We start from the raw sequence: 72,089 nt of genomic DNA, 5'->3' as shown, positions 1-72,089 counted from the left end.
ATGATGACGTCATAATGTATTTAGGGAAATATTGATACTTGAAACGTTATTTTCAATTCATATGCTTTTGTAATATGCAATAAAAACATAGGGTCACCTGACGTTTTAAAGAGCTATGGCGAAATAAACAAAGACATGTTTTTCGCTATATTTCCACATAGACGAGAACACGAAATTTCAACTTTGACGCCAGCGCATTCCTTTGTTATAGGTCGAAATTGATCGGAAATCAATGGATATTGTTACTTAATGTATCAGGAATCCAAATCTGTCAAAAAATGTGCATTTTCAGTTTGCTTACGCGCACTACGCGCGAAAATGTGCGGACGGACGCGAACGCGCGAAACGCTTAAAATTGTCTGAAACTTCGAGATTTCCTATTGGTAAGTTGTTTTGAGCCTTTTAAAAGTTTGACGCGCGCGTACGCGCGCGTAATAATGTCTTAGGTAATTAGCATTAAAATGTATGATAGAGCGTGACCTGAACTTAATGTCCGCCGAAAATGATACAGACATGACCTTTAGATATGAAGTTATGATCGATCATGTAACATGGTCCGAAAATCACAAAATGGCGCCTAGATGACGTCATAGATATGTTACTGTCATGAAAACCTTATTGTGGCTAGATTTTGTCATGAGACATGTTCCCTGAAAATGTCATGTTATTCCGTAATGTCATTCTTGAGATATTGATGACACAAAATTGTCCAGAAAGAAAGAAGAATAAAAAGAAATAAAGAGAGATTTTGACAATCACAATAGGTGATACGCTGATAGCGTATCACCTAAAAATGTAATCACGAATAGGACTCCTTTGGAAGGAGGAATATAGGAGAGAAGACAAAATGATGTAGTCCTGAAGTGGGGAAGGAAGAAGTGAGAGAGGGGAGGAGGGGGGGGGGAAGGGGGAGGGTAGATGAGAGAGAGAGAGAGAGAAGTATTGAAGATGGATGATGGATGGAAGATTTCAAATGAGGTAAGGGCATAGACCTGGCTTTGCAAATCAACTGGTCCCCCATGTTGGCACAATTTGATCATCAAGCATTTGATCAGGTTTGTCTGGCATTATTTCGCACTGCATGCTTCACCCCTTGTACGCGTCGTCGTGGAAACCGCCAGACTACGTCTCGCTGCAGTTTCCGAGAACAAGTGGGCAGGATGCAATCCCACATGATTTGGAATATCAGACATGGGAAGTCGGCTTTATGTCGTTACTGAATACAGCTAACTCTCAGTGAGCTGTGAACCCATTCTCTTTCTCTTCAGTGGTGGAAGTGATGTTTGCTTGCATTCAATATTGTAGGAATATGTTGCCTGTTGACAAAATGTATGCATCATGAAAATAAAAACCCTTATTTGAAATAAAAATCATTGCCAGACTCTTTGTGTTGATGGATGATCCCTGTAGTACATCAGTGTAAAACTACCTCTCCAGCAGGTGAATTGTTAAATACATTGTTCAATTGTCATGTAATTTCTTTCTTTGAATGAAATGTATAAATGGATAAAACTAGATATTCTGAAATGTTATCTGGTATATGCAAAACACATTTGGTAACATCGGAAAGCATGCGTGGGTACCATAATGTGTATTTGAGTAACTTCCAGGAATGAGTGAGTCTTGAAGCAGAACGTACAATTTTCTAAGAGAATGTCTGTTTTTAGTCACATTCTATAAGATGCCCGAGAGTTTTGTTTGTTTGTTTGTTTGTTTGTTTGTTTGTGTGTGTGTGTGTGTGTGTGTGTGTGTGTGTGTGTGCGTTGGTGCTTGTGATTTTCCTCTTGTTCTGAAGATGTCTTCCAAAAAGACAAAAACCTCCAGATAAATTCTACAATTGTTTGTTTATTTGTTTATTTTCCATTTCACATTAGAAAAATACACAGAAAACTTAAATCATACAAGAATAATCAGAGATTACAAAAATGGATAGATTGCCCATTTCAGATTCATTATTAGAATGAGTCTGTTCTTCCATAGGGTCCAATAAAGAAGCAATGAAGGAGAATGGGTTTGCTACATCTTCAAGCATACTACATCAGCCTCATTTATAAATACAACACACAGGTCACATGATCTCTATCTGTCCTTTCTCTGCAGAGAAACAAATCCATTCTCGCATGAACTTGCCCTCTCCTTCATCTCTTCATACCACTAGACCGTATGACCATATGAGCCTAGCTTTAAAGGTATCATTTACCATCGGGAGCAGTGATTATGAAAATGTTTGGAGTTATCACATTGATACATAATATATGTGTTGGTCATTGTATCACAAAACATCCTACCATGTTAACAATTTTGCAGTAAAGCCTGAAATATAAGGAGATCACTATTTTTCTCCATAAACCATAACTGTAGACAGTGTACACTAGAGACAGTCCATATTTTGTATATTCAATAATATTCAACATTGATTAAACTGATTAATGTTTTTACATTAGCTGTTTCTATCCCTAACTCACATTTTAGAACTATTTTGAAGTACTAAAGCTGTAGTTTTATTTCATCTGCAAATGGTAGATAATGCCTTTAAAGGTCCTGTTTACCTTTGGGAGCAGTGATTTAAAAAAAAATGTTCAAGATATCACTTTTAATGCATATGTGTAGGTCAGTTGTATCACAAAACATCCTACCATATAAAATTTTTGCAATACAGCCTAAGATAAAAGGAGATATCACTATTTTCTCATTAAGCCGTAACTGTAGATAGTTTAGTCTGGAAACATTTTTATTATAACTTGTGTTTACATTTTGTATGTTTAACAATACTTAACATTGATTATACTTGTTCAAATTTTTACATTGGTTGTTTCTGTCCCAAACTCACATTTTAAAATTATTTTGAAACACTAATGCTGGGTTTGTATTTCATCTGCAAATGGTAGATAATGCCTTTAAACCAGCCTGTTGTCCTCTGATGGGGCAATTTGCTAATGGGGGAGCCAAGCTGTGGATTAAGCTAATGGCGCGGATGAGAAGTAATATGAACAAAGGGAACGTGGGTGGAGGTCTCTACACAGTGTACGCTTCAATGGGCTTTTCCTTTACGCATCTTATAGCTTGTTTCATTGTCATCAATATTCCAGATATCCCATGGTCATTGGAACAAATAAGCAAAAATTGTGCACAGGCACTAATTGTGAGAATTTTCCACACAAATAACAATACAAAAGGGGAGAAATGAGAATGCTGATAATGAGTAGACATCATCAGAAATACAAATTTCAAATTATGTGGGTAATGTTTTCGTGAAACTGCAAACATTGGCAGTCATGGCGCATTTTATTTGGGATCATATGACATAACTTAGATTGAGATTACTGCTTCAGATGCAAAGGTGTTGAATTCATCAGTGTTACGAAATTGCCCACAGCATGATGCAGCATTCAGACCATCTACCGTAAAACAAGGAATGTTCGTATGCATTGTAATTTCGCGAGCGCCACGATTCGCGAAATTAAAATGCACTTGAAAGTTCTTGTCTGCACTATACGCAGTGAATGTTAGAGGCAATTCGTGAAAATTTCATGCTGCGAAAAAGGCCGTCGGCTCCAATTTGCGAAAATTTCATGCCACAAAAATATTTTGTTTTACAGTATTGTACTTGACTGCACATTCTTTTCAAGACTATTCCAATGATACTCAAGTGTTCCTGAATATAGATAATAACTAGAAAAGCACTCTGAGAGCGCAGACCTCCCCCAAGTAGGTAATTTCCACCCATACGTACATGCTGAAAATTGCCCAGTTTTCCCATATTATAGAAACCTTTTGTTTATGTCATCAGCTTCCAGCTACACGGCGCCTTGCCTGAGCAGAGCACATGCTTTAGTGTGTGTATGCAAACCTTAAATACACTCACCCTTTTCTAAAGATCTCGCCTACCTTCTCCATGTGAGAAGGTAACTGTAAAAACAGAAATTTTTGTGTGCATTTTAATTTTTCAAATTTCACAAGAGCTTAAAATGCATGCGCAAGTTGTTGTCAACACTATAAAGCATTAGATGCCAATGGCAATTCCTGAAAAATATTTTATGCCGCGAAAAAGGCTGTCAACTCCAATTCGCAAAAATATTTCTTGCTTTGCAGTATTTGAAATACACTTTTTAATGGTGTAAGCTGCCCTGTGATCAAAGCCACTCTGATCTTCATTGGAATGAAGACAAGTCATTTTGTGGGTACTGACTTAATCAAATCGTAGTTGATGATGGGAGCCATATGTATTTATGTTTGCAACACATGTTGTCAGTTTGCTCTGGCCGCGGAAATGTCATGTACTCTTAACTCCGGAACATGAAGTAATTGGATAGGAGAGATATAACATTTGGAAGTTTTGATTGCCGATCCTTCATGCCGGGAGGCAGAATTACAATTATGACTTTGTCTCATCATTGCCCATGTCCTCCTCTCTCCCTTTTATTCTCATCTTTTTGCTTTGCTTTCACAAATTTAACCCACTGAAATGTCATGCTTGGTGTACAAACAAAGAGATTGCGAAGTGAATCTAGTATCAGTACAGCCCCGGTAGGAACGGCGGATGACTTTCCGATCACTCCACCGGCATTTTGTCATCCAGATAACGGTCGAGTAAAGATTTCGTTCAGGCGCAACAAATTCTGTTCAATTGGGCTTGACTTTATACCCCTCCATCTTTTCACAGAAATGTCATCTGCGATGGTTCGAGTGTTTTGGTAGCCCATTTTTGACCCCCGGGGCAGAGGGTGAAGTGAAAGGGAGGCGGTAGTTGAGAAGAGGAGAGAGGGAGAGAAGGGACAGTCATGTAGAAAGCTTTTGTGGACGTGTGAGTAGAGCAAGGATGAAAGCATTGATTTAAGGAACATCAGTGGATGCCTTGAATTGGACGATACCTTCCCTGGAATGTGGGATGTGGAGAAGTTATGGACCAGGGAGCATATTAGGACATGATGTCGGCAACCTGTACATCATCGTGTGATGGATGGAGACTCTGAAGCCTTTCTTGCTCTGTGGAACATGCTTTAAAGGGACATTCTGAGCAGTTAATATTGTTATAAAGTCGCTGACTGTCATATCAGGTAGTTCATGACTCAATAGTTCCATGTGCAGATTTGTGGAATTCGGTGATCCGAGTATCCTCTCGGATCATCTTCTGTATCTGTACTGAATCTTTATTTTTTCTTTATTTCTCGTCAAAACTTGTGTAGGGGTTAACTCAAAAAGTCCTTCGACTATCAATTTCAAACTTACACCATATATGTATCACGTCCTAAGGACGACAGATCTAGTTTATTGTGGTTCTTGAGCGGATAAACTAATACTCTGAAAACCTGAAACGTAATACACTGAATAAGGTTAATAACACACAATGAGGGCCGGAGACTCACACATTCCAGTAATATAGCAAAATAATTCAATTTCAATACCAGTTTGCATAATGGAAACCAAATCCAAATTTACGTATAGATTGAGTGAAAGCAGCTATATTGATAGAACACATTGGTGAAAGTTTGAGGAAAATTGGACAATCCATTCAAAAGTTGTGAATGTTTAAGTTTCTGTGCTGTTATCACTTGATAAGGAGACTACTACACTTCATGAAATGCCATTTCAGACAAAACTTTAAAGAAAATATCCACAAAATAGAAATTGTGCATCATACTTTCAGTGTAGTTTAAAAAAAATCACAATTTTACAAATGTCTGTTTCAGCAAATGAATATGGGTATAAGAATTTGTGAGTGTGTCAATAAGATGTCACCTAGAGTATCAGGAGTCCATAGTAACTGGGTTGCAAAAGTCCACTATGTTTCTTTGCTTTTTAAATAATTGTTTACCTCCTTTTCATTTTAGTGTAATTGGCAGGATTTTTTAGCTTTTCTACCACACATGTGTGTTGTCATCAAATCAAATTAGTTCATGCAAGAAGTGTAAATTGTTTAAGAAATGTACATTTCTGTAGGCATGAATAATAAGGGGGCTTGCTTAATCAAATTTCCATTGGGAGGCAGAATACTTGCTTTGTCTTTTCAATGCCAGAAACTTTTTTGTTGTTGCTATTTTAGAGTCATATAAAACAGTAGTTTTTCATGAATCAAGATCAGACTAATCAACAGGGTATTACTTTGATGTACACTAACATGAGGGTGCAGTCAATAGACTAATCAGCTACTTGTCTGTCTGTGTCTGTGTGTTTGTCTATTTTCCAAGGCATGTGCCATTCAACCATAAAAAACCACAACAATTGTATAGAGACCAAATAAATTGACAGTAATGTTAGCCATATCATTCTTTATTGCAATGTGTACATATCTTATTATGTGCCCATGCATTCATATCAATCATGTTTGTCACTCATGGTCCATGACCTTTTTTCAAGGACTATCATGCCATGTTAGCCTTCAGAACCTCATGATCTCCAACGTATAGGAATTTGGATAATGTGTTTGTTGGCTGGAAAATTTTGCAAATATCAGTTTGCACTATCATGTGCCAAAACTGTAACCTTGAATATTTGTTGTTGTTGTTATATCATATTTACATAATGCTGTATCTTACTTCAATTTTTTTTTTCCCGGATTAATGCGCTTAGAAACATCGGTATTAAGTGCTATATAAGTGTTATTCATTACCATTATCATTATCATTGTTTAAACAAGCTTATGATGCATTTATTGTACTGGGAAACACTATATCATTTCCTGTTGTGGATATTTGATTACTTCATGGAATGCCACTGGTTGGATTTCATCATTATTCCCATCATGTTGCCCTGTTGTGTTCAAATTGGCAACATTTATTTCACCGAGTGATATATTGCTTGTCTACTTAATGCAGCGCAGTGCATGGATGCTAAACAGACCACACACAGTGCACCAGGAATTTCAGTTGCTTTGCTTAATACACGTACATTTACCTTCATCTCTAATACCAAAGTAGGAAGTAGCAAATAAAGGCATATAAGCCAGTTTGGAGTTAAAAGTAGCTCAGATGCACATAGGTACAAATGACCTTGCTTTTTTCAGTTGGTTAATAGGCACTTCACCCATATTCAAAGCAACAAAATGCATGAGTTTGCCTGATGTAACAATTTCTGGAAGTCATCAGGCATGTTCAAACAAAGGATGAAACTTGCGGAGACCAGGTGACCAGAATGGTCCATCAATATTAACACTTTTGTAAAGCATCCATTTCATTATTTTGCATTGAATGCATTAACAATCGTTTTTCTGTTGATATTGCCAAATACCACTTTTGCTGTCAGATGGATATGCTCGCAAGCACTATTTATGAGGTTTACTTGAACAATCATTACATCACAGATGCTTATCTCAATAAATAAAAAAACAACAACACATGCCTTCTTGGTACAAATTACCTTTTTCTGCTCATGCTCAAAGTGGAACCCTGAGCTGGCTTATAGGATTGACTCCCCTTTCTATTTTCCCCAGAAATGTTTATGCTTTGTGTGCGGATTCTGCAGAACATGGTACCCAGTAGCATGGATGCATAATTTATGTCTCCTCGGATGATATGAAAAATTCAGCAGTTAAAGTTTTAAAGGTTTAGATTCAAAGATGAAGCTAAGATCTTCAAGTAACAGCCAAAGGCTCCCATTTTATGTGCATGTTGAGGAGAATTTCTTTTTCTTTAAGGAATAAAGTGCATAAAAAAGTTCCTGTTTTACATCAAGTTAAATGAGTGATATCTCTAAAAGTTCATTTAAAAAATGACCATATTTGTCTCAGGACTGCTTGGCATCCTTATGTAGCAATAGAATTGGGATACGTATAATGCTTCTTGGTTTTTTCCCGATCAAATTTAGCTACGCTGTAATTCAAATTGCTTTCTCGCCGTAATTCAAAGCGCTGTCATTCAGGCTATCTTTCATTCTTTGCCAAATTGCGAGAGATCGCTGCAGACAGCTCAGAGGCATCCTTCCATCAAATGGTGCTGGTACAGAAGTGTGCGCTTTAAATATGCCTTCCCTGATCCTAGCTCATTTGTCATACAGGTCATGTGACGTGGGCGAGATATGCCAGAAACAGGTGGTTTGCGGAGTCTGAATTCAATTCTTTCCCATGAAAATGACTTAAGGAAAGGCTTTGGTGTCAGGCTGTCCTTATAATTTTCTTGGATGCCTGAACCTCGCCGAGTCAAATCACCCAGGGTGCTTCACGAAATCATATCAAGATGTGAAACTGATGCTGTTTCTTTTCATAATTGGGGACTGCATAATTTCTGGGTTTCAGTCACTGCAAAAGTTCTTAACTTGGTTCATATCTGAAATTTTCCATGTCCAATTGCTCAGGGTGATAACCACAAACCTACTTTTCTTGTTGGCTTTTTCAGGATATATTCACAGCCTAAGTGTTGCAAATTTCTGTCAAATATTGGCCTTCAATATAATTGTTTTCCAATTACCTGGGTTGCTGTACAGATTGATAGCCAATTAGTTTCTCACAGTGATGTTGATAGAAATTCATGATAACATTCTATACTGAAACATCTGCATCAAACGAAAGTTCGAACTCCATGTAGATACAAATGTAAAAAAAAAAGATCCAAAAAGTAGAAATACCAAAATTAGCCAAAAATGTAACTGTTTCTCAGTACAAGGGAGTCCTGTGTAAGATGAGGTTTTTATCATGGGTATTGTTTTGAAGATAAATGTGATAAGATAAATGCATTATTTATACCTGTCAAAACAATGAAATGCATATGTCACTACAGCACATTCACCTTCGTGATTTAAAAAAAGTCAAATAACAAAAATATATTCATGTACCGATGTAGTTATGCAGTGTAAAATATTCATGCACATGTTGCGGTTTATTCATGCAATGCCAAGATTTGATGCCTTTCAAGGAATGAAAATCAGTGGGAACTACAGCCAGTGGAATTGGTTGGGGTGGGGTATGGGGGTCGTGTCCATTTGATGAACCTCACTTTTATGAGTCAGCATTCAAACAGCTGTTTGATCAGTGGCTAGAACTGGCTGGAGTTGCATCGGCACAAACCGCGTTGGATTGATCCCCACGGGAAATCTACCGGGCAAACTAATGCATGTTAGGAAGTCCAAATCCCCCTTTGCATTGATTGCTTTCTCCAGCCAGCTCTATCTGCGCCCCAACCCTCCGACCAGCCTCTCCCCGTCCATCACCACCGTGTAATCGCATTCCTAGCACTAGGATTTGCATGCAATCCAATTGCTGCAGAGATCTGTATCCGACCAGCATTGCCGTATTGTCACTTTGAAACAAACAAACAAGAAGGCCTCTTTTTCTTTCTTTCTTTCTTAGCTCAGCACGATGGATTCTCAGTTACAGCCCTCCTCATTAACTGTGAACTACTCCCACTTGCTCCTTATGTCATTGAACAGCACGACATGTTTACATCATTTATCCCAAGCCCATATCAATGAGGCAACATACAAATTAGTCAGTGATAAACAAGGAACACCTAGTTGTGAAAACGATATATTTGGCATCCAGATGATTTCTTTTTGAACGTTTGCGCACACGTGTAGAGAGTAGTGTTGGTCATTTCTTTTGAAGTCTGTAGTATCATGTATTAGGATGCAAGTGATAAGGTAGATCAGCGTGACAGCTTGAAGCGATTTTTTTTTTTATTGGCTATCTAGTTAATTGTCGATGAGGATTTATTATTTGTTGGTAACCTTTTCATAAATGTATTTTCTACTTCATTTCAATTCCATCACAGTTCGTTGCTGAATTTCATTTGCAGTGACATTTTCAGGATGACACTGTGAGTAATCTTTTTTTTTTTTTTGAATGCTGCAACGTTGTGTATGCGTACTTCATAAGCAGTCTCAGCATTATTTGCAAGTGTACAGTGTATTACGCCTCCGCCTCGAAGGGTGCCAGAGGCATTCTGATTTTGGGATTTCAGTCCATCTGATGGTCAGACCACCCCCATATTTCCTTTTTGTAATTTTAGGCAACCGCACAATGGATTATCTTGGTACGTGGTCTATATTACAATTGTATATGCAACATCAGGAGTAAATGGGCTGGTTAGATCTAGGGTAAATCCCTGGAGGTCAAAGATGTAATAATTGTCATATCTCAAAAACAAATCTGTGCAGTGAAAAAGAAAGATTGTTTCCTGTTTATCAATGTAAGGGAACAATTTGGTTTAGAATAAAGAAAAAAGGGAACCCATTTTGTGATATGTAGTAACTTCAGCAGAAGGATCAGTCTAAGCAATTAGTATGTAAACAGACAGGGTTCAACACGGAGTGTTTGACATCTACACACACAAAAAGCATTCCGTAATTGGATACTGACGAGAAAGCTGCAGCATAAGGCAAGTGGCCACAATATAGGCCTACAGTTTGACCTTTAACCCATTGAGGACGAGTCCCGCGTATACTCGTGCAGGTGTTTATGGGAAATGCATGTTGTAGCAAAATCAGCCCGTCCTCAACGAGGTGATACATAATTCTTCTCAATTTAACAGTTTGTAGTGACTGCTGGAATCTGATGACTGCTAACCAGTTTGTCAGCATATTAGACGATTTTGGGCTGCCAAATTTCCAAAAGGCTATATTTCTAGTGGCCCAATTGTACACTTCAGATTCCAAATGGCTTGTTATATTTCATTTTATTTTAGGAACCTGCATTTCTTTTTTGAGCCACCAAAATTTCAGATTTGAAGATTTTAGTGGCCTGAACAGGCCACCAGACAAAAAATTAGTGTCAAGCCCTGCTATATGTACTGAAAATATTAAAGCTTAATGTTTGATTGCACAAGTAATAGAGAAGAAATTGAAAATAACTTTCAAAGTTGACATAGAAAGAGGGGAAATATGATATTTATAGAAGGGAAAGGAGAAAAGAAGTGGAATGAAAACAGCAGAAACATGAAGAAATGAAAGACAAGATAGAGACAGAAACTGAAATACACATTGTCTCATCCCATTTTGAATTGGAGGGGCTGATTCTGCTGCATTACGCATCTCCCACAGACACCTGCCCGAGTATACTTGGGACTAGTAATAACAGGTTGAGGACTTATGATAGATGTCTATTATATCCAATAGGTTAACATCAGGGGTAGATTTCGTGTTTGGTTTTTTTTCACCATGCACTTTATCATTAACTCTTAATGTGCCAGACCCAAAACCCCTAACGTGCCAGACGTTTTTACCCAACGCCAGAAAGTTTGCGAACTGGAGTGACAATGTAATTTAAAACTGCCATATCTTTGAAACTACTGACTGTTTTGAATTGAGGTCTGCACAACATATATCAAGAAATAATTGGTCTTTCGTGCCATGCAGTCAGTTTGCTGTAATATCTATCTCAACCTGAAATATTGCAGAAATAATTGATATCATGAAAAAATTGTTAGAAATTTTTGTGTAGTATGGAAAGAAAGAGTCATTCGTGGTTTTTCTTCAATAGAACGCTCCCTTGACTCTGTGAGAAAGTTTTAGAGCTACATCTCCTCTTTCGAATGATAACAAAATTGTCTTCTAGAGTTGTATAATTACAAAGATATTGGCAGTTCAACTTCCCTTTTCAATTTCATTTTTTGCCTCGGTAATTCATTCCCCAATCTGAGTCCTTTAGTCCCAGATCTTGTATTTGAAACTAAAGTAAATCCCGGGTCCTGGAATAGTGTCTTTTGTCCACTTGAGAAGGAAGCACTGACTAATCCTTCTTTTGTCTATGCGAACTGCGGGCGGGTGCACTCTATTGAAATCGGCAGGCCTTTGTTTACAGGTCTACTTTCCGTCCACTATATATGTGGATAGACAAGAACAAAAGCGTGTTCTTCCTTCGTATATGCTAGCATGGGGACGATTAGTGAAGTTCACCAAGACAAAAGGATGAAAAACTTGACCGACTAACAAAAGCTTGACCCACTTTGAGGGACAAAATGAAAGCCGCTCCCGCAGGAGACCACCCAAGCAGAACAATGCGAGTGGAAATGCATGTACAACACACGCAGATTAAGTAGCATACACACGCGTGGTTTATCAATGAGAATTTAGATCTATACACAGCTCGCAGAGGGTACGCTCACTGCGGATTTTCCCGACACAAAATACTACATCTAGCTGAAAAAAACACGTATTTATTCAAAATTTTCTTATGTAAGTATACTCATATTTTTAGCGGCAACAATGGCTATGCTAATCAGCTACCAGTACACATCAGTGGCAGTTTCTTGGTGTAACAAATTATGGTACCACAAAAACTTAAATGACCAATGTTTTTCGCGCTCTTCTTAGTCGCCGATCGGCGACCATGGCACGTCAGGACTAAGGTCGCCGTTCGGCGACCATGGCACGTTAAGAGTTAACTGAAATGGTGATTATGACAAAGCATGCAGTTTTTAAATTGAATTAAAAAAAAGAATCAAGAAACAAGTCTTCTTTTTGAGTGTGGATGAATACTCAAGACAAGACATGTTCAACATTTAGTCAAATGACATTCATTTTCCCCAATAGATAATAGGATTAAAGGAGAGAGAAAGAAATAAAGAGACAGAAAGGGAAGGAGAGACAGAAAGACAGACCGACAGACACTAATTGAACATGTCGAGTACGCCCTCAGGCTTGCTGATGTCTTTATTGATTAGCAACAAACCATGGATTTTGAGCAAAGAAGATGAGTCAAAGCAAACACTATTCTCCGGAGGAAAAAAAAAATTGTATCTTACCTGGCAACATTCAAGAGATAATGCCCCAGCAATATTGAGAACAGAGCTACTGTATGGGAATACAGTCACAGGCTTATTGGAGCTGCTGAAAGCAGATCCTAAGAGTTCAAGCATGATTAAAAATGGTTACTAACAAGAATCAGCTCACTCTTGTGAGTGAGTGTTTATTTCTGATTGTTCAATTCCATGCATTGAAGAAAATGAGAATATATAAAACTAGAAAAGCACTCTGAGCGCGCAGACCTCCGCCAAGCAGCTATACTTTCCACCGATGATCTTGCTCTTCCCGAAGAGATTTGTTCCTCTCCACCACTGGGGTAAAGCTCTTTGGGCTTTTCCATAGAGATCAGTGAGTTCCACTCATACATGCTGAAAAATCGGCCGATTTCCCAATATAGAAGCCTTTGATACATCATAAACCCTCAGCTGCGCAGCGCGCCTTGCTCTAGCAGAAACAAGAGCATGCACTTTAGCGCACATTTGAAAACCTCAAAAATGCACAGCTTGAACTCCTAAGTTCATTGACCCTACGTGTCAAAATATCAAAAATCCTTCATGAATTCCCAAAAAATTCTCGGATCACAACCAAAATTTAATCATTTGTTACTTGTGTCATTCTCAACCTTTCCTGTAAGTCTCATCTAAATCTGTTCACTACTTTTTGAGTTATTTTGCACACGGACAAACAAACAAACCAACAAACCAATGGTAACAAAAACATAACCTTCCCCTTGGCGGAGGTAAATGTTTCTTGATGTAGAAGGTATATATGTATACTTGAAACAGAGAAAGGCAAGCCTGACATCACAATAGTATTTATATGTTCATCTCTCTCACACGCTTCAACACACGTGAATGTTCGTATATATGTGTATGTGTGTGTTTGCGTGTGTACAGAACCAAACAATACACATAATATACAAGTACACAGTACTGTATGTTGTAGGATATAATGCTGAGTTGTTTGGCCTGGAATCTTTTGACTCCATGAAAGCTTTTATTGTATCATCATCTGGCTTTACTCTCCAGATGCCCATTGCACATCTCAAGGGATATGGAGACCGGGCATTTTCTTCTTTTGTTCCTTGCTTATGGAACTCTTTGTAAAATTGACAAAATAGAGCACTTAAAAGCTTCACTTAAGACTCACATTTTTCACCAGACATTCAATTACTAACATTCTTGGGGGAGTCTGTATCTTTGAAGTTTTTTTTTTCTTAACATTCATGGTGCCGTACAAATGCCGTGAATCATCGTCAGCTATTCTTCCTCACTATAAAAGCTATGTGACCACAAGATTGACCAATGCCATGGCCATACAACTTGTTTTGTGTTGAAGTCTTTGATGGAAGTTGTTTAAGGAGAATATCCTGAGTGACTGGAAAATTTTGTTTGCCATTTCAATTTCTTGCTCTTGTGTCTGTAGCCAACAGTGGTAAAAACAGGATTTTTTTAAATTTGTTTGTTTATTGTAGCTAAACGTGAGTGTTGGTTTATTGTAGCTAAACTTGAGTTTTGGTTTATTGGGTTTTTCATTACATCTATTCTCTTGATCTAGTCACAAATTGATTCCTTATGCTTCATCTTTGAAGAGTCAAGGTCAGTTTCACTGTCCGGTTTGCCCCATCTCTGAGCACTGTCCATTCTTACTACTATTACCTACGGTATTCAAGAGGATGGTCACTTCTGGGTGTCCCAAATGCATCCAGCTTATACCCTTATGTGATTAAACCCGCCAAGATAACATTGTATTCACATTTGTAGCCATGTTCATTATGTTAACACTACTCTAATGCTACTGTCAACAATAGCAACAGTGTTATGCAATATACGTGAGCTGCACAGAGATCCAATTTGAATGATGGATTTTCTTCCTCTGTTTTTGTCTTCCATAGATATTAACAGAATCTCTGAACATAGAAGCCTGCACAGAACGCTTGGTATAAAGACACATCAACACAATAACCTACAGGAAAGTTTGTGGAAGAGTTAACAGTAACTGCATCTGAGTGACTGCAAGGAGTTATCCCCCGTCGAAGACCGCCTTCTTGAAGAGCGATCCACCTATGGTACCCAGGATGGCTGGTGAGATGAACCTGACAGCGAGGGCGCTGTACTGCCTTGTGGCATCCTGTGGGATTCTTGCACTCCTTGGCCTGAGCATTCCGGGGGTTGGAGCAGCCACTGCAAGTAGGTTTGAAATTCTACAACTTCTGCAGCTAAATTCATTTTAAGTCTTCAACCCCAAATAAATTATTGTCTGGTGTATCTGTAGATTTAGCAAGAGCATCAAGTTGTTGATATGTAACACAAAAGAATGATGACTTTTGAAAAGGTCATCCAGCAGAGCCAGATCTGTGTTGATTAAAGTTGTGCTCTGTACTGTGTCAGGTAAAGGGGAGGTTTTTTGGGGGTGGGGATGGGATGAGTATGGTGGCTGGGGATAGTTCATTGAGATGGGGAGAGGGAGGGAGTATAGAGAAACATAATAAGTGGGGATCTTTTTTTTTTCTTCTCTTCACTCCTTTTTGCATTGTGCCATTGCATATGATTTAAAAAAACATGATTATTTGTAATCCTACCACATTCTCTGTGTAAGTATAATGAAATACAGAGCATGGTTTCATTATGACAGTAGTTTGTAGTTCCTCTTTGACAGTAAAGTTATAACGAACAAAATACTTTAAGACACATACCACAGAGATGATGATTTTGTTGACAAGATTCTGTCACCAAATCTGCCGTGTACCCTACATATTTATTTCATGATTGTGGATTACAGTTATGAACTCAGAAATGTATGTGTGCATGTCGCATTCTTGTGGAGATCAGGGTTGATGATTTTGCATGCTGTTAAATTTGTGAATAGCACGTGAGTCATTAAGTTTTGCGAAAATGAGAACCTCACAAAATATATGGCATATACAGTATTTATACTACCACAATTTCTACCCTCCACCACCCTCTCCCTAAAAAAGGATAAATTTATAAGAGATTTGCCCCCCCCCCAAAAAAAACACAACAACACACAATAACAATTACAAACAAAAGAGGATGGTTTCAATGTTTACCAACTAGTAGTTAATAGGGAAACGGGAAGAATGTTTATAAGAAAATTATAATGCTGTAAGTGTAGAGAGTCGTGGGAAGTATGATAAAGATGTCACCTTCGGTGAGGAACATCAGCAGGGGGAGTGAGGGGGGACAGTTTGGAAGTGATGGCACGCATCTGGGATGAGGAAATGGGGGTTCACAAGTACGGTCGAGGCCGTAAGGAAACCACGTCATAGTCATTATGCTGCGACAGGTAATGGCGGGGTTAGTCCCGTCGCGAGCCCAGCTGAGTGCCTGACTGGAGGGCGAAATTATGTGGGGCAAGCTCAATTTCTCCCTCTCTCTCTCTCCGGGGTTCTCTGATAGAATTGACCGATTGGTGGAAAAACACCCAACGGCTCAATTCCGCGCTAATGGACGCTGGTAACTGGATGAGAAATTCATTTTGCCTGTCTCCGCTGTGCTGTAGGATTAGAAGATATTAGTGTATTCAACAGGCTAAGTGCGCACACGCACACACACACACATTGGGTTTATAACTTCTGCTGTTATTACATGTAGGAAGAGAATCGGCATTTCATTGATCACATTCCAGCACAGCTTTTAGTATGCAAAAATGTACTCATTCTCCGCTTGGCATATTTGCACACTTTATTTATTTTTGTTTTCAACAAAGCTGGCTGCAAAGTGTGATTTCCCCAGTTTTTTCTGTATTTCAAGCTCATTGTCAAACAGAATTGAAAATTAACCAATTCTTGCAAGCTGACATCACCAGCAGTACAACACAACACAGCCACTGTGACTTACGTACACACCTAAACTAGTTTTACTGTGAGCTGTTTCCTGAAATTGTATTTCCACAATTTTTTTATTTCATTCATTGTGCAGAATACACAAATCTGTTTTTCCAGTCGACCTGAAATATCCTTGTTCTATTTTGTAATATAATATGCCGTCTATTACACAATCTTTTCAAACTATAAAAAAAAAGAAATATTTACCCATGCCTTCATTTCCTCACCCCCATTCATCATCTTCCATTCTAGATACCTCCTTAGTTCAATCTTTCCTTTTTGCAGAGCCTTTATGGTAAATCTTCATTTTTTCTTAGGTTTTTTTTTTTTGTGACCTATCATTAGTATCAATTTCTTTTCTTTTTAAACATAAATTATGTCAAATCAGTGTCTGATTAGGCAATATGCCATGTTGAAAGGTGCTAAGTGTGAAGAAAACAATGCTTTTTTGCTTTCACTAGAGACTTACTCTCTTCTGGATTTTGCAGATCTCAGAAAAAATCTCGAACAAGGTGCTGGTATTTACTGTTGTTGAGGAGTCTATAAATTCGTTTGGAAACTGAAATGAGAATTATTGAAATGGCTGTATTTGGAGAATACTGCTTCTAAACTGGACTCTGGTTAATCTGTGGATTTCCCATTTTCCTAACACTGTAAAGGGATCGTATAGTTTTGGCTGAGACCTAATTAGTTGCAGGTTTCTAACATTTTTTGGTGAGATAATGAGAAACCTCGTATGAAATATGAAACAGCATGTAATTCCACGAGGAATTAAACATTTATTTGATGAAAATTGGTTTTGAAATGGCGGAGATATCCAAAACAAAGCGATTCTGATAAAGTGTGGGACCCACCTTTAATTTACGATCGCTTTGTTTTACTTTGTTTTTGGATGTTTCATTCATTCCAAACCCGATTTACATCAAATAAACTTTTAATTCCTCTTAGAATGGTATGCTCTGTACTATTTCATAAGTGTTTTCTTGGTATCTCGCAAAAAGTTAAAAGCCTAATTCTCATCTCCACCAATACTGTATTATCCTTTTAATTTTTACCTCTGCCAGAGAGGTTATGTCTTTGTCAGTGTTGGTTTGTTTGTCGGTTTGTCTGTTTGCATAATAACTCAAAAAGTTGTGAACGAATTTGGCTGAACTGCGAGTAGAAAGTAAAGTGTTTAAAGCTGTATGAGCTGATGATGGCTGTGGTGTCCTTATTTGGCTCTTTAAGGTTTATAGGGAATACAAACTTATGCAAATGATAGAAAAGATATGGTCCCCATGGGAGCCCTATAGAAAGTAGGGCTACCAAGAGTCAAATCACTGTAAATCATTTAGCATCCTCTGCTTTCAGTATCACAGATAAATTATACATACATATTTTTCTCACTTCCACAAGAAAACAAGCTTTTCAAGCAGTTGTTTTTGAATTTGAGAACGGCAATCTTGATTATGTATTCATGTCATGTTCTTTGTAATGACCATAGTTCCATAGTTCTGATGACAGTCCATTATTTGGTTAGATTTGTGTGTTTAATTTGCTGTAGAGGAAGTTAATATCTCTCTAGGGAATGCTGTATTGAGCTGGTTATGTGAGTGTAGGCATTTTCAGATTGCCTGATTACATGAGCAGAGTGCCTGAATCATTTATGTATTTTTTTTTTCTGTGGAGCCGCAAGAACAGAAAATGCAGCCCACATATTACCCTAGAGAGTCGTAAATCTTATTATACAGATGGATTACCATCTTCTTTGAAATTATGTTTTTTTTTTCCTTAACTTATTGGGACCTATGTAACGTTGAGCTGCAGTTGTAGGAATCGCCCACACACAACAGACACATTCGCTCATACACATTGTTAGTTTTTTAATCACTCACGATATTGGTCAATTTACTGGAACCCGGGATGATATGATGCCCAGGGCTCTGTTTCAGTTAAAGCTTTTCATAAAGTTATGCTTGACTTTATAAATGACTGGAATATGAAATGCCAATATGTGTGCCCATTTTTTCCTTATGTTTAAACAAAGCATGACTGTATGTCAATGTTTCATCAACATTGGGGCAAAAATACACTTTCAACTAAAAACGTGTTAACATGTAAAGAATACTCATTATCATCTGCAAATTTTAACTTTAGCTAGAATCTAGACTATTGAATTTAACAATGATTAGGAAACTCACTTGGCTTGCCATATTCAAGCTGTTCGTAAAGTCATGAGTAACTTTACGAGCAACCTTATGAAACAGGGCCCAGATCTCTTTCAAAGCTAATTGTGTAGGAGCTCATCTCCAATTTGAATGCTGCTTAATCTGCACAATTGAGAAGTCTGTGTTAGAAAATTCTAAATCACATGACCAAGAAATGATAGTTTGCATGACTTAGAGGACAGTCACATTAATTCATACACTGACATTCAAATTATTTTTACCATTGTTAGCAAAAAACAGTCCATATGTAAGTCTTAATACATTTTATAAGGTATCTACACGTTTGAATGAAAATAGATAAATACAGCCAAATGCTGCTTAGGACAAACATGTACTACATTACAGTTTAAAAAAGTAAGTTTTCAAAGCCCTCTTAAATTTTCTGTGGTCATAATTATTTGGAAGTGGTTGCTCCGAACCTAGGTGATAAACAGCTACACTGGATGATGTTACAGCTTTCTTGGAAACATGTCAGTTTCCAGAGTAAAATGAATTATTTCTTTCATGCAAGGAAAGCATGATAAAATGCTGAGAACATTTTTAGTAATCTCCCCTGCTAAAAGTATGGAAATAAGAGGACACATGCTTTTCCATCTTAACTTCTCTCTTAACATGCACTTTCGGTCCTGTGGGGAGGATGAGGTATGTTGGGCTGAAGAGGCTTGAGCCTTAAAATGAGGTCCTCAACTTTTTTTACTGAAAACACTAGGAGTCTCGTGCACCTGTCTTGTGAATTGAGCAATTAAGACGTGACATTCATGCAACTTGCATCGTGTCTTTACCGGATCGTATACACGGCGATGATGGCAGTACTTTGCTCCCATCATCTGTCAGTGAGCTATGACTCTTTGATGGATGGGCCATCAAATATGTATGACGGGCAATTATCACTGCACACTACATGGCCCCGGGCTACGTCAGCGAGCTAACTTTTCGGAGAGAGAGAGCTGCGTGGTGGTATGTGGTATCTATGCTGTGAGGGAAGTAGCGATGGTGGGAGATGGTAGAGAGGTAGATAAGGGCAGACAAAGGTGTGGGAAGAAATAGATAAGGAGACAAGGAAAGACATGTAAGATAAAGTCAAAGTAAGAATGATTTTGATTTGTAAAACATAGAGATGGATATGGAGAGGTAGATGGTAAAAGAGAGCGCAAGATGGAGAAAGTGATTAAAGGGGAATGAAACTCAAATATTCATGTGGGCTGAGTGAATATAGCGATATCAGTAGAACACATCGGTGAAAGTTGGAGGAAAATCGGACAATCTATTCAAAAGCGATGAATTTTTAAAGTTTTGATGCAGCCATTTCGGGGTTAGAAGACTACTTCAATTTGTGATGTCACATATAAAGAGAATAGAAAGAATCGGCAAAATTTCACTTTTATGAACAGTACACATCCCCTTGACTTGTTACTGACATATCTTAAGTGTAATATTACTCTCCTCTCCTGCTTTCTGAAAGAGGTAAGTCATCATAGCAGAAAAATTAATCTTCATATCATTCTTTGACATCACAACCTGTAGTTAGTCTTCTCATCCAGCAGTGGCAACACTGAAACTTTAAAAATTTATAACTTTTGAATGGATTGTCCATTTTCCTCAGACTTTTACTGATACATGTATGTTCTATATTATTTGCTGCATTAATTCAATCCTGATGTAAGTGTATTTGGTTTTTATTCACCTTTAAAATACAGCAGGAAATACAGAAAATATTAGATACATCAGAATGGAGGAAGAATTGAATAGCAATACAGGTGGATAGAGAGCTTGATGAATATACAGATAGATAGAATGAAAATGGGTAGATAAAGGCCTGGTCCCACTGCACTTACGGATGCAAAGAGGATGTAAAACGTAAAAAAGATCTTGCCATCTGTTAGAAAACGCTACGCATCCGCTGTGTACTCATCGCATACTTGTTTCATATGCTCTATCCACCGAGCATCCGTCCATGGTGATTTCATCCGCGCAAACAGTTTTAAGCTGCTTAAAACTTTTAGAACGGATGAACTTTCCGCCGTGTACGATGTGAATCCGCGATATATACAAGCAACAAACGTTGTATGTCCGTTATCATCCTTTAAACGTCCACTGTATCCTCTCTGCATCCTCTGGGCATCCTCGCAACTCACAACTGCTGCAGCTGAAAACGGAAAAAGGGAGGAAAGATAAGGTATATGGAATGTCTGTACATCGTTAGTAGCACGGAAATAGAAAGGATGTAAGCGTATGCATCTCGTACATAAAGTATTTTAAACGGACAAAGCGTTTGTTTCCGTTACGCGTACGTGATGCATCTGCTTCATCCGCTCTGCATCCGCTTCGCAATTATCCCCGGTAACCCCTTCGGAGCTGTCATCCACTTCCATCCGCTTTTATCCGCTAGGCTTCCGATGAACATCCGTTTAACATCCCCGCTACATACTACCCACGTCTGTTCTTTTTCGTTCTGTTTTCGCAAATTTTCGCCAATTTCTGAAGCGGATGAAAGCGGATGGAGCCACCCCCGAAATTTTGCTCGTCCACTGTGTCCTTTCTGCATACGTTTTGTGTCCATCGGCCACTGGGACCAGGCCTTAAGATAGATGCAAGAATATATAGATGTATAGATAGATGTATGTATCTATAGATGAATAGATAGATATATAGATAGATGAATAGACAGATAGATAGATAGATAGATAGATAGATAGATAGATAAAACTGAAGAAGATAATAAGAAAGGGAAAAAGAGTCAGCAAAGCAGAAGAAAGGTTTTATCTATTAAGCATACCTCATATGCATAACTTGATAGTCTGAAGTGTACTAAACGGAATGACATACAATTTCTACATTGCCAGAAGCAAATGAAATATAAATTTCAATTAACCCTGTCAAGTACATTAACTGTACACACTCCTGAAATTCTGCACAATACATCTTCCTTTATACACCCCACATATATTTATCTTTATTCATCCTTTTTATCATCTTCTTCACATTTTCAAGTATATACACTTTATCAGCATTATAAATGTACTTTATACTATCTGTAGATTATATATACAGGGTCCATGTTTGATGAAATTCATTATTCTATAGGACTTGTATAGGGTCATTATGTGATGAACATTGTTTCCATATTCTGCAGTTACCAGAATGTCATGCCATAAGGTATATTGTCCAGCAGCTTTCACTCAGCTACAGAGTTATTTATATGTGAATGGGGCTCAGCAGACGAGAGTATGTTCTTTGCGGATGGTACATGTGGTCTACAAAGTAGCTGTTCTTTGCATATATGAGCTGTGTAAAGAGCACCAACATGTATACTCAACGGTGTACGCTTCTCCCGGATCCCGGCAGGCTTTTAGTTGGGCATTTCGAGCCGGCCGTTCTTCTCTGCGCGAGACACTCAAGACCCTTTACGGGGTAAAGTGGTTATACAGCACTCGACTCAGAAAGCCGCTAGCCTCATTTCAGGACAGTGTACCAACAGTCTTGACTATAATTATGCCTTGTATGTTATATCTGTGAGAGAGATAGAAGAGAATGCAGGCTTAGAAGTCACAAGTGGCAGCTACTCACCGAGTCCAAATTACATGCATACGTTTCCCGTCTGGCGTAAATGGAGCTTGCAAGGATCTTCTAAGGGTAGCACCATTTGCTCGAGGTGTAATTTCAGCAGGGTTAATGAAATAATGAGTGGTGTGAAAACAACCTGAAAGGATCAATAAATTACTGTTAGCCCAGATAGTTTTAAAGACTGCGAGGGAGTGATGCTGTGGTTATCCTGATTAATCAAGTATTAATGGATAAAATGATTAATGATGGACACACTAAGTTCATCATATCCACTCTATGTGGTACTCTTGCTTGGCTACTTGCTGTATTTCTTAGAAGTTTGCTAATTGACCTGTGTTCATGAAATTGAACAACATGCCAAAATATAGTTTCTCACAACACAAGTGCAATGCATCAACTCCCAAGTCTGTGAGTCTATACATATGTATTAACAAAATCTTATATACTCACAGCTGATACTGAAGATTTGTTGAAGGATATGCACAATGCAGATAAAAGAAGAAAACAACAACCAAACTTCATGTTTCTTCCTTAAAAATAAGAGCTTTACTATCTCGATAAGATGTGAAATATCCGTGTTCTGTTCTTTCTGCCCATCTCTTCTTGGACTGCTATGCAAAGTTGACCCCACTGGACTGTTTCTTCAAGAGTAAACCACAAACTGGGCCATGGTCTGTCTACAGGTACCAAGCACATTGTATAAAATTTCATGGGGTAGCAAATGGCGGTCGACTGGCAAGTAAACCTGAGCGTTTGTGACAAACTTCACACACAGGGAAGATTGTGAGTGATTGGTCTTCAAGGGTGGGATTGATTTGATATCATACAAGCTGGCAAGCGGCACGATGAAGCACTATCCGTCAAGTGCTCCTCGCCCCCTTCGTGATCGTTCACTTGGCTTGTGGCAAAGTTTAAACCATGATTTGTCTACGGCAAATCTCACTTCTGTATTTTCCCGTGGTATGCACTGTATGTGTTCACTGTGACTGTTACTCTTTATCTTAAAGTAACATCACTAAAATTGTTAAAACCATAGTTTTGGGGAAACCACATGGTAACATAGTTTTGTGTCCCTACATATTCCTCTGGAAAAAAACAATTGCTACATAACTCTCCCTGACAGATCAGGTTGCAATATGGAAATTGTTTAAACCAAAATTTCATTATTTTTCTTGTGTGTGTGTGTGTGTGTGTGTCTGTGTGTGTGTGTGTGTGTGTGTGTGTGTGTGTGTGTGATATCTTGGGTTTTTGTTTTGTTTTGTTTCATGGGAAAAGTAACTGCTTTGTCCCCATGTTATCAACTTATCTTTTGTGAGGTTAGGATGTTGGGATGTTTTTGGCAAGGTTACAGCATTTGCTTTTATTCTGCCTGGTAAGATTGATTTGCTTTTATTCTGCCTGGTAAGATTGACTGATGATATAAGAAGAATTCACAATGCATTGTTCAGCCAAATCTTGCCAGTTCTCCAATTTTCCTTGAAGTGTTCTTGTGTTTCTTTTCCTTTTTTGCCAAAATTGTATCGAGGGTTTTTAGAATATTGCTCAAAGGTGGCACAGTTCTTTTTGGGGGAGGCACAAATTCTGTGAAGTGACATATCTCCCAGTTTTTAGGTCATGGAAAATGAATTCATCCTTTGAGTGTAGCTGGATTGTGCCCTCCTCACAAGGAGAAGAAAGAAGCAACAAACCAGAGGGACATGTTTACAGCACGTTGTTACAAAAGAATTGACTGGCATTGAATCAGCCAATCTCGCAAAGAGGAGAAATGATTCCATGATTTGCGTAGACTTGGTAGGAGACTGCAGATAAAATGTGCACTGCAGCTGAAAGTGATCCATCTGTTTCCATTAAGGGATGTTGGGATAAATATACCGGCATGCTCAATGGAAGACGAATGTTGATGTGGAAGGGCAGAAAGGTAATGAGGGAGATGGATAGAAGTAGAGAGTGATGGAGAAAACTGGGCGAGGAGGTTTTGAGGGAGAGGGAGGGGACCATGTTGGCAGAGGGAGATGGAGGGAGGGAAAAGTCAAAGATATTATGAAAGGATGAGAATGGAAGAGTCTGAGAGGGATGCAGGGTTGGCAAGGAGAGATCAACAGGACTAGTTAGACGGGAGGTGGATGAAGGAGTATCTTAAGAAGAGACAAAGAGGAGTAGGAGAGAGAGATTGGTAGGAGACCAGCAAACCATGTAGGCTGAGGGAGATGGAGGGAGGGAGACGTCAAAGGTACTATTCAAGGATGAGAATGGAAGACCAATGTTGATGCGGGGAAGGAAAGGTAATGAGAGAGACGGATAGAAGTAGAGAGTGATGGAGAAAACTGGGCAAGGAGGTTTTGAGGGAGAGGGAGGGGGCGGGGGAGTGAGAGGTGGAGATGACAAGAGGCAGAAGAAGGAAGGAGTCAAAGATGAGGCAGCTGTTAAGGAAGGGAAGGAAAAGTTGGAGAAGAATACAAAGTTTGCAAGGAGAAATTAGCAGGACTGGTTCAACAGGAGGTGAATGAAGGAGTTTGAGAAGATGAAACAGAGAAGGAGATTGGAGAGAGAGATTGGTAGGAGACCAGTAAAGCATATAGGCTGAGGGAGATGGAGGGAGGGAGTAGTCAAAGATACTATTAAAGGATGAGAACGGAAGATCCGGAGAATGATACAAAGTTGGCAAGGAGAGATCAACTGGATTGGTTGGACAGGAGACAAGTACTAAAAGATGTGACAGAGAAGGAGTAGGAGAGAGAGAGAGAAAGATGGGAGACCCCGCAAACCATGAAGGCTGAGGGAAATGCAACTTTAAAGGATGAGAACTGAAGAGTCAGAGGAGGATACAGAGTTGGCAAGGAGAGATCAACAGGACTGGCTCATCTGGAGTCAAATGGAGGAATATTAGAAGATGATGCAAAGAGGGAGTAGGAGAGAGATGGAGATGGGGAGGAGAGACCAGTAAACCATGTAGGCTGAGGGGGATGGAGGGAGGGAGAAGTCAAAGATACTATTAGAGGATGAGAATGGAAGAGTCTGAGAGAAAGTTGGCAAGGAGAAGGAGAGATCAACAGGCCTGGGTCATCTGGAGGCAAATGGAGGAATATTTAGAAGATGATGCAAAGAGGGAGTAGAAGAGAGAGAGATGGAGATGGGGAGGAGACCAGTAAACCATGTAGGCTGCAGGACTCGTAGGGAGGGAGAAGTCAAAGATGATGCAGCTATTTATGGAAGGGAAGGGTGCATTGCAGATGGATGAAGAGTTGGCAAGGAGAGATGGACAGGATATGAACGAAGGAGTATTAAATGGTGAGGCAGAAAAGGAGTGGGAGAAAGAACTGGAGGAGGAGATCAGCGAACTGTGCAGACAGAGGGAGGTGGAGGAAAGGAGAAGTTACAGACAAGACAACTTTAGAGGATGAGAATGGAAGAGTCAGGGAAAGACACAGAATCAGCAAGGGCAGATTGATAGGATTGGTTGGACAGGAGGTGGAGGAGTATCTTAGAAAGAGACAAAGAGAAGTGGGAGAGAGAGATGAGGAGAGACCAGCAAACCATGTAGACTGAGGGAGATAGAGGGAGGGAATAGTCAAAGATACTATTTAAGGATGAGAACAGAAGAGTTGGAGAAGGATGTAGAGTTGGCAAGGAGAAATCAACAGGAGTGGCTCAACAGGAGACAAATGAAGGAGTATTAAAAGATGAGACCAGAAAAGGAGTGGTAGAAAGAGATGGGGAGGAGTTTAGCAAACCGTGTAGACAGGAGGAAGAACAGATGAGAAAAGGAAGATGGGACAACAAGAAGGAGGAGAGAAGAGGACAGGAAAAGAGATTAAAAGGCAGGAATATTAGATGAAAAAGATGGCGACAAAAGGAGGGCAGAACAGAATTGCAAATTAGATAGTGATGTACACTCTGAGATTCTTGGAAGAGAGTTGCCCGGGGTTTGTTATGAAAAGAGTAAAAAAAACTGAAAACTCGTCGGACAGCTGCGAAATCCTTCAGACACAACGCCTCGCATTTCCTGATGTCACACCCACACATGGAGCTCCTGGCTAGTACTCCCGTATCCATAATATGGATTACAGGAAATATCTTTTGTATAATATCTTTCTCTCATATATAATGCTGCCGACATGGGATAAGTTTATACAGTGTAGATTACTGGAGCAAGGAGTGAGATTTATTAAAAAATAACAACCTACTATATCTTTTGGCTTTAAGACTCTACAAATTAAGTTTGCTGTAATACTGGAGCCTACACGTCTCACTAGTCACATGGAGATGGATAGAATACCAGACTTCAATTCCAGATACAGCTTATGTCCTGTCTTTGGGGAGAGATGGGTGTTAAAGTGGCTTTAATAGTTACAACCTATCTGACCAGTAGTTTCTTATACTAGTAACCTGTGTGTGTTTGTTTTCATAAGTTATTTTGCAACAATTTATAGACTTAAATATGAAAATGGATACAATTGAATGATGACAGTGTGATGCCAAGTTCAGGCCAAGGGTATCTTTTAAGTGTTGCTGGATCTCATGCCCTTTCCCATCTTTTTGCTCTTTTCTTCACTGTCCATGTGTCCCTATGTGTTTTTCCATCTGCATTTATGCTTTTCATTACTTAACCCGTTGAGGACGAGTCCCGAGTATACTCAGGCAGGTGTCTGTGGGAAATGCTTGTTGTAGCAAAATCAGTCCATCCTCATGATCACGTCTTTTTCTAACCATTCTATTCATTTAGTGCAAACAAAGGGACAGAAAAAAAAATGAGTGAAGAAAATGGGATTATGACATTTAGTCCGGATGTCCCTTTTTTTCTTGTGATCAGTCTGTATATCTCCAGTATAGCACCGTAGGGTTTACTTTGTCTTGCCCACATTGTTTTTGTCAGTGCTTTTTTACTTTTTTTTCCAGTTGTACTCTCTTATTCTTTGTGCATCTCCTCCCTTGAAGGGTGCTGGAGGCATAATGTTTTTGTGTTGTTGTTGTTTCTTGTCAACTGTATGAGCAGTCAAAGCACTCTGGTTAAAATTCTGGCCGAGAGAAAAGATGAGGAAGTTATAAGGTTATTGATGTCATGAAGTACAAAGTTGAAAAAAAAAATGCAATCGTCTTATCTCCAGTGTCCCATTCCAAAGAACCTCATTTGTTCCCATATGCTCTTGATACTTTTTTCCCACTCCTCTCTACCACACCCCCCCCCCCTTTCCTTCTCTCTTTCTCTCTTTTAGTGTTAATTAATGATTTTCCTCTTGTGGCATTCTCCTCTCTTCTCTCCTCCTCCTTCTCCTAAAGTTGACGGGTTATGACACATCACGTTTCACCTCAAATATTGATTTATTTACCGAGAAGGGATCGCCGTTCTGGGGATCCGGGAGTTTGTCATGAATTTCGAACGGGGCCGTCTGCACTCCTTTGGGACGAGACTTGGACGCTCGTCACCCAGTGTGTCAAAAGTTTGAGCGGGATTGTGTTCCTGATGTGGCATAAGAAATTCTCAGCCTCTTCATCTTGATTTTTTTTTACTCCACTAGCTGGCTTTCTTAACTCTTTAATGCCATGTCAGTGGCATAAATGAATGCATGGTAATGTGCTTCTTCAGACATGCAAGGAATTAACTCCTCAACACACCAATACCCCCATCAGACCAGGCATAGTGTCTTTCTTCTGAAAGGTTTATCTGATTAATTTCCATGGAAACAGCAATGAAACATCCATGACGATGAAGGCACAAAGTCCCCCTCCTCAGCCTTCGGGTAGCTCCCAATTGTTCAGCCGGGATTCAATATGGTAGACTCCGGTCCATAAGGCTCTCCCGTTGATCGCTGTCGAAACAGCGATGACATTGCACGAACGGCCCTAGCAGAGATACGTGCTACTACACCGCCTGAGCTGTTGTGATGATGTGCGTACAGAGGTAGCTGATATTTAAGGGTTTGTGGGCTTGTCATTCTGCGTCACCTTCCTATCTTAAAAGTTAGATGTAGAAAAGAATTCAACAGTGATGATGAGTAAGATTCGCCCCTGTTGAATTCCAGTGGGTACGGTAATCAGTGGGGTAAGTTGGTCCAAAATGGGTTTGACATGAATGTTTGGAGGTTGTTTTGCTGAAATTAGCTGTTAGATATCAATGCATTGAACTCTTCATATGAGAATACAAATGACCTCCCAACCTACTGTAATTGTAAAAGCTGTTATTTTCATGAATACTTGATTTTCGCTAATTTTGCAAATCATTGTAGGGTTGTGAATTTAACAGCACATGAAAATATTGCGAACGGACAGGTGTTAGTGCACTTATGATAGCCTCCGTGTCAAAATCGTGAAAACAACATCTCGTTAAAATATCTGTGACCTTCTTATTCGCAAAAGTATCTGTAAGTGAAAGTAGTAGCTTATCGTCGCTGGGGCGATAAGACCTCGTATCTACAAAATGTCAAATGTTCAGGAGAGCCCAAAAACATGGCGGCCAAAGCACTGTGGCGAATGGGATAGCCTTTCCTTTGACATGCCGTGGTGGCTTCATTTTTGGAGTAAGACAGTTGGGACTTGGACAGGACATCACTTAACCCATTATTTGACCATTAATCCCAAAAACTCATTTTCACCAAAATTGCAGATACAAGGTCTTATCACCCCAGCGACGTTATACAGTATTCTATCCTGTCAGACAAAATGGGAGAATTAATCCCATTTGTGCAACTATAAGTGAAGAGTATTACCTGCACAAGTAAAACCAATCATATCAAGCATTTCCTGTCTTACTTTCAAAGTAGGAAGTGCTGTACTCTGATGTCAAACTCAGGCAGTATGCTTTTCACATTATTGTTTTGAGTGCAGAAGGCAAGTGGGATGTCAGGGTATTATATAAATGAAAAGGTTTAAGACAGATACTAATGTGTGTTCATTATGAAGCAATATTTCACATTTATTGATTAGTTAATTACATTATGTTGTCTGTCTGTATATTATGACTGTTATATGAAATATTGTGAGTAATTTCTAGAGTAAATGAGATTTGTAAAAATTAAAACGAATAAACATGTCAAGTGATGTAAACTTTTCAGTGCTTAATGTTTGTTTGGTTGGTTGTTTTTTTTCTAAAGGAGGCAGGCAGATATTTTAACAGTTATATGAGTAGAATATTCTTATAGGGACTGTACAATACTGGTTGAGGTGTGGATTCAGGTTTTAACTTTCCTAAGTGAGAGATAATGAGAAACCTCTTATGAAATATGAGAGAGCATGTAATTTTGAGATGGATTCAACATTTATTTGATGAAAATTGGCTTTCAGATGGCGGAGATATCCAAAAAATAATAATAATAAAAGGCAACAGTCCACGCCTTTTGTTAGGATCTCTTTGTTTCGCATTGTTTTTGGATATCTCAGCCATTTCATAACCGATTTTCATCATATAAACTTTTGATACCCCTTAGAATTGCATGCTCTTTGACATCTCATAGAGTGGTTTCTGAATACCTCGCAAAACGTTAAAAGCTAAATCCTCACCTCAAGCAGAACTGTGAATCATAATACATCTATGAACATTCTCTTGAGTAGAACCCATGTATGGGACTTACTGCCAGTTGTTGAATGATCTGAGATCGAGGGACAAAAAGAAAACCAGAACACAAAGTGAAGGCTCGTTGATGATATTTTCCTTCTTTTTTTTTTTCCTACTGTACAGTTGGAGAAAGTTAACAATGCAGTATACCTCTATCATCTGCATGAATGTAAGCCGAGACTACCAGCAAAGGCTCCTGCCTGCTTGAAAAACAAAATTTGCTATTCATGAATTCATAGGGGGATAAACCTTGTTCATGTTGAGATGTGGCAGTCGGGGATTTGGGGTGATATTAGTTGGACGGAATCTCGTCCCCCTCCTGCTTTGTTTTTAAGTGTGGGGCAAAGGAGGATGCTGTATCCTGTATTAGTATCTTCCCAGGGGTGGAAGATTTCCTTTCCCTGTATATTTTCTGTTTTTCTTTTTCCCCTTTTTTCACTTTTTTAACCCTTAAAGGGATGGTATAGTTTTGGTTGTGATGGGAATTCAGATTTTAACTTTTTTTTTTGCAAGATATTACAAACCTCTATTTAAGATATTAAAGAGCATGCAATTCTAGGAGGAATTCAAAGTTTATTTGATAAATATCATTTCTGAAATGGCTGAGATATCCAAAAATAAAGTAAAACAAAGTGGTCCTGATTCAAGGTGGTGCCCACCTTTTATTAGGACCACATTGTTTTTTTGATATCTCAGCCATTTCAAAACCGATTTTCATCAAATAAACTTTGAATTTCTCTTAGAATTGTATGCTCTGTAATTTCAAATAAGTGGTTTGTAGTTATTTGGCAAAATGTTAAAGTCCAAAATGTTAAAGTCTGAATCCCCATCTCATGCAAAACTACACCACCCCTTTAAAGTGCCCAGGCACTAAATCAAACTTTCTAGTAAACTTTTTTTTTTCAGAAAGCATTCAGCTATCCCTTCAAATTTGTCTGTCCTAGCTGTAAAGACAGCAAGCCCACTCAGGTGTAGCAATGTACCCCAGACTAACAGGAAGGCCATGATGACATAATAGGGATTAATACTATGTTGAATGTAATCTCTGTTCATTAAAAATTATTTGTAGACATTTGCGTGAATTGGCAAAGAAAGCACTCCAAGCATGCATGCCAAACAAAGTATATCAACAAAGCACAGGGTTAGATAGTATCATTGCAATATTTCTGCAGGTTGGAGAATCTTACTGACCATCAACCGTTACCATGCAGCTAGCAAAATTATATCTTCCAGCAGGTTCTGAAGTCCTTGTAGTTGTTTGTCAATGTTGAAGTCTTATGGGAGGGGGTGGGGGGAGGGTGTTTAAAAAAAATGTCATTGCAACAGCAAGGACACCAGCAAAGGTAACTTCAGAGCAGGATATTTGATTCATTTTTTTGCTTGTAATATCACACCTGTGTCAAAATTACCTCTCTTTTTCTCTTCCTTTTTTTTTCTGTAGATAATTTGAAAGGTTCCTTTTTTTTTTGCCAACTAGGAGATTGAAATCCAAACACTTTGAATTCATTTTATGCATTTATGAATAAATTTTATTTGATTTTACATAATTTGTGATCCAAGATCCATAATTACAAAGTAATTCAAAGAGTCATTACATTGGTGGTACAAAATCTTCTTGCATAAAGCCCTAAAAGATGCTTTCCCCCTTTTTTAGGAACCCATGGTATAGCCCTTAAAAAAAAGTAAATAATTCAACAAAATGGTGGATTTCTATTTGGTACCCCAGGGTACCAAAGATCGCATCATATGTCCAAACAGAAGCCGAAGTCTTTCATGATTCGGTGGACATTGCGTTGGACACGACTGGTTTCGGGACGCTGGATTTCAGGAGATTGAGAGCGTTTCCTGTTGTGCTGTTAGCCAAGAAAACCTACATCGGCTGTAATTGAAAAGACAGTTTGACCGACATGCATGTCTGCGCCCTAATTGGTGTCACCTCGGGGCATGTCTACATCTCGGGGAGCAGAGGCGTGAGGACAGGAAGTGATGTGATTCCTGCCATCTCCATGGCGATGGTCAAAGTGTTAAGATGATGGGGGAAAGATGAGATGATGATTTTCTTAACTTTGTAATTCATGATGATGTCAGACCAGATACATCAGTTTTCTTTTGCAGCTTTGATCTTATTTGCCCTTTTCCCAAAGAATATCTAATTTATATAAAATTGGTTCTCTAGTGAACTATGCAGTCACTGCCATAACTCTTCAATCATCACATTTCATGACCCAAATACAGGGGGAAAATACTTGGAGTGGAACGTGTGTAAGATTTTCAACCGATAAAAAGTGTTTTTGTAATTTTCATGCTGTCACGTCGAAGAACATATTGAGGAAAATTGATGATTTATCATGACAGACAAAATGCATTTATGAGACCGATGGTTGCTTTCCTGGAGTAACAATATAAAAATCTAAATTTGCTGATTAAACTGCTGTATATAGAGATGACAGTTTATATGGATGAAACACACCATATTGGTGATGGTGATGGTGATGGTGATGATGATGATGATGATGATGATAATGATTATGGTGATGTTGCTGTTAGTAGAGGCAAGCAATGATTGTAAGCAACAATCATGATTAGACACTGGTAAATCTCAGTGGCGGTTCCAGAAGGGGGCGCACCGGGCATGCACCCCCTATTTATGTTTTTGTTAAAACAAAAGAAATAAAAGAAAAAAATGAAATGAAACCCGGAAGTAGCACCAGAAATATTTTTTTGCGCCCCTTTTTACGGAATTTCTGGCTCGGTCCCTGAATCTGAAACCATGGGGATATTGGAGATGGTACCATAAATGGTGGAGCTAGGAAGTCACTAAGGCAGTCTGGCTGAGGTGAGGGCTGAGCTGGGGACTGAGTTGGGGGCTGATCAGTCTTACATCCACCTGCTGTACACCAGCGGCTGCTGTTATTCAGTGACCCTATACCCCTTCCCACAGACATGCACCCCCTTTCCAGCACAATTAAGACTGTGACGTCAATGCCTAAAACATGTTAATTGGAATGGTCATTTACCTAAATGAAAACTGAGGATCCGTATGCATGTAAACCACCGTGAACTTTGGTAATTACCCCTCTCCATTCTTTGACCCAAATGTGGAACAATTTTGATACTATGAAGGTCCTTTTTTCATAATTTAGTTTCAGTTACATTAGATTACAATATAAAATTCTGAAATCTGAAAATGAGAAAGGTAGTACAGGTAAAAAGATTGTCTGTCAATCAGTTATTTCCAAGATTCATGATGAATGCTCATATAACACATGCATAGCATCCAGGTCATATGAGCAATGGGAGGTGGCCAGATGATCCTATAATGATTATGGTTTTGTCAGTCTTTGATTAACATTTTTTTCAGACTTCACAATAAATCAGAAATCAGTCATTGGAATACACAGTCACTTCATGAGCATATTTTTGATGGTAAAGAAAAGATAAGATAATAGTCTTTTTCATAATAAAAGATGGAGACTTGTTTTTTTTTCTATACATAGCAGAAGTAATGCATTGCAATTTAAATGGGAGTATGGAAAAAATGTTCTGCAAGGTGTACAAAAAGCATGCCCAGTGAGATAAAGTGGCATTCTTCTGACCTGGGTATAGTCTTTGAAAAGTATGCATCTATAGGCCCTACAGCTCTGTTTATGATGCAAAATCTTTTGATTCCTCGCTTTCATCAAAACTTCCTTCACTCTTTGCTCCGTGTAAATTAAATATCTTGATACAAAGATTAGAATATTTTTTATATGATTACAGCTCATACTGCTGTAGATATTTAAATTCATTGATATATGGTAGATTGATATCTGAAAATGTGCTGTTTGTCGTCTTTTTAGGTCAACTTTTTTTATATATAGAAAGCATTGTTAAAGTCATCAAAAAATATATTCAATAGCTGTCCTATATGGAACCTTTTATCATGCTACAGCTAGTGGTTAGTTTAGAACCAGAAATGCAAAAGCTTCGATGGCTGTCTGTAGAATACATCCCATCTGCTTTTTCAACTGGTCATTTGAGATGTAGATAACATGCGCTAAAGCTTATCCTGCGAGGAAATGTGAGGAATGCATATTGCATTTGGGAACACGACATAATTTATATGTCACCAAGAGAGGAATATCAAAGTGAGTGATGGAGAATAAAATTGCAAGAAAGTGGTAAACACAGGGACTGTATAATATTATGCCCTGGTGGTTGTTATTCAATCAGGCAATTCAGGAAATTGAAGAAAATAGGATCTTCATTTTAATGCAGTCTGATGAGCAGCCGGTGCAGAAAATGGCCAAACATGACTTCATAATGTCGGCTTTCATTACTCTTCCATTACAATCCAAATTCAGTGGTTTATTTTTTTTTCGGCCTAGTCAGCGGTGCTTGTATGGTAATCTAATTGGAAAAATGCTGCCTGCTCTTTTGTTGTTGTTGTTTGTGATGCTGTTTTTATCGAGAGTGGTTGATTGGGACTTGTTCCTATGGGTCACGTGCAGATGGCTAACAACAATTTTGCGGTAGATGCTAAATATGTGGCATTATGGAAGCTGGTTAGAAGACTGATCGCAGTAGGGAATGTAATTGCAATTGCTGCACAGGACACCAAAAACAGAATGATGATAATAAAAAGAATTTTGAGCCCTAGTTTCAGCAGTATGCAATTTCAGCTGGCAGAGCAAAAAAAGAAAAAAAAAGCATAGTAAAGGTAGAAATAAAATGTGCAATGGACGACGTCATCCTCTCCATTCAAGCACATTTGTAACAATCAAATAGGTGTATTGTATTACGTTTATTTGGTGGATGCATTCAGTGTGTGCTGAAACATGTTATATCCGGAGCAGTGAGAGTGGAAACATTTCTGTAGATGGTATAATCATGTCTTTGGTTTCTGTGCAGTGAACAAAATTGTTATTGTGAGCAATGTATTTGACTTCCTGTCCATATTTTGTCCTAACTCTCTCTGGATGGCAAGAGTTTTAAGAAATATAGCTTTAGAAAAGGTCAAGTCTGATTCTAATACACATTGAATATGTAAAGTGATGAACACTGTTTGGGGATACAGTTGGGCCCATTTATAGGGGTTATTCAGTTGCTTTTATATTACTTATTGAATTGAATTTGAATGTATTCATTGAATTTACACATTCCTTTCTGAGTGATATTAGAACAAATGAATGTGGTATCTAGATAGAATACATTTAAGCAATTCATATTTCATTGCTTGCCAGGTGGAAGGGTCCTAGCAAGTTCACATTGTGCAAGCCTTAGGCCCTTCTGCCGGGGAGGCAACAATAATTTTGTGACTTTCTGTCATGAATTTGAATAATTATGCAGTACCCGCTGCATGCTATAAGGATTATAGAACCAACACTTGCTGTCGGATGGAAGCTCGGTGGTCTAGTGGAGATGACGCCTGTCCAGAGATCAGGAGGTCGTAGGTTCGAATTGTGCTCGAGTATGCATGCCCATGATTTCTTTTATCATGGCTATTACTAAAAACTGATCAATTCAGTGCTTATTTATAATAATGATAATACAGGGTACTTATAATGCAGCAATTCCACATAACTAATGTGCTCAAGGTATGTCGATGTAGGGCAATTTGTCTATCAGTTGCAATGAAAACCTCTCGATTGAAGAATTTCATGAATTTGAACAATAATTTTGTAGTTTGATAATGAAGAAAACGACATTCATAACATTATATAAAGCATATGTATCAGGGAAATATCAAGTCATCATGACTTTATCAACCAAAAAAGAGAGGGGAACCAGAATTAAAATGCAAAGCTTGTAATACTAAAGCCCCAACTTAAAACTCATTCCATGCATTTTTTTTTCTGTAAAATGATAAAATCATGATCATAAAAGAATAAGATGTTAAAATATAAAATTGAAAGTTGTAACTGAACACTATTCATCCACCTGAAGAAACAGCGAGACTTGATAGAAATGCAAATCTCTATTTCCTTACATTTCCTGAATGAAACTAGTTTGTAGTAATCGTTATCAAGTTTCTGTCTGTGCCAGTATAATGAAATATTCAGTTAGAAGAATTGTGTGTTTATCCTTTTATATATTCATTGTTCATGGTTTATTATCTCTTTGAGGACGGGCTGATTTGCTTGAACATGCATTTCCCATAGACACCTGCCCAAGTATACTCAGACTAGTGTTCAGTGGGTTAAGAATATGAAAGGCAGCCAGATGCTGACTTGCTCATAATAATGAAAACTATTGGCAAATAAAGGAAGCATACAGCATATTTTCACAGAATTTATATCAAGAATGTATCCAGAAAGTGAAAACTAGCGTGTGTGCTAGAAATAGATTGAGAGTGGCAGCATGTTGTCATGACAACAATGACTGCAATAGATCAATATTTAATGGAAAGTGGCATATGCATGTTTAGGAATGTCTGGATCGTCCAATCTGTGTTCAGTCTTAGGTTTAAAGGGATGGTATAGTTTTGGTAGAGATGGATATTCAGGTTTTAACTGTGAGATAATTATTAACCTCTTGTGTGAAATATTAAAGAGCATACAATTCTAACAGAAATTCAGACTTTGTTTGATGACAGTTGGTTTTGAAATGGTTGAGATATCCAATAACAAAGATGCCCTAATAAAAGGTGGCTCACTTTTTACAAGGACCACTCTGTTTTGCTTTGTTTGGGATATCCCAGCCAGTTCAAAACCAATTTTCATCAAATAAACCTTTAATTCCTCTTAGAATCATATGCTCTTTAATATTTCATACAGGAGGTTTCTAATAATATTGCAAAAAGTTAAAACCTGAATCCCCATCCAAACCAAAACTATACTATCCCTTTAATGGTATTTCACAGTCGTGCCATTTAAAAGCAAGCATGTTAGTTGCTCTCAGTATTTCCAACAAATATACATTAATGTTCAGTATTTGTCTTGTGGGGGGGGGGGGGGGGGGGGAGGGGAGGGGGGAGGGGGGAGGGGGGGAGGGGGGAGGGGGGAGGGGGGGCTAATGATTGGTGAAAAAGAGGCTGTAATCGGCCAACCTGGGTAAAGGTTTTATGAGATTCCTGATGCTGTGGGTATTGATTCACACAATTGTTTTCTGGTGGTGTGAATACAGCAGGTGCATTACAGTGTTGATTTGGCCAGACAGGATGTTCTGACGCCACATTGAAAATTGACTTTTAAACGAAAAAAGAAAAAAAAAAGTTGGTGTTGTAAGATGACTTGTAGTTTGTCTCATTTTCTCAGCCTCTGTTTCCTAGTCTTCCATCTATCTCTCCATCCTTCTGTTCATCACTTTGTCTTGCTCGCATCTGTCTCCGAGATACGATTGTGTGTTTATAAAAAAAATTGAGGCTTTTCACGTGAGAGACTTGAACATTCATTTTTCCACTTTGTGCTGAATATGTCTGATATGATTTTCCTCTTTAATTTTCTCTTCTTCTCTCTATACCTCTCCCTCCATCTCCCCTTAATCTACGTACTTCAAATCTTGTTATATTTCAGTTTTGTCTCACACCTGCAATATATCTCTCAATCATTATATGTTTCTCTCATTTTTCTCTCTCTCCCTCATTCCTTTCTATCTCCCTCTCTCTCTGTATCTAGACAACTTTTGAGTGATGACATTTCATATATATTCAAGTTTTCTACGCTTATTCATCAACTGCAATATTTCATACATTCCTTCCAGAGTCAGACGGAGAATTTTAATAAAACGCTGATTTATGGCAGTCTGCCAAATGCATGATAATGTGTTGTTTTTTAAGCTGCCTGGAATTCATTGATTTATTAAGGACCGTTTCGCTCAGTGTTTTCTCATCGTAGCTTCCACACTTTGTACGTATGGGTTTATCAACTGGCAAATTTTCCACAAGACGGTGATCGAGACTCACAACATAATGTGATTCCAACATCCGTGTGTGACATGCCTCATGATTTCAGACTCTGTTGTGCAACATTTCTGGTGATTTTGTGAGGAGAGCATTGGCAAAGTCGCCCAGCTAATCTCACCATAGTTTCATGATTTTCACTCTCAGTGTGAATATTCCTTGTGAAAGAAATTCATGCAGAAATAAATCAAATGCAGTGTATATAGTAGCAGCCAGAATGTAGTCTTCTTTACTACTACTTGTGTCTGTGGGGAAATGTCTATTATGGCAAAATCAGCTCATGCTCAATGGGTTCAAGAAGCTGTATTCAAATGCAAGCAATGGATTAATAATCGGAAGTGCATGCAAATTCTGGTTGTTGTTTTGGCAATCAGAATTTCACATTTGGGGAATGTGGTTGGTATGTTTTGTCTGTTTGTTTGTTTGTTTGTATGGTTGTTGTTGTTGTTGTTGTTGTTGTTGTTGTTGTTGTTGTTGTTGTTGTTGTTGTTGTTGTTGTTGTTGTTGTTGTTGTTGTTGTTGTTGTTGTTGTTGTTGTTGTTGTTGTTGTTGTTGTTGTTGTTGTTGTTGTTGTTGTAGTATGAAGAGCAGGTTGGTGTGGTTAAGTGACTGTATCTGTTTGGACTGAGACAGTGACAAGATTTTCCCTCTTGAAGGATGAATACCATACCAATAATGATACCAGGATAGACATTGGAGAGAGAGAATATTCCAAGCTAGTAATGTGCCACACTCGCCACAAGTTCCTCTCCTATGAATGAAATCATGAAGAAGTACTTTCAAATTCAAGCATGTTGTCTATTAACCAAAGAGATTTTGATGTTTTACTTGAAAGTGTCACCATTTCAAGCAAACAATTATGAGCAGAAAAATATCAAGTGTATTAGACTCCCCCGCAGACAATGTGGCCAATGCAGCTGCTAGATTTGGAAGATGGGTGCCGTCGATCCGCTAGGCATCTTCATCTTCTACCTCCTGGAGCCAATTATGTTTCTAATAAGATTATGTGACATTAAATATGGGGACATTATGGGATTATTTCATCATGGAGGGTTGGTAACTCACTCCCCATCAATATTCCTCTCACTTGACTGTGAATGTATGAGATCAGACAGTATTCTGACTTCATTAACCTTTCCTTCAATTGGGAGAGATAGAGCGGAATAGAGGTATACAGACTGACAAGCTAGTTTCAGTTTATCTGCGAACATGGTTCAGAAGGAAGCTAATATCGCTCATTTTCAGAGAAAGAAGTCGCCAAGCTGGAATTAGTAAATGTTGCTTAGAATGTCTAGTCCATTGTGTTATGGGTCTCAACTTATTGCACTCATAATCATTATGGAAAATTTATGGTTCAGAAATCCAGTTTTTGTCATTTTTCTCCCCTTTTGCTTCTTGGTGCTAAAAAGATTTCTAAACCCATTCACTACAAAGTTTGACTTCCAACCTTTGCCAAGTTACTATGCTACTATGCGAGCTGCTTTGATTTGATGTTCACAAAATTAATCTGGTAGTCTTGGATTTGTGACAAAAGTGGCTGGCTCAAGCACAGAGTGGTACTATACAGATTCTATGTTCAAAGGACATAATGCTTTACTCTTCTTATTTACCACTACTTACCCATTAGGCGTCATTTGGCAGGATACTTGTTTTGGCAGGACACCATAAGCTGAATGTCTTCTGAACATGTAACCTTATTTGTTCTGAGAAGGACTGTACAGGAAAGTTCAGTTCCTAATAAACAGCAGTGTTTCCTTAAACTTTTACCAGCCAAGAGAATGACTAACATAAAATCAGAATGTCCTCATTTTTTTAATGAATAACTGTGGAAGCTGAATTCAATATGAAGGAAAATGAAGGGATTACCAACTACTCTATAGAGTGATGTAAATACTAAAATATTAAGAATGTACAGTAGGTTTTGGAGAAAAATAGCCTGCAGTGTTTATCAATGATGATAAGTAGTATTAGTAGAGGAAAACAACAAGGTTTATAGGGAGATGGCTAGGTCATATGACTTGGAAGGACATCAGTGACCATGAGATATGATGAAAAGAAGGGTATGGAAGTAAGAGGTCAGTCTTGGATTTATTAGCATTTCACCCCAGGGGGAGAAAACAAGACCATTTTCAATCTATTGATCAAAATTTGGATCCACAAAGAGATAGAAGACGTATAGACAGATGGAGTTCAAACCCTGTGCTTACCAACTACCTAGGGACTTTGGATTCATCTTTTTTTCTTAGTGTGTGTACAGGTATGCGTCGGGATGTACATCAGCAAGTTGATATCGCATTGTCCTGAGTAGAGTTGAATGTAGCATGTTAGCCATCTGTAATATGGCATTGAGTTCTCAGGATTCGAGGGACAAAAGTGGGTCTTTGTGAGATACAATCAAGCTGTGAATGAAATGGTGATGATTCTGCCTTAACTTCGACCCTGCTTTAAAGGGATGGTATAGTTTTGGCTGAGATGGAACTTCAGGTTTCCAACTTGTTTGTGTGTGATATCATGAGAAAACTTCTATGAAATATGAAAATTACACAATTCTAATTGCAATTCAAAGCTTATTTGTTGAAAATTTGTTTTGAAATGGCTGAGCTATCCAAAAACAAAGAGGTCCTATACATAACGGTGGGACCCACCTTTCATTAGGACCACTTTGTTTTACTTTGCTTTTCGATATGTCTTTCGTCTCAGAATTTTATGCTCTTTCATATTTCATAAGATGTTTCTAATTATCTCACTCAAATTCAAAATCTGAATTCCCCATCTCAACCAAAACTATACCATCCCTTAAATCGTGATATGAATGAACAAATGATAAAGATGGATTGTTTATGACCTCATTAAAAAACAAACCCGCCCTGAATGTGCATTCATGTCTTGACCTTCTGGAAAAAAAAGAAACAAAAACAAAAGCAAAGATCTTTTCACTTTGCTCACCTCAAATTTATAGGTGTATCAGTAGATGCCAGAAAATACATTTATGATTATTCGAGAACTGCTGTTGATGTTTGAGCAGACACATCTATTACTGTATACGCCATATATTTTGTGAGTCTAAATTTTCGGGAATCGGGAATTCCCGATGATTTCGCGAGTGGTTAAATTCGCGATCGTGGAGTCCTGTACTGAACGGAGAAGAGTACACGCGTACGTCACATTCACATCGGGATCAGAGTCAATATTTTTGCGTGTCTTTAATTTCGTGAGTAGCACCTGACTCGCGAAATTCACGAAAATAAAAACCCTCGCGAAATATTCGGCGTATACAGTATACGTGTGTAACATTGAATTTCTGCCAAGACAGAGCACTGTATTTTTAACTTATTTCTTAGATTTAAAGAAAACTTCTGAATTGATAGTCCAAGAAATACAGACACCCCCTGAAACTCTTCCAGTAGATATACCTTAATCAAAACCACACCTCTCTGTGGTTCTAGGAAATCTTCAGGGGTGTATGATATGTATGTTTTTCATGGTTTGATGGGTCTATTGTGTTCAATCATACCTTGGGTAAGTTTTACATATGTATTCCAAGAAAATACCTGTATTTATTCAGTTAGAAGTGAGATTGCATTTCATTTGCTTTTCTTTCATGTTTCGTGTTTCGCTCTTTTCTTAGATCATACCTCAAGCCCGAGTTCCTCCCAAACAGAGCAGTCTCAGTCCACGCCCTCTTCGGCGAAGGGCGCCACCAGCAGTCAGATGACATCAGAGGCTCCTGGTGGTGGTGGAGGCTTGTCGGGAGGCATCATTGCCGCCATCATCATCTGCGCTCTCGTCGTCATCCTCAGCATCGTCATTCTCATCTGGTTTTGCAGTAAGTCAGCCTCTTCAGATCATTAGCTGCTGTCTCCCTATAAACCCTTTCAGTACCAGGGTCTTTGGGCAGTGTACACGACACAATGGGGGTTTTCTGTAACCAGTGAGCACTCAAAGCACATAAGGGCTTAAAGGCTCATTGAACGTTAGGTAAAATCAATGCATACCTTTTTCAAAAAACAAAGTAAACAAAGAAAAATAGAGAAATGAGTACTGGGTATATAATTGTCTTGCTCTTTCCGTATAGCAAAGATATGATGCTATGAGAAATTCTTATTTGTTTGTTTGTTTGTTTGTCCATTTTTCGTCTGACAAGATGGCTGGATAGCCCATATTGAGCTACGCATAGCTGGTCTTCCACTACCTGTTTGTGATATCAGACAGAATGTAATCATGGTAGCATAAAAGTGACAACTTTTAGATAAGATGTGTGAGATTTTGTTGATCGAGTGATTTCAGTAATATGACATACATTTGTAGTTCATCCCACTGACTGGAAGCTGGCTGGAATATACCTATTTAAACATTTTAAAAAGTCACTGTGATCTTTATAGAATATCAGTTGTCCCACGCTACGCTTTGTTGTGTTCACCCCACGTAACTGCGGCCTAGTAGGTTTCCCATCAGCACCGTGACAGCCGTGACAAATTTTTTGACAGTTTAAAAATTTGACACTGCATCCACAGTAATCACAGCCTGTCATATTTGCCCATGCCATCCCTTGCATTGTCTCACGTTCATCCCATTGTGTCAACGGCGGTCCAAAACGTGATTGCTGTGACCACAGGGAACATGGTGTAAGCATAGTATTAGCATCTGGCTGTTTAAGATATTCTCAGTACTATGCAATGAGTAATAACCCCATTCCACAGAGATTTTTTTCTCATCGGTCACTCGTCGGAAGCAAAGATTGTTGCTTTTGGCTACTCACCGGAGTGTATCGGATCGTAGTCTGAAGAATCCAACTTGGTTGGTCGACTATCAGATGAGTGTCAGGCATGTCGCATGTGATTCTCAACAGGAGATCTTTCCTCATTGAATCACTGCCCGACATGTCTGACGCTGACCTGATAGTCAACCAACACAAGTCAGATTCTTCGGACTGTGATCCGATATACTTTGGTAGGTAGCCAGAAGTGATAAACTTTGATAACTTCCGATGAGTGACCGATGAGAGAAAATCTCTGTGGAATGGGGTTATAAGGGATGCTCTGCCTACTCTAGTAAATTATGATCATATTTTGTTCTTCCCATGGTATACAGGATACAGGAAACAAGCCTGCTGTAAAGGTCACAAGGTCAGGGCAAGAGGATCCATGAAGAATGAGACTTTCACTTCAGATGGAGGTCTCAATGGATTTGGAAGTAAGTTCAGATGAAATATAATGACTTCAGTAAAGTACAATAAGATGTTGGTCACTGTTATCGACATAGCACTGATTGAAATGGTAAAATTTATACTGTAAAAGTGGAAATTTTTCGCGCATTTCATGCAACCAGAAAGTGCCACGAAAATAAAAGCACACAAATATTTTTGCTTGCCATATGTTCCTGTGCGTGATCTATTGATTCTGTGGAATTATAAACACGCGAAACCCTTCTTATCCAGCCAAGTGCGAAAGTATCCAGCAAAGTTTGTCAAACATGTGGCGTGGTGTAGAAGGCAGTATGCAAAGGCAATTTCAAGAAAATTCAATATACTTTTTTAAATTGTCTGAAGTTTTGGACTTCCTAAAAGATGGAATTTTTGTCTGCAACCACTTATAAATTGGATGAGGAATGACATATTTAGAGAGACACTTATATTCATTTGCAGAATGCAGTTTTTATTTTTGTTCAAAAGAAGTTTAGACATGACAGATTATTTGTCACAACCTTAAACTAAAAAATAATATGTTTATTACACAATAACTGTGCTTTTTTAAAGGTCATCCTGAAATGGAAGCAGATTTTTCAGCCTTTTTTCGTTTTACTTTTTTTTTTGGGGGGGGGGGGTATTGGCTTCTCAGAATTCCCTCAGCCACATCCTGGAGTGTATTTGCAATTCATCCAGTGGTTTCTCTTTTGTATAAGAAGCTATAAAAGTCCACTTAAGTGTGGAGAAACTTTAATACATGTAGCTGTATGTCTGCCCTCCCTAAAAAAAAAAAAAAGAAGAAAAAAAATTTCAATTAAGTGGAACCTCATTATACATGACAAGAATGTCAGGACCATGAAAATTACATTCCATTTTGTATATCAGTTTTCTTATTTTATCAGGGTGAACAAGTGTAGAAAAGTGTACAGAGCTTGATTCAGCAAAAGACTCTGTACTACAAGGTTTTGTTATTTTCAACCTTTCTGTTACGGGGTTATGCTCTAGTTTATCTAGCATTGTTCCAAAAAATGAGGATGAATTGGTTGTGAGCAGCATGATCAACTACAAACATCTCTTGTTATAATGAAGTCCTCAGCACTGTCAATTTTGTCTTCTTATATCAAAACTTTGTTTTGTTATAAAGAAAAATTGTTACAACCAAACAATAAAAGTATGATAAATATTCAAAGACAATGATTTTTGGACCTGGACTTAATTTGTTGTAAAGAGAGTTTTGTTACCATCTGGTTCAATTGGTTGTGAGCGGCATGATCAATTACAAACATCTCCTGTTACAATGAAGTCCTCGGGACTGTCAATTTTGTTATGTTGTAACAAAATTTTGTTATAACTGAACAATAAAAGTGTGATAAAGATTTACAGACAATGATTTTTGGACCTGGACATTTAGTTTGTTGTAATGAGAGTTTCATTTTAACTCTGTTTGTTGTAACAGGAATACATTTTACTACTTTCCTTTTGTGCAGTGGGACCTGTGCAAGCAGAGATGCAGCCATTCATCTTGAGGCATCGCTGCGACATCTTCATCCACCACCACGGCACGGATCTGACGCTGGCCGAAATGATGCGCTCCAAACTCTTGGACCAAGAATCCCACCTGCACATCACGCTGTGGAGCGAAATCGCCGGCACGGGGCGTGAGAGCCGGCCCAGCACCAAGCGGCTGGCCCTCAGCCTGGTGCACAGCACCACGGTAGTGCTGCTCGTGTCGTGGAAGTACCTGCAGCACGAGTCGCAGCGGTTCCGACTCGCGCTCAGCCGCATCCCCCGCAAGGTGGACTCCGTGCGCGGCAAGGTCGTCATTGTCCGTCGCATCGAGGAGGACAAGGTGCCACAGGACCTCAAGAATGGCATTGCCAACACGCTGGAGTACAACGTGGACACGGACAGCAAGTTTTTCTGGCCTCGCTTTAGTCGGGCTGTGACGCCGCAGAGAGACGACATGCTCTACTGGCGGACTTGATTTGGCTGCTTTGCAATTCACGCCAAAGACAGTGAAAGTGACGAGCTAATCTGACAGACACAACTCGTAGTCAGCTATCATACTGAAGAGCTAAGATATCAATGGTTAATGAGTTACCTCATTTGTATTATCATCTCATAGCAAAATCTATATGATCTATAATGCTGTAAGTATGCCATGGTTGCAGTCACGTCCACATGATATGGAAAGTGAGTGTATTTGTGATAAGCAGAGTGTTTGACCATGACAGCATATTGGTTGCCATGGATCTTGTGGAGCCTGTGGCAGACCAGGACGTGAAATCCGACTCTCTCTTCTGCTCTGTGGTTTTGCGCAATTCTCGTGCCAAGAATTGTACAGGAAGAGGTGGATGTGACCCAGCTGTTTCACAACAGACAGTGCCGCCATGCTGGATCATGCTTGGCTGTCTGGGAGCCTTCACGTCTGTGGAGTGTGCACAGGGTTGTGCAAGGTCACACTAGATTGCGTCATTCACCGCCGTATCCTGGACAACAATCCCGACGATAAGCCCCACCTGTATTTCCACTTGTTGGATTTGGGTTTCCGGTGGACTTTACACATGTATCGTAAGAGACCACAGCATCGTAACTGGTTGAAACCACAAGATTCAGTGAGGGAGCTACCTAGGTATTCTCTTTCAGCGTACTGAGAGTGCTAGGTTCTGTATCAGAGCAGCAGCTTCAATTAAAGAGCCACATTTGATTTGTGACTCTGAGTCGCATGATGGGGTTGATGGTGTCGTTTGTTACCATGGTAACCAGCCTGTTCCCTTCCAGACTCTGAAATACCCATGGACTTTGTACAGTACTCATCATCTTCAGTAGGAAAGTGGTCATTAAGGTTTGCATCATCTACATGTTGAAGTTTTTAAGATGTAGCTAGTTAGGAATTAAGGAGGAGAACTGGATGGAGCATCAAAGTTTAGGATGAGGAATTAACAGTTATTCGGAGAGTATAAAGTGGAATTATATATAGTGGAATTCTACAAGAAAGAGAAGAAAAAAAATGACAGATGTCTGAAAGGTTTTTTGTTTGTTTGTTTGTTTGTTTATTTTGGTTCTATTTGTTTGTGCAAACTTCAAAGATGCCATACCATGTAACCCAAAAATCAATTGTGATAAAGTTCACAACTTGTGGAAGTGAATTTATATCAGCATTTTTTGTTGTTGTTTTTTCGTTCTGAAAGTAATACATAGGCAAGATAAGTTTGCACTCTATGTTATTAAGGCCACAAAAATTTATTTAAATTCTGTAACCGAGTGAAATATTAGCTACAATCTTACAGGACCCTTTAAAATCATTCTGTAGTCAAACTACGATATTATGTTACTTGATCAAGTACCCCATTTATCTGCATCAATGGTGAAAATTGCCACAGGAAGCAACTTTTGGTGAAGTTCTTACCTCATCTCTGCCCCATGCTGCACATATCACCTTCTGCAGAACAAACTTGGAAGGCATTTTTTTTTTCTTTGTGATCATCAGCTCAGTTTTGGGTCTTGAAGAGACTTGCCTTGCTCAGGGCCTAGAGGGCAGTACCTTTGACCACCCATAATTTGTAGGTATGCTTTGGAACCATCACAGTTGCTTCTTCTCCTGCATTCATTTTCTCTCTCTAACATTATTATTTTTAATGAAAGAAAGATATTATTCAGATGGGTGAAGATTCAGGTGTGAGTTTCTTCAATTTGTCTCCCTCTACTAATTAAATTTGTTTAGATCGCAACTGCTGATCTGGTTCCTTTTTTTCCCCGACATGTTTGTTAATCTACAGCTCAGCAGTTGCGATTTTAACAAATTTGATTTGTAGAGGGAGACAAATTGAAGAAATTCACACCTGAATTATTATTTTTGTTTTCTCTTTTGATAGCTTGCCCAGCAGGTTTTGAGCTATAATATATTGATGCAAGTCAAGAGAAATGCAAGTGCATTATAATTATAAGGATATAATTATTCCAACTAACACACTATGTACTCTCTTCAAAGTTTGTATCAAAGGTAAAAGCTTCCTTTTAAAAGCACACAGTTTCTCGCAAACTTTGTGCAATGATTGCGATGTGTAACACAGTGCACATACATGTTCTGGTGAAGCTAACATCATGTTCTGTAATAAGAAAATCAAGTACTGAGTAGTCCAAGGATTCTGCTTCATTAACTCTGAAATCCTAAGGTGTCTTTGAGTCACCAAAGGACATTAAAGGGTCTGATTCACACAGTTATACACAGTACTTACTGCAAAAATAAAAGATATATGTCTCCATTTACCACACGTTTGTTTTGTTCATTCTGTCTAACAACTTTTGTTTCTAGACCGCTCGTAATATTTGTCAGAAGTCGACTGCTATCTGTCAAGATAGGAAGCCAACAAGACATAGATGGCTCTCAATGGTCTGCTATTTTTAGTCAGATATTGCAATGCTAAATGGAATAACAGGTTTTAAAAGAATAGCATTCCTATAATTGAGTTTGCATTCCCAGTTGATTTTTGAGCTGTCTCTTTGTTTTCAGGGAAATGGATGTACATTGTATCCATAACAGATCCTTCTTGTTTTTATAGCCATCATGACATTCTGACACTCAACGTAATATAAAACTCCTAAAATGCCATGTCTTGCATAGCCAGTAAGTATAATGACTCTCAACAGAATAGTTAGTGCAGGTGATCTTATTTCATGCTTGGCATTGATTTATAAGAACATGCCACAAAATGTTTCTTCCTTATCCTACGCAAAACTGTAAACTGCATTTTGGAAGCTCATCAGTACACTTATGCCAAAGGAATATATAAACTTGGAAAGAAGCACGGTGAAATACTTTCAAAATGGCTGCTCTCACACACTTCCTCACATACAGGATAATTTGGACGATCAATTCTGAAAGAAGGTTTGTGTAGTGTTTATTTGTTTGTTTTATGCAAACTGCCAGCATAGACGAAATCATGTTGGACTATGTTTTATGGATGCCATTTCCATTTTGTTAAAAACGAACACACAAAAAAGTGAATCAGTCAACTAAACATCATGTTGTCATACAACAGTCATTTTCTTGTGCAAACTTCGCCTGCAATCATGTATGTGAAATATATTCATATTTGTGATTGTGTTATATGAAGAAGCTTTACCATGTTTTGGTCTGATGGTTCTTTAACCCATTGAGGACGGTCTGATTTTGCTACAACACGCATTTCCCATAGACACTTGCCCGAGTATACTCGGGACTCGTCCTCAACAGGTTAAGTATGGATGAGACTCTATGTAAGTTTTCTGTGGTCTGGGGAAGGGGATGGGAGAAGAACTATTTTGTTCCTGATTTGTTGATGTATGGCAAGAGAGATGATGTTCTTGTAAATACATACTTATATTGTAGATATTTTGTAAAGATATACAAATATTTTCTGGCCTTCTATGTTACCATATACACTGACACATTTGTAGGCAACTTTTGATTCGTTCAATTTTCCCATGCAGTCCATCACAACGTATGTTGCTTTTGAGTCCGAGTCTATGTAATGACAGTGGAAATGGATTTGGTGTGTGCTAGTAAGAAGACGTATATTTGAAAAACTGTAAGACAGTTATATGTGTAAAGTTTGGAATAAGCCAGGAATGCCATGAAGAATGGAAAGTTATTGAAGTTTATGATTTAATGTACGTTGAACTATCACCCATGTAAATTGTATGTTAGTGTAACCACATGCAGAGGATAACCATGCTCCCAGCATTTCTTTGAACTGCATCATCTTTTCTTACTCACTCTGTGCAAGAACTTCTGCATTTGTTGTCTTTTCAGCTCGGAAATACCTACTTCCTTTCCATTTATGTGACAGCTGACTTGTATTTGTATATGGACTGCACAGTTCGGTGTGCTCTCTGTATTTCTGATGAGGAGTTCTAAAATTGATTATTTTGTCAATGCATTCCACATCTGTACATAATGCCATTCCAGATTGTAAAGTGTTCTTAAGGAAAAGCAAGTCTCATATTTACTTCTTGTGTGTATGCTTCATTTGTATCATCACCAGTTTGTTTTCCTTTTTTCGTCGTTTATTCATCACTCAATGCTTTAAAGAGTGGAAACAGTCAGCATTAGTAAAGATGAAACAAGGACCAAGATTATTAGGTACCAAAGGTGCTCTCGGCAGCATGACAATTTTATTGCAGGCTGGAGTTAAAATCCATCAGAGGGGTCAGTCTAAAAAGAGATTAAAGGATTGGGTGCAAATTTTGTTTAGTTTCTGTTGTCATAAGATGTTTGTTGAATGTATTGTGGCGGTCTCCAAGAAATTTTAGCACCATCTACTTTAGGTTGCAGTTCATGTTTGGGCCATATGTAGACAAACATCTTCCTTAAGTTTTTAATGGTGTTAGGACCAAAGTTCTTGAACGTAACAAGGCATTCAGATATAGTAAACCCAACTCACATACACCTTTCAGAACAAGCTGTTTGATTCGGCAGCCTTACACAGAAGTCATACAATGCAATTGTGTTACGAAAACATCTCATAATATACCTCACTGATTGCAGTTTTAGAACTGCAAGTCGAGGAAATCTGTTGATTCTCTGTGAATAGCAATGCAGTAGTTGTAGATATATTGCTTGTGTTACTTCCTTTGATTTCTGACACAGCCTTTGGTACAAGCAGTCTTATTTTCCGTCGATATTTACGTCGATTTAGGGCAATTTGTCAATCAGTTGCATTCTTATTTTGTACATATTCAGATGTATGAGAATGGCCAAAAAGCCTATTAACACAATGAATATGAAGATGTATCTGTTTCCATTTAGATGTGTGCTAGTCTGAGGTCTGAGAAAAAAAAAAATGTGCTAGGAGCGGAATGCAGCATATGTTGATGTATAGTTCACAAGATGTTTTCGAGAACCCACACATTATAGCACTATGAGATAAGAAATGGTCAGTGGATTTGCAATGTGAACCACACACAAGACATCATCTCTCATTGTTGTGAGAAAAGGGCCTCGTCTTATCAAACCTGCAATTCTCGCTATCGCCTATGACGTAAAAAGTACCCGGATGTGGCTTTTTCGTTAAGATTTAGTGCACTTGGTAGCAAAGGCACTTCCGGCGCGGGGCATAATTTGCACAACGCTAGCGTGCGCGTACGTGTACCTTACCTATAGCGCAGCGCCGAACACGGATACTAGTACAGTAGGCCGCTGTACCGCCCGAGCCAGCGAGTGGCCAGGCCTGTCATACTCGTACACTGTAGTCCCCGCCGGCGGCCGGCCTTGCATTAGCATGCACCACTGCATGCACGCAGCGCATAAGCTAATTACATAACACATACCGGTACGGCGTACTGCTTGATCATGCGATCGATGTGCACATCACAGATCAGTCATCTCTGCATACGCTGAAAATATGCTGGAAAATATTCACCCACCTGGATATACAGTATATCGTCATGGAATGCCCATCTTTTTTTTTTAAAATTTTGTTCTCTGTCGAAATGTCGCGAACACAATCGGGAACGAACAGTGATCTCGAACTTATCCTGTCTCCGAAGCAATTTCTTCCAAGTACTGTAAGTACGTACAATGTACGTAGGCACTATAGGCCTACTACATACCTAGTGCTACTATAATACTACCACTACTAGTAAGTCGCGCGTGCACGTACTGCGCTGTGGAGTCACCCGCAAACTTCACCCACGCGGCCACGTCACGTCTCGCATGCCAGCAAGGGTCCTATTTCTGCAGATTTTTTTTCATTTATTGTCGTGCGAACAACACAGGGCAGCTTCGCAGCAACAACCAATAGTCGTATTAACAGCAATTTCTTAAGAATGGAGAAATTTTAAATCATATTAAAGCTGTAATTCAAGTCGAGAAAACCGGAAGTACACGTAGAATACAGTCGGTTGTGTGTGTAAATAGCATTAGTCACGTATCACGCGCGTACGAACGGAAGTGATTTTGCTACCGGACTATCCCATAATGCACCGTAAATGACGCTTAAATCAACATCCGGGTACTTTTTACGTCATTGGCGATAGCGAGAATTGAAATCAAGTTCAAATATCATAAAACTTGGCGATCGACTTCAACCTGCCATTATTTGCAAATATCTGTATTATAATATAAAGATCAAACTTAATTACTTTCAATGTGTATGAATTGTATTAATTATATAATGCTGACACAAAAAAGTATATATTTATCTAACTTAAGTACATTTGTATCTTCGTATTGTATCTAAATTCCCATGTAATTGAAATTACTCTTATGGTATAAAAGAGTCGCATCTCCACCTAACGATACCCGTTCATAATCTTGATGTCAAGAATGACAGAGTAATTGCAAATTCCATTACAGCCAAAATTTTGTGATTTACTTTTTGTTTCCCTAAATCAATCACAGCTTTGACAGGTTTGTGATTAATTCATTTTGAAAAGATGCGATGGATAACAATTATACACGATGTACCTCTTTATAAGACAGCACCCCGAGCATGCCAGGAGATTGGCCATACACTGTGTGCACAACTGTACACTACCTTTGTCACTTCTAATGCTTTGTGTATACCGCAGGACTTTTTGTCAGTTTACTTTTGTTGAAAGTAAGTATCATTTTGAGTGTACCTGTGCGACATGATACTGTATACGCCATATATTTCTCGAATCTAAATTTTCGCGAATCAGAACTTCTTGACCATTTCACGAGTGGTTAAATTTGCGATCGTGGAGTCTTATACCGAACGGAGAAATGTATACGCGTGTGTCACATTCATAGCGTGATCAGAGTCAATATTTTCGCGTGTCTTTAATTTCGCGAATAGCACCCGACTCGCGAAAATAAAAACCTCGCGAAATATTCGGCGTATACAGATTTCATAAATATGCTTTTATGTGGAAAAGTTTTGTGTGTACTAGGGGAAAACCCAGTTTTGTTTCAATGAAGGTAGATATTTCACCTACCGTGGTTACGTTTAGTCAAACTGAAATACAGTGTATGTGTAAATTCCTTCTGTGTGTATGTTCATAAATGCACTTGCAACTTCCTTTTTATCTGAAAAGATGAAAACAGCTGTACATGCTTTCAGTAGCAAGAATTAAAATATCTTTACACACAAATACTCAATATTAGCTTTTAGTTTAAAGTACATACCAGACACAAAGGTTCACACTGTTTAGTCTCTTCAAATCATATCTGTTGCTGCCTGTGTGTTTTCTCAATGGTTCTGGCCTCCAAGCGTTACCGGCGATTTAATCCTCAGTTGATAATAAAATTAGATTCACATTTATTAAAACATTCATCCAAAAGTAAGCAAAGCCACGAGTGCATTGCATGGAGGAAGCCTATTATGCAACATAGACTCGATTTATATGTGCAAATTTGTGGGGACAGTCTTGTAGCCAAGTGGTGCATTCCGTTTTCCCAACTGGCACACAAATGTTCTTGTGTCCTGTTCACAGACACCCTATATCAAATTAAAGGGGAAAAATGCAACTAAAAATATCATCAGAATATGTGGATTTCATGATTATAAAACTATATTCACAAAAATATGCAGTGTCATGTGATTTAATAGTTATATGTACCTTCCATTCAGATATTGTTTAGATGTTACGGTGTACCATAAAATTCTTTTGATGGAGGGTAAGCTCCATATTTATCTTCATACTTTCACAGAGCTTTTGTGTGATTATGATTGAACTTGCTCAAGGTACAATGCACAAGTTCAACTGCCTGTATTATTGTGACACTTGATCATCGTTAAGAAATTGGTTCTATCTTATGTAGTGAGGTGAAGAGAATGTGAATACATTCTGAAAATTAGATCATTTTAGGCAGAGACATCTATCAATTTCAAGAAACATCCCTCCTTCTTTTGTGAACTGTGCCTATACAGTTGGTTTTATCACTTCTACTTTAGGCCACTCCTGCTCTCACGAAGTCCTCGATACTGGCAGCTTTCTCTTGTATCGCAATTTCGTTATAGCAGAATGGTGTAGTACATAAAGATATATATATATATATATATGATAATTTCGGGGGCAGAACTTTCACTATGTTGTCATGGGAATTACATTGTAAGCGTGTTCATTATAATGGTAGTGCATTCTTTTGCTGAACACCATGGAAAATTCGAGGAAATATGTCAACTCAACATGAACAGTCAAATCATGGCTACATGTTACTTGCTTTATGATTTTTATGATTTGTTTTTGTTTTGTTTTTTTTGCTGCCTTTTAGTTCAGTTTGAAGCAAATAAATAGAACATGTCAAACTGACAGGATATTATATCATTGTCTTGTGTATTGGTGTGGATTGTTGAAGCCCTGGAAAAGTTGCTGGAGAAGGAAAAAAAAATGTATTGAGAAAAATCGACTGAAGTTGTTTTTTTAGGGACAATAATTAAGTTCCTTACATATGTCCTCATGTGGATTTTAAAATTGAAACAAATTAAAGAAAAAGTCTTTGCCATGGAGATAGATCCTCAAGTGATATGGCATGCAGTGTCAGTGTAGTTTAAATTTTACAAGAATTAACATTTTAACAAAACAAATTCTTGTTTTTATCTCTGTCCATGCGGTCCGAAAATTGAAAATTGTAAGGTAAGAATTTTTTAGCATCCCTTCGTTTTCAACATCTGTCTTGGAGCTCCTTGACTTTGATAACTCGCAAGCCATATAATACAGTGTATCTGTTTGTGAAATTGGTCCACCCCGAGGAAGTGACAAGTACCAACACACAAGCCATATTACACACACACAACACACACACACACACATTTGTACACCCGTTCTCGACAGTGTGGTTAAATTTTTCCTGTAGCATTGAATAGTGTTTAAAAGCATCGTGTAGGGTGTGGGTACATATTGGTGTGATCATACTTCATGCGATTTGTGTGTTTGTATGTATGCATGTTTGTATGTGTGTGTGTGTGTGCGTGAGTGTGTGATGTGTGCACATGCGGTCAAGAGAGGCATTGTGTAACAAAATTGGAAATGCAAGTTGGGTGTGCACAGTACACACAAGGTGAAAGTTGTGCGACACTACACATGCTATTGTGCTGGTTGTGATGCTGTGGAAATTGGCTGCCAGAGAAAGTTGATGTCGAAGGTGTGCACTTTCACAGTATTTTGACCAACTTGAACATTTCAAACCCTTCCTATTGAATATTCTGTAAATGTCCTTTATGAAGTGTCCGTTTGTCAGGGTAGTCGTGACACATACGCATACACATACACACACATATCGCACAATATACAGTCAACCTTGCCTAAGTTGAATTTACAGGAACCGGGGAAAATCTATCGAGTTGCGTGAATTTCAACTTTAACAATATAAACGACACACGTTCACATCCACCTGGGTCAAAAATTTTCCTTGACTTATGCCAATTTGTTTATTTTTCAAGGTCAACTTGGGCGAGATCAACTGTATACATACATACATACATACACACAGACACACACACACACACAAACACACACACAAGGTATCAGGGTATATAACACCAACTCATTCTCTTTGAAAGAACCAGTCTGATTGGTTGTAGAGAATGAAGCTATTTTTCACACCAGATATTAATTATTTGGGCCATCAGCAAAACAAATCATTTCACCGACCAGTAGCACCCTTGCCTTCAAAGTAAGTTGCTGATTTTTTTTTTTTTTTTTTTTAAAGTCTGCCTGAGCATTCTCATTGCAAATGTTTGGCCGATTCAATTTAAAGCCTATGACTCATATCAGGTTTAATTATCTGCAAAATTACCATTGATGTATTAGTACTTTCATATTGCATATGTGTGTGTGTGTGTGTGTGTGTGTGTGTGTGTGTGTGTGTGTGTGTGTGTGTGTGTGCATTGTTTTTTATTTGTTTTTGTTTTTGCTTTTGTTTGGGGTGGTTGTTCCTATTCTTCCTCCTGCACATTTAATCTTGAAACCAAATGTTTGAATGTATGATACCACATCACCATACCAGCCACAAGCATTCTTAGTACTACTGAAGACACCGTGAATACAAACCACAACAGGACAGTGCAGATGTACATCATCATGTAAGTTCCTTTATTACACAACTGATGCTTGAATTGTAGACTACACTGTATACACTGACATCACTCGCTCTTTAGATCTGGGATGGGTACAGCATCTGTATGCACACAGAGATAAGAGAATGGAGAGGGGGAAAATAAGTTACAGAAAGTGTCAAAAAGTGGCTCAATAGCCATGAAATTTACTCTGAAAACAAAAGTTTTATTTTTCATATTCATGAAATTCTTCCATCGAGATGTTTTTATTGCAACTGATTGACAAATTGCCCTACATCGATGTATATAAGCACTGAATTGATCAGTGTTTTAGTAGTAGCCATGATAAAAAATCATGGGCGTACATACTCGAGCAGGATTAGAACCTATGACCTCCTGATCACCGGACAGGCGTCATCTCCACTAGACCACCGAGCTTTCGCCAGACAGCAAGTGTTGGTTCTAATCCTTATAGCATGCAGTGGGTACTGCTTTATTATTCAAATTCATGAAATTCTTCCGTCGAGATAAATATTATGTCGATGTAGGGCAATTTGTCAATCAGTTGCAAAAGTTTTATTGATGACAGGAGCCCAAAGAAGTAGATTTGAATGGAAGCAGCACCTAGCACATTGTCTGAAGTTGACTATTTGAATGTCTGTGACATCATCAGGCAAGATACCCTGTTTCTGTATTATAGCAATGCTATCTGTTGCATAACACTTCTCACTGGCTGTATCTACACAGATACCCTACCCCCTTCTGTCAAACCTTCACAACAAATACTTGGATTAAAAGCATTGTCACTGATTAAACTGGTTCAAGGGACTGAAGAAGTTTGCCAACTATGTAATGGCTATTTAATCATCAAAATTAGAACTAGAAATGATTCCTTCAAAACTTAAGAGAATAAATCATCCCTGGGGTGATAAGACCTTGTATCTGCAATTTTGGTGAGGATGAGTTTTTTGGATTAATGGTCAAATAATGGGTTAAGTGATGTCCTGTCCAAATCCCAACTGTCTTACTCCAAAAATGAAGCCACCACGGCATGTCAAAGGAAAGGCTATCCCATTCGCCACAGTGCTTTGGCCGCCATGTTTTTGGGCTCTCCTGAACATTTGACATTTTGTAGATACGAGGTCTTATCGCCCCAGCGACGAAATATTTCAACTTTTACCAAATGAAGACATTTCTTTGCTTTTACTTTACAGTTAAAATTATGATAATGAAAACATATCAAGTACAGTCAACCTTGCTTAAGTGGATCTCGCATAAGTTGAATAATCGCCTAAGTCGAAGGTCTTTTTTCAAATCCTCTTCTCTTTATATTTTATTGATCTTAATCCCTCATAAGTAAAATTTTCTCTAAGTCGAAGCTATTTCTTCAGTCCAAATAGATTTGACTTAGGCAAGGTTGACTGTATACAGTAAAACACAATATTTTCGCGGTATGATATTTTCACGCATTGGAGCTGACGGCCTTTTATGTGGAATGAAATTTTTGCCAGTTGCCTTAACATTCAATGCATATAGTGTAGACAAGAGCTTTCGCGTGCATTTTAATTTCGCGAATCTTCCCTCTTGCGAAATTCGCAAAATTAAAATGCACGCGAACATTCTTCGTTTTACAGTACTCTTAACTAGACGCAGATTACACAATATTGCTCATCTTCTTACCACTCGAACCCTCTTGCCGATGGCCTGACCAGGGAGGTTGCTCTTGAACTTGGCACGGCACCCTCCACTCTTCCCGTGTGTCTTGATGATCTTGCCCCAGATCACTCTCGTGTTGGTTGGCTTGTCCTTGCCAGGGCATTTCGTCTTGCTGCATAATGCAATACAATACAATAATTATGTTTATTCAATTTAATTTAATTCTTACACAGAGTTGTTTGTATTGCAACTGATGAATAAGTTGCCCTACTTGTGTACATCTACATAAATAACAATATTTACATTAATGTAGGATAATTTGCCAATCAGATGCAATAATTATGTTTGTCTAGAGCTCCTACAAATCATATAAGTGGTTTAAAAGCACTTTGCATCACATTAAAATCTACAGCGCAGTTGATATATATGTGAACATAAACCCTACTGCGCTCCAATAAAAGACTTCTGTCTGCTTATTTTTTTCTATAAATCATACATACCAGCAATAACAAATTTTGAAACAAAAACAGAACAGAGGAGTTCATGTTTGTTTCCCAGTCCTGGTTCACAAAAACAAGATTGCATATCACACATGCACCAATAACTTGTCTCATATTGAAATGAGGAATTTTGAGAACTCCAGTAATGGTGGTCCTGAGCATTCAAGCTGGATAAATAAGCCAGTTCGGAGTTCCACTCTGCGCATGAGCAGAAAAAAGGTCATTCGGACCAACAGGCACGTTGGTTTTTAATGTCACTGGGATAAGCGTCTGTGATGTATTATTATGTATAATGATTATTCATGTAATCCTTAAAAATCCTGCTTGCCAGCACATCCACCTGACAGCAAAAGTGGTATTTGGCAATATCGATAGAAAGAGGTTGTTCTTACATTCAATGTAAGATAATGAAATGGATGCTTTCCCAAGTGTTAATTGATGGATCATTCTGGCCATCTGGTCTATGCGAGCTCATTCTTTGTTTAAGCAGGACTGATGAATACCATAAATCGTTGCATAAAGCTTATGCATTATGTCGCTCTGAAAACGAGTGAAGAGCCCCTTAACCGACTGAGAAAAAAGAAAGGTAATTCGGACCAATGTGCCCATGAGCTAACTCCGAACTGGCTTATTGAATAGCGCTGTACAGATAGCTGGAAACTGCTGAAATGGGTGATCATACACAGTCAGAGAGGTACAGTACAAGTGTATATTGTGCAGTGCCTGTCATGTATATGGTATATAGTCCAGTTGAACTTTTGTGAGACAATTCCTCCTGCAAACTGATTTGACACTCAAATCATTGAATCAATGTTGCAGCAGCCACACACAGCATATGCTACATCTTAAACAAATGCATCAGCCTTTTGACTTGATCTGGATTCATTGAAGACAATAAAAACAAAACAGCTATATATCCAAATATATAATTTCAGGGTAAAGATATACAGTAATTGAGTATCCAACTGCTTGATCATACTGTCATTGATACAGTTGTATGCGTTTTGTCATTTTAACCCCCCATTTCATGCATCCCTAGCAACGCTGCACACTGGCACTGGTCCAACGATCCCCTGACCAGTAAAAATCACTGTCGGACCAGTAACTTTATCAGGCATGGACCAGTAAAAACAGAAAAAATGTGTACTTACTGGTCCAACAGACAGGTTGGGCCAGTAAAAAAAAAAATGTTTTAGTGTTTAGCCCTGATCCCTAGTGTTCTTTGCACTGTTGATAATCTAACCGTAACTTCAATCATTGGATTTGATAACGGTGCAAGGATAAATTCCAACTTCTAATTTACTTAACCATGTGCTGTTCTGTAGCATGCTTCTAAATTCAAAACCCCAATCTTCACTCACTTCTTGGATTTGTAGACGTAGGCACACTTCTTGCCCAGGTACCACGTGGCCTCCCTCCTGTTCTCGACTCCCTCTATTTTGAGGAGCGCCTGGTTCTCATGCTGGTTCCTCAGGCCTCTCCTGTAGCCTGTGAAAACCGCCCTTGTGTAAAGCCTGCAGAGAACAACATGCAAGAATAATGAATACAAGTCAGGTGATAGAATATAGGCAAGCAGTATGCTGATACACACCAAGATGGCCTGTACTTTATCAAAAGGAGGAAAACAAGGTACATATATCAAATTTGCTATTAAATGCATCATATGCAATATTTCATGATGATAATCCTCCCTTCTTCCTTATCACTGTTGTAGGTAAGAAAGGTGTTATTTACTTGGGGGAGCCGTTCATTCCTGAATTTTAAATATCATGAACAACAGAGGGGGAAAATGATTTCTAAATGCCATATGAAACAAATATTTCCTACTTCCATTAAACTGTACAATTTAGTGACAGATTTCTCACAAAGCTGCAACCTCAGCAGATCTAAATACACACTGATGCACAGTAAAATACATACTTTTGACAACAACAATCATGCTTTGGTTAAGCATGGAAAAATTGCACTTTGCATGCTAAATGGAAATCAAACTTTAGGGAAAAATCATTAAAAATTCATTTCCTTACTTTTGATGAAAAGAATGACAAAATATCCTGAAAAACAAAATGCTGGTATTACTGTAAAACGAGGAATGTTCGCGTGCATTTTATTTTCATGAATTTCGCGAGCGCCAAGATTCGCGAAAATGATATGCACACGAAAGTTCTTGTCTACACTGTATGCATTGAATGCCAGTGGCAATTCGCAAAAATTTCATGCCACGGAAAAGGTCACCGGCTCCAATTCATGAAAATTTCGTGCCGCCAATATATCATGTTTAACAGTAGTCAAGGCAGATATTTGCACTAATTATTCAGGTACACAAGTTTAGCCTTTCAGTGGTCTCTTGCTGCAGGGTTTTAAAAATATTTAAAATAGTAAATAATGGCTGGCCTATAGAAAAACACAACAACAAAGTATTTTTTCCGTAATACAAATTTGCTTATTTTTTTCTAAATCCGTGATAAAAACCCCTTACAGTAATAGAATGAAAGAGCTACTGTATACTTACCGCTTTGATGCTACCATTTTGATGGCTCCCACCTCAGACCCTAGAAAACCAATTCAAGTGGAGAGATTATATTATTGCATAGATGTCCACATAAAGCTTGACTCTACAAGTGATAATTCACATGCACAGGTGCATTGACCTGTATCTCTTTCAGCAACATATCAAGAATGTGGTAGATTTGGGAGTGGTGTCTACAGTGGACTCCCGTTGTAATGAAGTCCTTGGGGCCAGCATGTTTCTTTTGTTATAGACTCATCTACAAGTTGTAGTGATAAGCACAATAATCAGGGTGTGCATTGTGTTTTTCTCACTTCAAACTCTTGTAACTTCTCAAAGAATAACCAACTGACTTCAAAATTCACACACAGCATGTTTACACATCAGTTCTCACATGTGGAAACCCAATTGATGATTTTCTATCATTTACTGTTAATCACTGATGACTAGACAATTACCAAAATGTCGTACAGAATGAGTATTCAAACGTGAGACTACCACAGTACCAGCAACAAGGTATAGTAAGGGGATTAGATCTCGCGGAGGGACTTAATGGTCGCGCATAGCGAAACTGCGCATAGCAAGCAATATTACGCGTGGTTCTAAGCGCAAAATTTGCCAATATGTCCATGGAATAAACATACTTGACAACTGCTAAACATGAGAAGGAAACAGGTAAGAAATTTTGTTTCGAACAAATTTTTCACTAAATTTCCAATTTTTTACCTTGTAATTTACCTACCTAGCTTAAAATCTGTTTTAAGGATGTTGTAGTAGGGCGTCGGCAGCGCGATGCGCTTTTTCATCCCCTTCCAGAATTCACGCACTAGTCGTGTGTTCACATGTCATCTTTAACCTAAATCTCTGGTCTACATGGCGTAAAACTACTATAAAACATTTATTTACAATAAGAGAAATCTATAATATTGTTGTCAAGACATATTTTATCAAAAAGACACGTCTTGGTTGAAAAAAGCACTAGGATATTCAAGTACTCTCACGACCACCAGATGCGTTCAATGCGCGTTGAGCATTGGGTTTACGTAGGGCGCGCGTTTGGTCGAAAAGTGGACCTCGATTTAGGCTTAAAACTCACCTTTCCGACCTTTTCGCGGGTTTATCCTGGGAATAAATCCTAACAAATTTGGTATCATATGAAAGCTTGTGGTGGTCTCATTCTTCTTCTCCTACGCCGAGTTCAGATATCAAGACGTATTGCTACCTAAATTCAGATTGAAGCCCAAACATCGCTATAACTCAGCTGTTCCGCCGACTGAGTAACTCGGCCAGGATACTGTAGGAGGAGTCAATGGTGCTGAATCCGAAAATGACCTCAGTTTTTCGCTTATTCAAGAGGATGAACCCGCGAAATGGCGATTAAGATACTACTGTCAGCATAGCAACGGCATCAGCGAACAAAGCGAGGTGGGGCCTAAAGCCTTTGACACTTGGTTACACGCCACGCCTCATATGGTTACAGCGCGCACTTACGCGAAGTCCCAGACAGTCACATGATCGCGTAAGTGGTCACATGACTGACCTGGCGCGAAAGTTTGCACTTCGCGGGTGCGCACGTGAGTTCAAGTACATACAGTACTATAATGTACGTGCCAGATTCTCTAGCTCATGCGTTTGTTTTGCACGCATTGTGATGAGTACGACGTGCAGCCCGGCGGCGGCGCGCGCTGCACGCCCGGGCATACTAGTATACCCGGCAGCGGAGTGATCGATGTATAATGCATAATGTACGTAAACGGCAAGTATGTACGCGCTTTAGCGCGGATCGACATTACAAGCTATTGAGTGCGTTGTGTCTTTTGTAACTTGTGTCTTGTCTCTCGAGAATTCCACTTTTTTAAGCTATTCCACTGTAAAATTCATTCGTGACGACAAGGCCTCCGCTGACTCTCCGTAGATCGATTAAACCGACACCATGCATCAAACTCAAGATTTCGAAAGCGAAGATCTGGTAAGTGATTTTCTGTCAAGTTTCGAGAGGAGCGCTCAGCACAATGTTACGTACAGTGACATCGATGCGTTTTTCAATCACTATGAAAACTACGTCGAGAGTCAGCGGAGGTCTTGTGAAGATGATGAAGTAATCCTCCCAACAACAGAATTTACCGAACAATGCCTGCGTGCATATGTAAGGGAGGTGGGAGGAGTTACCTGTAACACCGAAAGTCAAATCCATCTAGGTAATTTAAAGAAGAAGACGGGAAAAATGTGTCGTACAGGGAAAGGTGAGAACGTGGTTGGCATGTTTTATCGTAACGTTGTGGAGGTTGGAGAGTCATGTTCCAAGATTGGAATAACGGAGGGGGATGTGCAGGCGGTGTTGGGAGGGGAATATGATGATGAGAAGAAGGGATGGGAATCTCTCACAAACGGTGTTGTTCTCGAGTTGTACGTATGGGGGAGAAAGCGGGATCTTTCCACAGAGCATTTCAAGTCATTGATTAGGGGATTTTTTGATGTTGAGTGTAACATGAGTCGTAGCAGACTGAACAAGAAGATCAAACAAATCATGGGAGAAAACGAAAAAATGAGGAAAACAAAATCGAAGAGGATGAAAAGGGAGGAATTTCTGGGGAATGTGTTCATCATTGATGATTGTACTGTTCGACAACCCAAGAAACCATGTGTGAAGAAGGTTGAAAGAATTCACAAGACAAAATCACATCAAACGGACTGTAGATGTAGGTTTAAGAAACAACGAGACAAGTGCGTAGATCGTTACAAGAAAGAGGTCGTAGTCTTTAAAGACAGACTCAAGAAAGTCAATGAGAAATTACATGAATGTAAGATGAATTTGGCTGAATCACTTGTGCAGAACAAAAATCTGAAGAAACAAAATCAGAGAAAGAAGAAAATGTTAGAAGCGAGAAAACTCAGGATTTTAGAGATGACAAGAGAGTTCGAAGTAAAGAGGAGAAAGATAACAAAGTATGAAAAGGAACTCTGTGAACTTCGAAAATGTGTCAAAGAAAAGACAATATTGAAAAGTGTGGATAAGATGAAGAGGAAGAGAAGACAGTGTAAGATGGTGTACATGAAAGGGAGGATGAGTATTCTCAAGAAACTCAAAAGGGAAAACAAAAACCTCAAAAAACAGGTTAGCAAATTGAAGAAGACTGTTCAGAAGTACAGTGGAGAAGATGTGACCGTTGACGTGAAGGATGGGGGAAGATACAATGAGGATGTAAGGAAAGTATACAGGGAATTAACCTGTAACTGGGGTGTAAGCTACAGAAACGCCGAGCACGTAACACGAGTAGTTTTGGAGGGATTGGCAAAATTTCAGGCAAGTGAATTACCCAAAAAAGACTTCGCGGGGGATATCGTCACTGAAGCTCACACACTCAGTCAAATCCAAGTAGCCGATACGCTATTAGGGGACTCCGGGTCGAGACTAACGCTTGGGGGGGACGGGACAACCAGGGAGGGGCACCACTTCGAAGCATTCGATGTTCACACGGGGGATGGGGAGTGCTTAGTAATGGGGATAAGGGAAGTTGTTGGGGGAACAGCGGAGGAGACTTTAGAAGCAATGAAAATAGTACTAAAGGATGTCTGTGACGCTTTCGGGGGAGATGGGCGGGAAAAGGAAATAATTGCAAAGATAAAGAACACAATGAGCGACAGACATATTGTCCAAAAGAAATTCAATGAATTACTGCAGTCTTATAGAAGGGAAGTATTACCCACAGTCGTTCGGGGTTGGGGGCAATTTTCCGACGTTCAAAAAGAAAAGACAGCTAACATGAACAATTTCTTTTGCGGGCTTCATTTCATTGTGGGATTAGCAGAGCAAGCAGGGCAAACCATGAAGGCGTGGGAAAAGATGATCTTTGGGGAGGGGTCTGTAGGGGCACGGGCAATTGGGTTTTCATCTAAGTTAAATGAGGGGGGGACCGAACGTCTCATCAGGACAGTTTGTAAATCAATACAGGATCGGGGGTGTGAAAAGTCGGGCAAACCAGTTCATTTCAGGACATTTCTGAGGGATAAGCACCACGGCGAATATTCGGTTCCATTAGCTCCTTTTAAGGGAAATCGATTCAACATTTTATTTCACAATGGGGCGGGGGTATTTTTTCTTCACGATGATTTAGTTGATTTTTTCGAACACCACAAAGATGACAATCTATTAATGAAAGCAGTGCATGCGGACCTCCAGATACCACAATACAAAGCGGCCTGTAAGGCATTAGGATTGGTTGATAAATTCGTGACAGGCCCTCTGTGGCAAGTACTGGAAAATAAAGACCCAATGTCCAGCATGGACAAAAGGTACAAGGATATGGCCAAGAAATTCGAAATGTGGGCTGAGGACTCGTCTGAAGTAATGAATGGCACTTGTGTTTTTGATGATATCACAGTAAAAAATGACAATGTGTGTAGATCCTTATTGCAAAAAGAAAACACAGACGACGTGACAAAGCAACTGTTAGAATTACTATTCAGTAGTTTTTCTATGTTGGCTAGTAGAATGTTAGAGGGACACATTTCGGGAGAAAATCAGGACAAAGGAGAAGACATCAGATGTGTACCCAAAACCAACGTATCCGTGGAACGCGATTTCGGTCTTTTGGATAGACTCATGCGGACCAAGCCAAGTGCAACGACCTTCGCCCTTGAAAGTATTATAATGTACAGTAAGAACAGAACTGGAAAATGGTTGGAAAAGTTGAATCCGGAGCGCAGGAAGGTGGTACTGGAGATGGCGAGGAAAATCAAACATAAACAGCGACAACAATACGCGAAACGAGCGGCAAGTCTGTGGGAAGAACGGGAAAGGCGTCTTCGGGAAAAAAAGAAAAGTCGACTGGATAAAGAAGAAAGGGATCGGGTAAAGAGAGAACAAATATACGAAGAAGTAAGAAAGACCTGTGGGGGCATTTGGTTGACTGAAAAGGAAGTCGAAAAGGGGCTGGAGAAAACATGCACAGAAAAGAAAAAAATGGAATTGTTGAAATTACAATTGAAAGCCCGGAAGTTTGTGTTAGGGGACAAAAATGAAAGTGGAATTCTCAATGTAACGCAAAAAGGAAGGATGAAGACAAGTGACGAGCTGAAAGGCCAGGTTGTAACATTAATACGTAAAAACAGAGAAATGCAACAGGTATATGACGATGAAGCTAGAGAAATAACTGATGTTATGTGCGCCCCTGAGGCCAAAGTTACTGTGTTCAAAGAAACGATGAAAAGAAAACAAATCGAAGAAAGTGAACGTGCGAAGAAAAGAGTTAAACGAGGACGAGAAGTGGGGTACAACAATTTAGTTGGAAAACTAGTGAATCACTTGGTGATCAGTGATGCTGGAGAGGAAAAATGGCATGAAGCAATTATTTCCAGCAGGTCTCAAAATGGCATGCACTTCACATATCTAAGTACACCAGATGAAACCTACTTCTTTACAAAGGATGAAGTTAAGGAGGATCTAACAAACGGAGACTTGTATGTGAAAGAGCTAAATGCTAATGAACTTCTAGGGTTCAAGATCAAGCATAGATTTGATGTAGATGGAAAAAATGTATGGTACACAGGATATGTAATTGAATGTGAAGATGGAGATGGGACTGATCGAACGTGCAAAGTGGAATATGAATGGTTGGAGGGAGAGGCCGATGAAAGTGATGAGGAAGCTGAACTTGAAACATGGGAGGGCCCATTGCTACAGGACTATTGGGATGGTGATGTTCGAGTGATAGAGAAAATGTGAAGTGTTTTTCCTTTATTTCCTGATGCTTAGTGATAATACTCTTGTCATACGCATACACGCATTACCATATTATTATACACTCATTCCAATGGAGAAATTGACTCAGAATATAATATTATACACAGCGCATGCTGTGAGTCAAATCTCGGTGGATGCCACTCTATCTAGGGTAAATTGAACTCAGAAGATAAGCTTTCTTACCTTACCTTTTCTGCACCCATCAAAGTTTCAATCAGCACTGAACTTTCACGGCACGTCTGCACATGCATGTTCTTGCGATTTATTGCAGTTTACTTGCACATTGTTGAATTGTTATCATACACACGTTACTTTCACCGATTTGTCGAAGTACTTTGACACTCTTATATCATATTAAAGTAATATTTCGAATTGCATACTAGTATTATACCCGTCAATGAATCAAAGACAAATAGAGCCTGTTTACACTTGATTGCATACATGTACAATATGTGTAAAAAAAAAATCTTGATGTATATCTATGTGAGTGGAATATCTCGAGAGGAAAAGACAATACGAACTCCTACTGTGATGTCGTATAAGAGTTTAATTTATCTGCATTTGTGATTCCCACTTTTCAAAACACATGACATTGTATGTATTTAAATGACTGCTTTTCGCTAAATGAGCGTAATAACACTGATAGTCGAGTATTTTCAGTGAACAAAGAACATGTTTTCTTCAAACTCTCGACTTAAAACAAATGGGTCGCTATAGTACGAATCTATGCATCCTTTGCGTCTGTACGAGCGTACATACGTATACAGTCTTTGACAATGGATTTGTCTGTAAATATTGTTATCTTCTAATACTCGACACAGGTTTAGTAAAAAGATGGTACCCGACATGAACTATCACTGCATATACTTATTACACTGGGTGTAATAATTTTGTGATCGAAACTCTCCAACTTATAAGTGGATCGCTCGTTCGAATCATGCATGCCCTGGTAGAGTATGCTCTTTGACGATGTATGATTTTGTCCATCACTCAATTTAGATGGAGTAAACTGGTAGTCTGCTATGGTATATAGGCCTATACCCATACATGAATATCAACACTCTATTCTTACACCGTGATTTTGCGGTTCAAACTCTTGACTGTATATATATCTTTATGATACAACGGAGACACTGGTACGAATCCCGTATTTTACGCGGAGAATGTTCTGTGACAAAGCATCAATAATCATTTTGTAATTCCTTCACGGATTACGCTAACAACAGCAAGACCCGCTGACGAATGCACAGATTCCCTAATTCGGTGAATTAACGGCACATTTACCATTAAGTTTGCACTGGAGCACGGCTTCAGATGCCGTTTCCCACTGGAAATATCTGCGCGATCCTGAAGATCAGGTAAGCGCTTGGATGATTCTCTCAGACGACATGTAAGTCACTTTAGATAATATTTCTCACGCGTGTTCGTACCAATATTTCACGTATGCCTTCACAAAACCCATCAATGGAGTATTATGATATGTTGGTATATACTCAACATTAATATTTTTCTCAAGTTGAAATGCACCATGCATGCTACTATATTGTTATGTCGCCGGGTATAGACGGATGTTATCTTCATGTCTGGAAGTAACTTGCATACCTTGCACACAAAAATCACAAAACAACTGTTGTTACATCAACTCGCTGTTGATTATTGACTTGAAGATGTGCATTTAAAAGTACCTGATTTCTTATTGATTGCATGCACGTGCTATAAGGCCTATAAAGTCATTGAAAATCGCGGTATAATAAGAAGAAATGTTTCAGATTGACATTTGCTTCTGTTATACATTTTGTGTACAATAATCGGCACATTTTCAGAAAGCAACATCTACCAGGATTACACAACTTACCATGATGGTAAATTAGTGGTATTTCATGCAAGACCTCACCAATTCAGACAACGAAAATGTCAGATTAACCTATATAGGTCTGCAAAGTCTCATTTTACATATATACATCTGGACACCCGCACTCAATAGCAAAAATAACATTCTTTGTCATTACGGTAAATGTTATGATTGGTATATACAATTTGTACTGTATCATATTGCACGTTATAACTTGAAGAAAGAAAACTGAGTTTACGAAATAAAAAAAAAATATCATCATCATTGATAACTTCATATTTCGTGTAGATAGTGTCTTAAATTTGTCATGGGTTTATTTAGCCAGATTCTAGGAATATTATAAGCCCCAAAACAGGGGTGGATCCAGGAATTCCATAAAGGAAGGCGCCTGTACAAAATCAAAGGGGGCGCACGTGTCCTCCGCTTTTGTTTTTATTTCTTTTGTTTAAACAACAACAAAAAAAAAAAAGTCGCCTGGCGGCGCGCCCTGTGTGACCTCTCCTGGATCCGCCACTGCAAAAATGCAATAGCAGAAATTAATGATTACTCAGTAAAACGCTGAATTGAAATTTCAAAGAGCTCGGTTTGCTATAATAAACTTATCAGGTTATAGTTCGAAAATGAAAGTTCCGAACAAGTTTTTGCAATTTTAAATACCATTGTTAATTTTATCATGCCAGTTCCAGAAATTTGACGTTGATGTTACACTATAATAGCAACTATCATGTTTTATAAATAACACTTGATCAGTTCATATTAAACCGGGCTGCTTAGAATTTTATACAGCGTCATTTTACTTTGATTTTGAAATACAGTTTAACTGTAAGTTTGGAACACCACAGCTCAAATCTTAATATATGCCTATATATTATTACAATCTTCTCCTGACCGTCCACGACAGTGCTTTTATAACTTTGGGGGAAATAAACGAAGACCTTAAAATATTCAAAATATCGGACACATTAAATAAATTACACTCATGCCAATTCCCATGCATGCGATGAAAATGTTACATGTATCTAAATTTACATCAGTCGGACACAAGCCACGTATTCGGTCACACAACACACACACAGGCGCATTCACGTACGTGTATACGACGCCAGCTGCAAGGCATTGATATTATATACACGCCTGCACTCACTATACTCACTTTACATACAATAATTGGAAACTACATGAGGTAATACCATCAATGTGAGTGTTTCTTAGCAGGCCTACAGACCTTAACGTTGTCAGCATTTGACTGATTTTTTTTTAAATATAAAACATTGAAGCTGTGAACATTATGATTTCACTCCTATTGACGCCTTTGAACATGGAAGGTGTCTTCCTCAGGATTCAGCACAGCTTGTACAATGACATGCGCAAACTTCCTGTAAGAATCAGCACACACACAAAAAAAAAAATATCGTAAATCAGGATAAAAATCAAAGAAAATGCATATAGCATTCATATAGAATTACTGTAAAATCAAATACATTTTTTCCAAGTATATATATGTAAATATATATATGCTAATAATCAAATATGAAAGTTCTGCGTCGGTGTGAAAAAGAGAAAGAGTAAAAACAGTCATAATCTAATAAGAACACTGCAGGAGCTATTTTTTTCTTGGGGGGGGGGGTTCCTGCAGCATTTTTGTATTGCTATTTTTTACTCTTGATTTGTATACATATATATATGTATATATAGATATATACATATCATATATATATATATATATATATATATCATAGGGTGTTGCATTGTAGGTATGAGCTATGACGGAGGAAGAATTATAGGCCCTACAAGGGCTGCTAGCAGACGTTGCAGTATGTTTACTTTGCCTTTTATTGCTCCCAAGATTAGGGAGCAAGAAAAGGCAAAATGAACATACTGCAACGTCTGCTAGCACTGTAGAAGCCCTTCTTCCTCCGTCACAACTACATACATGTACATATATTATGTATGATTTAAGCTGATCATTGTAATAATCACAACCAGTCACAGTCACACCCTACCCCCTCCCTCCCCCCCCCCCCAAAAAAAAGAAAGATATTGTATATTCATTTTAGGTCCTATGTACAATTTGTACAATGATCGCCAGATAAAAAATAAATCGAACACCACAACAACCATTTTATGAAAAGTGGAGTGCATACTACAGTGTATGTATTAAACGAAAATGCAACAAAACAATGTAGGTACAATGAAATGAAATTATTCGTATGCAATCGCAGTAAATCGGCTGTACAGGTTTGTGTATTCAAGGTTCAGTGTACTCAGTAGAATGCGCGGTCTCGGCAAGGGGCAGCTCGCAACAGACTCGCACACACCCTGCACACATACAGCGCATATGCAAGCCGTGTTCGCCCGGGCGCGCCGCACACACAGGTAAGGTATGCATGCAGGGTACGTCAGTCTGCGTGGCACGTCCGTGAAAGTAAAATAACATCCACGAATTCAAAAATTGCCTACTTCTATACAGTGTACTTGCAAAACGCTAGCGCGATTTATGTACAGCTGCATGTACAGCTGTATGTGCAATGTACTGTATAGGTTCCAGTATATTGTGAAGTGTATGCAAGCCGCTTGCCATTCTCCGACGCGACAGGTATAACGAGCATGCTTTATGCTTTATGCTTTATGTATGACCGGACCGTACACCTATATAACAGAGTGTATCGACCATGTAGCGAGGTCGAGTCGAGTATACAGTACTGTACATACGTACGTGCGAGCCGGCCTGCCTGCCTGCCGGCCATGCTGCATGCACGCACGGCGAAGCGCCAGCGCTGCCATCTAAAGTATGCATATGGTAATGTTCCCATGCTAATTAGGATGCGCACCTAGCCTTAGAAACACGCGCGCTATTACTTGATAAACGCGCACTGAATAGCACCGCCCACTTGAGTGCGCTGAACAGTGATTTTTCACTACGCTCGCGACCCACGTTTTCGCCAAGGTTTTCACAGCGTGAGGATGAAAAATACCCTGTTTTTATTTGCTCATAACTTCATCGTTATATATGATTATGGTGAAAAATTTTACACATGTGTTTTGTTAGCTATGGACTCTACGAATATGTAATTTCTTGCGTGAAAGGACATGTACTTTTCCGGTTGCAAAAATCTACCAGACACCCTAGTTGTAGCCTAGATGTGTCATGTCGTCTCACTTGTCTCGTTCGTAGCCGATAGAATTCGTAATTTGTTAGATCGATCGTTTATAATATTCTACGAAAGCCGAAGCACATTACAGCGCAAAGGGGCAGACACTTTCACGCATGAAACTACATAGGGCAGCTGCGTGACTAATTATATACCCCAAGAATTGAATGCAGAAATTCAAATCCAACATACAAACGGCGACAGCGCAATACTCCTGAGCTCCATCACCGTATCATCAGGAGATTCTGGGAGGTGATTTTTCAGCATTTTCGTGATATTTATTGAGAAATTCAAGTACGATTGTGGAATAATTCTATTATAAGAGCATCACAAACTTTCGTGCGCGATATCTAGACCCCTCAACTACACGCGCAGTGGTTTTGCATTTTTCACTGGGGATTTGATGATGTCAAAATATTACTGAAAAGCCTGATAACCAAGATCAACAGTAAAACAATGATACCATATCTATGGATTATAAATAGCACATAGGAAAAGCATTAAATTTACGTGCATTTCACATGTATTGTCAAAGGAGTAAATTATTTAAAGTTATCTTGATTCTTGGAGCGTGTACTGCAAAATCCATTTTAATGCGCACTTGTGAATTCAGAGTATTGTCTTTACATGTGAGTAAAATTTCAGGCAAATTGAGAGATATTTTAAGCATCTATTGATATGAAAAACATCAGGGTGTCGATGTATTGGACACCCAACCAAGCATGTGCACTCTTCTTCACAATGTCGCCCTCTGTCGGATGCATCCCACTCATATAGCCATGCACTGACTCTGCCAGATCGCAATTTCATCCCAATCATTGCTAACTACATTAAATGATTTCTTAACAAATACATATTTCTCTCTTCAAGGCTGCTTCTGCCTGAGAGTCAGCTACTTTATTTCCATAAATATAACAGTGTGAGGGAATCCATACAAAGAAAATTTTTATTCCCATGTATGTAATCTAACGCGTGAGTGTAGTGTGTCAATGAACCTCAATTCGAGAAATACGCATTAGATGGAGACACCTCATATGGGAGGCTAGCATAATCCTCTAGTATCTGCATGGTAAAAATCGATCAAGACATTTGAGAGCTTTCTCAGAAATGAAAAATGTATTCTCTACATATCACTGGTCATTTTGATACATTCCTTTGCATAGTTTTGAATAAAAATACGTGTAAATTTAGCATTTCCACTGGTTCACTTACTACTCCAGCGAAACAGCAGTAGAAAAGGCTCGTATATCGTGAGGTCTGCATAATGTAAAATCTCATGTCATAAATCTATAATTAATGATATTTTCATCTTTTTTCACACATAAATACTACTGATAGAATATTTAATATTTATTCATGTTTATTAGGATAAAACAAATGACTTTAAAAACTTAAATATTTTGAATAAATGAATATACATGAACAAGGCTGTACTTCTGGGTCTTGGAGACGTTGTAAACAACAACCTGCATTAGCATTTTTGCATGCATGCACACATTATGTACGCATATACGGAACGAACGAGAAGTTGTTGAAGTCTTGGGATAAATGTTTAAAGACACTAATTTCTCGTGAGTATTGACTTAAATGAGAATGTTACCGTTGTCACATGGTTGTGAGAATGTTATCGTTGTTAAAGTTTGGCGTGCATCTTGACCTAGCATTATCGTGGTTTCTGTCACCATTCATTTCATACTCCATTCATCGTCATGTGTCACTGCTGCAGTGCTGGGCACTGGTGTGGTGGTGCATGCAACTCCTTCCTTCCCCAC

The 72,089-nt window shown here is 38.7% G+C and overlaps 2 protein-coding genes across 2 annotated transcripts; one reads left to right on the top strand and one right to left on the bottom strand.

Annotated features, from left to right (window-relative positions):
• Positions 1-24,604: 24,604 nt before the first annotated feature.
• On the top strand, positions 24,605-45,239 carry LOC139736448 (uncharacterized). Its single transcript, XM_071647197.1, has 5 exons — positions 24,605-24,750; positions 31,566-31,720; positions 41,347-41,544; positions 42,810-42,911; positions 44,391-45,239. The coding sequence occupies exons 1-5, from the start codon at positions 24,605-24,607 to the stop codon at positions 44,885-44,887; spliced, it is 1,098 nt and encodes a 365-aa protein (XP_071503298.1). The 3' UTR covers positions 44,888-45,239.
• Positions 45,240-54,936: 9,697 nt separating this feature from the next.
• On the bottom strand, positions 54,937-71,550 carry LOC139736455 (large ribosomal subunit protein eL33-like). The gene is made up of 5 exons (XM_071647204.1): positions 71,530-71,550; positions 59,574-59,613; positions 58,423-58,575; positions 56,586-56,733; positions 54,937-55,027 (listed from the first exon to the last, which is right to left on the bottom strand). Exons 2-5 carry the CDS (start codon positions 59,588-59,590, stop codon positions 55,004-55,006), a joined length of 342 nt encoding a protein of 113 aa, XP_071503305.1. The 5' UTR covers positions 59,591-59,613; positions 71,530-71,550; the 3' UTR covers positions 54,937-55,003.
• Positions 71,551-72,089: the final 539 nt, after the last annotated feature.

The sequence above is a fragment of the Diadema antillarum genome, unplaced genomic scaffold (assembly GCF_040938485.1).
Source record: "Diadema antillarum isolate AM-2024a unplaced genomic scaffold, OU_Dant_1.0 seq00000648_RagTag, whole genome shotgun sequence".
Taxonomy (NCBI): domain Eukaryota; kingdom Metazoa; phylum Echinodermata; class Echinoidea; order Diadematoida; family Diadematidae; genus Diadema; species Diadema antillarum.
This window is presented reverse-complemented; position numbering and strand designations above follow the sequence as displayed.

Coding starts and splice junctions, on each gene's coding strand:
- LOC139736448 (XM_071647197.1), top strand. CDS start 24,605: ATGGAGAAAACTGGGCAAGGAGGTTTTGAGGGAGAGGGAGGGGGCGGG. Junction 31,721..41,346: donor CAAGAAAACCTACATCGGCT/GTAATTGAAAAG, acceptor CTCTTTTCTTAG/ATCATACCTCAAGCCCGAGT. Junction 42,912..44,390: donor AGGTCTCAATGGATTTGGAA/GTAAGTTCAGAT, acceptor CCTTTTGTGCAG/TGGGACCTGTGCAAGCAGAG.
- LOC139736455 (XM_071647204.1), bottom strand. Junction 56,734..58,422: donor TACGTCTACAAATCCAAGAA/GTGAGTGAAGAT, acceptor TGCATTATGCAG/CAAGACGAAATGCCCTGGCA. Junction 55,028..56,585: donor TCGGCAAGAGGGTTCGAGTG/GTAAGAAGATGA, acceptor GTGTGCATACAG/ATGCTGTACCCATCCCAGAT.